General features: G+C 35.2%; 2 protein-coding genes and 1 long non-coding RNA gene across 4 annotated transcripts; all 3 read right to left on the bottom strand.

Moving 5' to 3' along the window:
* Positions 1–1,755: 1,755 nt before the first annotated feature.
* LOC112044091 (ankyrin repeat and zinc finger domain-containing protein 1) lies at positions 1,756–12,456 on the bottom strand. The gene is made up of 11 exons (XM_024079829.2): positions 12,058–12,456; positions 11,620–11,829; positions 10,094–10,254; positions 9,600–9,875; positions 8,993–9,215; positions 8,442–8,580; positions 7,428–7,731; positions 6,786–6,946; positions 6,068–6,209; positions 5,159–5,311; positions 1,756–5,089 (listed from the first exon to the last, which is right to left on the bottom strand). The coding sequence occupies exons 1-11, from the start codon at positions 12,182–12,184 to the stop codon at positions 4,949–4,951; spliced, it is 2,037 nt and encodes a 678-aa protein (XP_023935597.2). The 5' UTR covers positions 12,185–12,456; the 3' UTR covers positions 1,756–4,948.
* A 42,519-nt stretch (positions 12,457–54,975) lies between these two features.
* LOC112044106 (uncharacterized) lies at positions 54,976–62,915 on the bottom strand. Of its 2 annotated transcripts, XR_002886720.2 has the most exons (5): positions 62,124–62,915; positions 56,972–57,149; positions 56,502–56,666; positions 56,138–56,237; positions 54,976–55,792 (listed from the first exon to the last, which is right to left on the bottom strand). It is a non-coding gene; the product is annotated as an uncharacterized LOC112044106 (long non-coding RNA). The 2 variants fall into 2 exon arrangements; XR_008251437.1 differs by lacking the exon at positions 56,972–57,149 and having other exon boundaries at positions 62,124–62,910.
* Positions 62,916–65,661: 2,746 nt separating this feature from the next.
* LOC128198745 (uncharacterized) lies at positions 65,662–71,226 on the bottom strand. The gene is made up of 3 exons (XM_052885527.1): positions 70,347–71,226; positions 69,958–70,099; positions 65,662–68,336 (listed from the first exon to the last, which is right to left on the bottom strand). Exons 1-3 carry the CDS (start codon positions 70,481–70,483, stop codon positions 68,211–68,213), a joined length of 405 nt encoding a protein of 134 aa, XP_052741487.1. The 5' UTR covers positions 70,484–71,226; the 3' UTR covers positions 65,662–68,210.
* Between the last annotated feature and the right edge of the window lie 863 nt (positions 71,227–72,089).

The following is a 72,089-nucleotide window of genomic DNA, read 5'->3' as shown; positions in this document are numbered from 1 at the left end:
AATCTACAAACAGTTCGATACATTTTATGTAATTTTTTTTAATTTATGTCTCTAAAATAACAAAATAATGTACATATTATTACTAAACAAGATAATATTCAGCTTAAAAGTGATCTGGTGACGTCCTTTAGGTATCAAACGAAAATAAAATAAACGCACAATAGGGTGACCCTAAAATTCTGTTCAAAAGTAAATAACTTTAGCTAACGATAATTTTGTTATTTTTGAGTTAAAAAAAAAAAGAAAAAATACGTGATCATTAAATTTTGTTTATGTACAAAATATAAAAATATCCGCACTAAAAAAATTTTCTTCCTGTATATACTGTACTAGCGGACGCCCGCGACTTCGTCCGCGTAAATTTCGATGTCAACTTTACTACTACCCCTACCCTACCCTACCAAAACCCCAACCCTACCCAACCCCTACATCTACCCTACCCTACCCTACCCCTACGCCCACCCTACCCCTACCCTACCCCAAACCTACTCCTACCCTACCCCTACCTTACCTACACCCTACCCCCAACCTACCCCTACCCCCATCCTACCCCTACCCTCCACGTACCCTATCCCTTTCCTACCCCTATCCCACCCGTACCCCTATCTCACGCCTATCCTACCCCTACCCTACCACTTCCCTATCCTACCCGTACCTCTACCCTACCACTACCCTACCTCTACCCCTACCCTACCACTACCCCAAACCCGGCTCTAAACCTACCCCTACACTACCCCTACGCTTCCCTACCCGTACCCTACACTACCCCTACGCTTCCCTACCCGTACCCTACCCTACCCTGTAACTTCTCAATCTTACTCCTGCCCTTAGCAAAATCGGTCCAGTCCTTCGAGAGTGGTGGTATGGCCAAGAGAAATAAAGACTTCTATGCTAATAATATAAAGAGGTAAAGTTCGTGTGGTTGTAGGAGGTAATCGCTGGATCTACTGGACCGATTTGGAAAATTGTTTTACCAATAGAAAGCTACGTTATTTGCGAGTGTCATAGGCTATGTTTGATCCCCATATTCACACGGAAACGGGAACTACGTAAATGAAAGCGCCGGGCGTCATATAGCGGAATTTCTGCGTCTTTTAGAAATTTTGTATTATCTCCGAAACTATTTAAGTAATTAACATACTGTAAAGGGCAAATCTTATCTCCATAATATCCTTGTGATTATTAAATAATTTATTTTAATAAGGATTAAAGTTTAGTTGTATAAATAATGACATAAACCTAAGTATATAAAATTAATAATTTTTAAAACACAAAAGGTACTATATCTGCTAATATATAGAAGATAGATATATGGTTTTGCGGACTTTTTTGTAGAACTTTTAAAGATACATAAAGTCTCTATACATTAATTTCAATTTTACACAATAGTTAAGGCAGCGCATGCGAATAAGTATGTTTAAGAGGATTTTCAGTCCGACCTGTATGACAAAAACTGTGATAACTCGGCTAATATATATGATACCAATATAAAATATAGCCTATAGCACTCCCCGATAATGTAGCATTCTACTGGTGAGAGAATTTTCAAGATCGGGCCAGTAGTTCCGAAGATTATCCCATTTAAAAAATGTGACAAACTTACAAACTTTACCTCTTTATAATATTAGTATAGATAAAGAGGTCTAAGGGCTCCCGCAGACGATAATATCTTTTGAACAACATATTGTAAAAAAACCAATACCAACTTACATAATTTTGAATAAATAAGGTATGACATGACATGCGTTTTCTACCTTCATTTTTAATTTGTTTGTCGATAAACACTGCACATCGAGTTTGGGTTTAAAAAGGTAGGTTTTTAATATCCATCCAATAAGATAATTTTATTACAATCATAAAGCCACTGAGTAAAGAATGATCCAGTGTGAGTCTTTACAAGCCGGTGAGACCCATTTTTTTATGGATCGTAAACACGTTGACATCCACATATACAAACTTTTTTCATAATTTGTATTTCAAAATTTAACACTAACAACAATTACGTAAATTAATATCATAAGAATCAATAATTACTGTCTAATTCGTAGTTCTCCAATGTAAGACTAGATGGCGTTAGTAGTATGTTACCCACAGAACAGAGATCGCTAAAAGCTAACGCTTTTAGCAATAGAAGTAGCATAGGGGCGTGGCCCGCTTACACCCGGGTGTGCGGAGCTTCGCAAGCCTATCCGCGCATGTACTAGCAGTCTTGTTTCGTTGACTGACACGTTACGTCCTGCGGTTGTCAAATTCGGTAATTGAAAATAATTAAAAACTATTAGAAAAATGCTGAATTGTGCCGTTTTGGAATACACAAATGATAGCCGCCACAAATATTTATCAAATTATGGTGTTTCGTACCATCGTTAAGACGTATTTTATTATATTTTCATTAAAATATGAAAAAATAATTTTACTCAAAGTCACAAACTAAAATGAACTTTACGGGAATAGTACTAAAGTTTACTTTATTTTAATACAAGTTCGATTTTCTCGAAGATTCTGTTGACACCAGTGGGCATACATTTGCTGCGTCAACAACAACAACAAAACTATCATAAATCAAAAATATACAAAAATTATTCTTCTATTCCTAATAAAATGTATTAATTATTAATATTAATAATCCTTGTTAAATAATAAAGTGAATTTTTAAATGAAGTACCTTTTTATATTATTTAAAAACTGGTTGTTAGGCATATAAAATGTACCTAAACGAACATTTTCTTTCAAACAAAATCTAGATGGCATTATAAAAGGTGTGGGCACCTGTTTCTATGAAAAGATCCAACCATCGGATTGGTGATCTACCTCGTGGCCGTTTTCCTTCTAAATACCACCACGTTTCCACTATCATGACAGAGCTGTCAATTAATAAAAAAAAGACAGAAATGTAAGCGTCGAATCAGTAAAAATTAAATTACGTGTACGTGTACACCACCGCAGTATAAAATAAATAAATAAAAAGACACAAGCGACGAAGGGGAATGTTTATTGATTTGAGACAGTGAAACAAGATTAATACGATTATTTTATTGTCTGTAATCAATAAATATACAATTATTTTATTGATTTCAAAGCCAAAGGTTTCAATTGAAAAGCAGCATATTTTATGCTTTTAATATCTCCTCTAGCATTAAGTTTATCAGAAAACTGCAAAACATTTTAAAAATATGATTCCAATGAAATAACAGGAAAAATATACCAAAACATAGTTTTTATTTTTCTTGTTTTAATTCTTCTGAAAAAAGTGTAATTTTGATTTATGTTAGTTTTGAATTTAAATAGTTTCCATATGTCATTTGGCTATTCATTTAGGGATGTCTATAATAATATATCGATATTTTATATCTACTACTATTATATTATGATGACACGATAATTATGAAATTTTCGGATTATTTTTTAGGAATCCGGAGAGGAAAAAAATGAATCGAGGCGACTAGGAAGCAAAATTTGTTTTATGCAAAACCGCATTGTAATTTGTAATATAAAAATAGAAAGGGTGAAATAGGGCTATCCTCTATTTGTTAAGGTTTCGTGGAAAGTACTTAATTTTTCAAGTACACAAGTTATGGACATGTGTTTGACCTTCTTTGTTGTGTAAACTCGAATCGTGCAAAGTTTCAGTTGAATTAATGTTTTTTCAGAGTGGTACATTAAAAAATGCTTGTTTTTTACTTTCTTGTGTGTGTTTCTTCATATATTTTAATTTTTTATTGACCTATGTTATTCTTCTTAGTTTTATAAAATTCAATTTTTTTTAAACAACAGACGTTCGTTTTATTTACTGCGAGTAACGAGACTATCGATATTTAAGACTATCGTTATTTCACATCCCTAGACAACATTAATAAAACAAAGTTAGGATCATTTTGAATCTTATTTATAAGGTAATAAAGCTTATATATAGAGACAACTAGTGACGAGTAGCGGTACTATAGATTTCATTCATGAATTTTCATTCAAGAATTTTCATTTGTTCTGAGACAACAGTAATAAATAATTTTCAACTCTAAAATAAGGGTAATATATTTCTTTTTTCACTAAATATTAAACAGCCAATTAAGTGAAGAGTTTATCAGTGTGATAAGTATTATTACACTATAAATGTGTTTGTAAGGCCACGCCCCCGGGTACGCTGGTTTCAATACAAACAGTTGGCACTTTATAAATCTAGTTACTTCTTATATCTGTGATGTTACCCCACGGCAACGTTTGTTGTTATATAATTATAAGTCAAATTTTAAATTGTGAATAAAGGCTCATACGTTCAGGGTATAATGCTTATCATTTCCCACGGCGAAAAGACGACCCTGTACAATTACCAATAAAAAATACTCCATTCTTTAGTTTTTGTAAAGAGTTTTTTTAAATATTTAAGAACACAAGACGCCAATTTTCTTGAATAACATTGAAAGTTACCGATGCAACGCTTCGTGTCGCATCACTCACTGAATGTATTCGTTTTTGAATAACGAATACATTCGAACGAGAACGTGTTCAAAACTAGAAATTACAGAAGCGAATTCCAGTTTTCATTATTCCGTGGTTTATTCTACATTTAGCATTAGGCTGCCTGTCCACCAAAACGGAGCGAGGCAGCGGAGCGGAGAAACGGACTAATGCGGAGCGGAGTTGCGTACTGTGTCTGTCCACCGGAGCGGAGTGATAAAGTAATGCGAAGCCGATTTGCAGACGTGATTCCCCGCTCCGGTTACCGGTTTATATGAATTTTTAAACTAGCTCGCAGGGAATTGCGAGCAAGTTTAAAAATTCCACTTATGAGGAGCGGAGATTTTGTGCAATCCTACTGGTTAATATTTCTCCGTTTCTCGGCTCCGCTGCCTCGCTCCGCTTCCGTGTTCTGGCAGCATTATCTGCCACACACACCATCCTATATTGCACGAACAATATTTATAAAGAAAATATATATTTTTATTTTATTTTACGCGCTGTTGTGCAAAGGCCTGAGGTTCCTATGGTTCTGGAGACACTTGATGGAGCAGAATGTGAAATTGCTGTACTCGAATGGAGGTCTTGGGAGCTTGGAGCCGCAAAGGAAGCACATCATAAGGTCGGCCCTCACCTGGGACAATAAACAAATGGTATAGGAGCCTGTTGAGAAACCATCATCATTTTACAGAAGCATGTGTACCTTTTGAACGTCGGTCATGTGCAAGAATTTGTTTAATTTATTTTTCTCCACCTGTTTCTCTTTTTCCCGCTGTCGCTTCGCTTTCTTCTGCTGCGCTTTCTTTTCTCTCTCCTGTTCCAACTGCTCCGGTGTTACGGGCCCGGGAATTTGGGACTGAGAAGAGAGAAGTTAATTAGAATTTACATATCAACCAACCAACCAAGTAAACCGATCCATAAACTGCTTTGATTTTTAGGGTTCCGAACGTACGTAGTACAAAAACGGCACCCTTAAAACAATAATACTTTAAATAACATTCGGAGAAAACAGACAGACATTAAAATGTGTGATATAATTTTAATGTCTGTCTGTTTTCTCCGAATGTACCTACTGGACATTTGGTACACATATCAATTCTTGTGATCCAAATACAGGAATGTATCGTGAATAGGTAAAATTTGAATATTAGGGGCACTTATGGTAAGCGACGCGCGTGTCAGGGCGCGTACGGAGTCTGCAGCGCGTGGTACTGACCTTACTGTAGTTGTATTTGTCCGGGAACTGCGCCTGGAACAAGCGGAAGGCGACGCGCGTTTCAGGGCGCGTACGGAGTCTGCAGCGCGTGGTACTGACCTTACTGTAGTTGTATTTGTCCGGGAACTGCGCCTGGAACAAGCGGAAGGCGACGCGCGTGTCAGGGCGCGTACGGAGTCTGCAGCGCGTGGTACTGACCTTACTGTAGTTGTATTTGTCCGGGAACTGCGCCTGGAACAAGCGGAAGGCGACGCGCGTGTCAGGGCGCGTACGGAGTCTGCAGCGCGTGGTACTGACCTTACTGTAGTTGTATTTGTCCGGGAACTGCGCCTGGAACAAGTGGAAGGCGACGCGCGTGTCAGGGCGCGTACGGAGTCTGCAGCGCGTGGTACTGACCTTACTGTAGTTGTATTTGTCCGGGAACTGCGCCTGGAACAAGCGAAAGGCGACGCGCGTGTCAGGGTGCGGCGCCGCGGCGTATGGAGTCTGTAGCGCGTGGTTGCGCAGACACGGGTCGCCACCCGCCGTCAGTATTTCTCTATAATAAGTAAATTGTGTACTTTTTAGTTTTTAGAAGGAAATAATAGTCGTTGGGTTCCAGGAACTAGAGAATTTACGTTTGTCTACGTTTTTAACCCCTGACAATAGATACAGTCACTCGCGCGCCGATTGAACTGAGCTGAGCTCGGCCAAGAATTTCATGATGATGATGAGCATGTATTTTTATTTTCAATTTATTTAAAACTAATAGACGCCCCACGGTTTCAACCGTTCGTCCCGTTCTTACTACTAACATGGCTTTCTATTGATAAAAGAATTTTAAAAATCGATTCTGTATATCCAGAGATTACCTTCTACAACCACACAAACTGTACATCTTATAGATTGCCACCGTTTTACTTTATTTTTTGTTCTATTATGTTATTTGTTTTCTACTCTTGTTTTTATGTTAATGCTGTTGGTTTCCTAAATAAATGAAAAAAAAATCTTTATTTTATAAGTATAGATGGATTTTAATTTACAGATAAATTGTTCAGTCTTTTGCCGTTCTCTAAATTAAACTCGATTTTTTTTTAATCTTTAACTCAACCTAATTGTTTTAATTAATACTCACGTGACCATATGGGGTTTGTCAGCGATGGCGGCCTTATGCAACGCGGTGTTGCCGTCGGCGGGGTCGGGCGCGTTGCACGCCGCGCGCAGCTCCTCGGCCGCGAACTCTTCCCGAATCGTCTCCAACGAGATCACATCCTTGCCCGACGCTATCTTCCACAACTATTGGAAATCCACAACTGTTTGACGGCCTCCGTGGCGCAGTGGTGTTGGCGCAGTGTTTGGAAGTCTAAGCAAGAGACCTATGTCCATCGACTGATAATGATGACGATGAATGAGTTGATGATTAGCATATAACATGAGTCTCGATAGCCCTGTGGATATGACCCCTGCCTCCGATTCCGGAGTGTGTTGGTTCGAATCTGATCCGGGGCATTCACCTCCAACTTTTCAGTTGTGTGCATTTTAAGAAATTAAATATCACGTGTCTCAAACTGTGAAGGAAAACATCATGAGGAAATCTGCATACCTGAGAATTTTCTTAATTCTCTACGTGTGTGAAGTCTGCCAATCCGCATTGAGCCAATGTGGTGAACTATTGATCTAACCCCTCTCATTTTGAGAAGAGACTAGAGCTTAGAAGTAAGCTGAATATGGGTTGATAATGATGATGATATAACATTATAGTTATACATAAAACTACCTTTTTGATATTGGCAGATATTTTCAAAGGCGCTTTCTTGGGCTGCTTTTCCTCCACTTTCTTTTTTTTCTTCAGTTTCACATTGCGCTCTTTTCTTGCAGAGACATTTTCCTGATCACTATCCGAGGAGTTGTCCACTGCGCAGTCATTCAGCAGGTCTTTTCGGGAGTTAGTGATCACCCCGTTGCTGCTCTGCTCTGAGAGAGTCTTGATCCACCCCGCTGGAGTCTCCGAGTCGATGAAGCAAGGTCCATCATCTTCGCTCGATACTATTTGTGTGGGAAGTTCACGGGGCGGACGTTCCCTGAAAATTAAGTTAAGTTCCGGAAATAATCTTTTTAGTCGACTGTACATTTCCTGATTGCAGCTACCTGCACGACCCTAAATTAAATCTGTCCAATCGGGAAATGTAACTTTTTATTATAATCGCGGTAATATAGATCATATTACCGCGAAAAATTATTGGCATTATCTAGATAAAGTTATAATGAAATAAATATCTGTACTTCCCTATTTACGTTTATTTATAATAAACCTATGTAAGTATAGCTTATAGGTATAGTATAATATTAAATAAAATGTACAGCGATTTGTTTTAAACAAAAACGATATATTACTTTAGTGACTTTGGATGAAAATTGTGTACTGAATCTATCTTTTTCATACACAATTATTATTATGTTTGATAATAATCAGCCATCATATCACGTCATTACTATTGTAAACAAATAAACAAAAAACTGAGGACACTCAACATTTTCTTCAAATCAATTGTCTGGATTGTAACATCGTGAACTGATTCACAATTTTCTTTGTATTGCATTGAGTGTTTGTCGTTCCCGGGAGATCGTTATTTTATAAAAATAATAACAGCAAAAAGCAAGTACACCAAAAGGTTTTTGATTTCAAAAACATAAGAAAACATGATTTTAAATCAATGAAAATCATCAATATCGTTTCTGAGGATGGATGGAGCATCTAAGATGGTTTCTTTTTTGGATTTGAACAACATACCTTGACTTCGCTCTGTCAATCGGTTTGCTGGGACTCTTCTGCGTTTTCTTGTTACGATCAATGTTACTGTCTGTCCCAGTCTTGACAGCTGTCTTGCTTGTCGACGCGATCAGTGCCCTTTGAAATAGCTCCATGGAGTCTGAAAAAAGTCAATCTTGATCACGTGACCTAGTTTACGATTATTATTAACGATCGTAGGAAGAGAATCAACGTACCACTTGGCTATGGGGCCAGACTAGCTAAGCTAGCTAAGGCTGAAGTGTACTACCATATAAGATCCGAGTTCAGAAAATATAGAATCCTACTTTTGATCAAGGGCTTTAAAAAGGAAGGCATATTATAAAACATTTACCATTAAAATTACCATTAAGGTTACCATTAAGATGCCATATAAAAATATTTCTACTAACCAGGATTCCGTCTTAAACTGTCTTCAACATCATCCAGGTAAGTCTTTAAAAGAACAATGGCTGTTACTGCCCGTTATCATAAAATAGAATATGTACTAACAGCTGGCTGGCAGTAATTTTAGAAAAAATATTAAATCTTACCATAAACTTCCACACTTGCTACAGTTTCATGGACCCTCTTCACTTCCTTGTAAGTAGGTTTCCTCGTGGGGAAAGGCAGCGCCCGCACGCGCGGGTCTTCCCGCGTGAGAGGGGAATTCTTGCCAAACAAAGCTGATTGGTTGAGCGAGCCCACTGCACGGTACAGGACGAGGTAACAACCCTTTAGGTCGTCAATCCAACTAGCTACAATGTCTTGGACGTGCTGAAAGTGTGTCAAGATAATATATCATACCAACCCAACGGGGATGATGACTAGGTTTGAATATATTGATTTTTATGATACATTTGGGTAAATAGGGTCAATTTTAACTAATTTATACAAAAAAAGCAAAGATTGTCTGGATCCATTTGATTTGATTGATTGAAAGTAATGATCGCAGATACCCTGTTCCTTTTACCAAATTGCTTTACTATTAGCACACTCTTAATTTATATACAATTAAAAAAAACTGTCATCATCCCTATTGGGCACGCGTATTTTAGGTTTAAAAAACTTAAAAAAAAAAAAAAAACAATCATAAACAGTGTGTGCATACAGAACGGTGTAGTGTAGTGTTTTCAAGAATATTTTACATAAATAACTCACCTGCAAAAACTGTGCCTGATTGTATCGCCTCATACTTGCACCAGCAGAGCGCGGTGCGTTACCATGCTGGTCCCTATTCACCTGGGCCTGCCCTTGTCCCCTCCTCGTTACATAGGAATGATGAGTTTTGTGCACCACAGCCACCCCACCAGAGAATATGGCGCCGGCAAAGTGGCCGCCAGAGACCATTAAAATGGCCCAGCGCTGGTAGCCGGCAATTGACAGACGTTGGCAACGCTCCACCCACGTGTCACCGCCATCTGTTGATAGCTCTTCCTAAAAAAATTTAGAGCACATCGTGAAATCTATAGCAATGTTTAAGATTCTTAAAATATATCTTTCATAACTTTGTCCAGTCTTACACCTTCTTAATCCGACTCCTTTTTTAGCAGACATCTTTTCTACCTCCCTTGTATGACAAGTGGTTTTCAAGATTTGATAAGACCCTTCGCTTTTATATACATATAAGACAATAAATAGATTCTATTGATTACCTTTTTATGATGTAATATACACCTGTATATACAGAAAACCTTGCCCTTGTGGTTTGAAAAGAAAGCCTTGCAATGCCTTGTGGCTGCAGCAAAGAGTTCACTAGCAGGGTTACTGCTACTTCCCTCAGTCTCTGAATCACTTCCTGAGACACTGGAGTCCTCTGAAATAATCATAATACATTTGTATAGATAATTAATAACTAGAGGGCCTGCAGTTTTGTCTCTGAAAAAATTTATGTATCTAAGTTTACACTATTATGCTACTTTTAGAAGTTGAAATTGGTATATAACAGAAATATCCCACCATGCATGTGTTTGTTATATCTCCTAGGGATAATACAGTGATTTTAATCAAACAATCAATCAGATCAAATGCAGTAATCTGATATGCTCTGTAAGTCACAGTGGCTTAAGGAAGGAAGGTTAAATCAAACTTTTAGAAAGTAAACAGCTACTGAAAATTTCTTAGATAGAAGATAAATCCCAATATTTTGCTATTCATAGCCCAATCAAGGACTGGCACCTACGAGATGTTGAACATCAGGCGATTATTTCGCCAAACTCATTACAATATGTATAACAAATGAACTAACAAGCCAGTTAAGTTAGCATGTTCAGTAAGAGACTAGTGAAAGTACAATTATATTTATCTGTTGTTTAACTGCCTCGTTGGTCTAACGGTTAGCCTATGTGGCTTCAAATCATGAGGTCCTGGGATCAAATCCTGAGTAGGGATATGAGATACTAAAATTTTCTTCCTTTTAAAAGATTTTCTGTTAAAATTCTTATCCTGTTAGGAAGTTGGTGGTGTTACACCCATTTGTCTTAGAAAGCATTTTAAGCTATCAGCCCTGGTCATTATCATAACTGATAGTGGTTTTTAATGAATTCAACATTATCACCCTAAGCTGCTAACCCACATTGGAGCAGGGTCTATGCTCTACATCCCCTCTCCTATAAAGAGGTAGGCATGACACTGTCATCATCATCATCATATCAGCCGATGGACGTCCACTGCAGGACATAGGCCTTTTGTAGGGACTTCCAAACATCACGATAGTGAGCCATCTGCATCCAGCGAATCCCTGCGACTCGCTTGATGTCGTCAGTCCACCTGGTGGGGGGTCGGCCAACACTGCGCTTACTAGTGCGCTTACTAGTACACTGTAGCAGGCCTTTAAATTGGTCTGATAACAATGTTGAGTCAACACTGCAGATATTTACTGCTGTGTTGGCATGTAGTGCAAGATAAGTGTGAAAGCTACCATATTAAATGTATAAACCAATTATCTACTGATGCATCAAGACAACATGTCAGACAAATATAATTAAAGTACATAAATTGAGTTTCTTGCCGGCTCTTTTTGGCAGATCCTGCTTTCCGAACTGGTGGTAGTCTTTCAAATAGTCAACCTTGATTTTTGAAAGTGTGTGTAAACTATGCCTGCTTGAAATAAACTAATTTTGATTTTTGGTATTGCACAATACTTAATGATGAAATAAAAAAACAAAATTGTTTTACTTACCATTCCTGGAGCTGAACTGCCCCAAAGTGAGTGCAGCTTTCCCAAACAGTTTCCTCTTTAAGTTATGGGTGTGCCAATGATGTTTATAATGTGCTGTCTGCTGTGCCCTGGACGCAAACGGACCCACTCCGCAACACGAGCAACAGTTGCCATCCGTAGCACCGTCAATGGTTAACTTATTTAGACGTTTTAACACACTTTCTTCGTCCACTGTAATATAATGATAATAAATTCCTGTTATGTCACTAGATAAACAGATATCACATGAATAATGAACAAATAACCGATCAAGAAAATTCATTGTTAATATCAAACAGTTACTCTTTTGTGAGCAATCTCAATATTTTAAATTTCAATACCCTAGATTAAAAGTGCAAAATATAAGTATATAACAATATTAAGGTTAAGGTATAAGTAATACTAATGAGAATAGCTTACCAATTTGGTGTGATTCTGTGATCATACATGCAGCCACTCTAATGCCTTTGAGCAACTTTTCGTACTCATCTAAATCGTACACCCTCACTGTGTTAGGTTTTACTACTTCTGATTTTATATTCATCATGAAATAAAGTTTATATAAGAATAGTTACGAGAAAAAAGGTGACGAAGATAGGTTTTTATCATTGATTACCGTAGATGATACGAGGTTAGATCTGTACATTTAACCCAATGTAGTACCTTCTACATATGTACATTAGACTACTGACTAAACTATAATAAACAGTTTGTACTATGTAAAAGGAAAGGTAAATTGAACATTGTTGTGCAATAGTGATTTTAATTTTTTATTTAAATTTTGTCAAAAGCAAGACTATAATTTTTTTTTTTTTTTTAATTTATTTTACGGCCTTGGATACAAGTCCTTAAAGGCCAGCAAAACTAGACAAAAAATATACCCACAGATTAAAAGATAATGTCAAGGAACCAGAACATATTTATAGTTTAATATGTCGTATTGTGAAATATCAATCTGTGGATCATAGATTACAGTGTATTATCGGAGATAGATAGGCCACTAATAACTTTTTTCGGAACGTCTGTGATAGCGCCATCTAGTTACTAGCTACGGTAGTTTTAGTATAGTGTCCATTAAGTTTTAAAAATAATATGCATATTTTTTGCAAAGGAGAGAGATTTTTGATTTTATTGGTTGAAGAAACCAATTGAGAAAAACAAAAAAACACAATTAAAGTTTTCCATTGTTAACTCCAGGCTTGAACTCAGGATTATTAGGCCATATTATTACTGGAATTTAGTTGAAATTAACGTACACTTACAGTCTTTCTTTAAAAAAAACCCTTTGCTTTAGAAAACAAACATATTTTTCCGTATCAAAATTAAAGAAAAGGATAAATAATCCTTTTTTTTCTAGATTTTTTTCCGTATTTACTCGTATTAAATCTCTAAAAAGATTAAAACACACATTATTATTTCAGCTAAGTGATTGAACTTACTATCCTGGAATCCTAAATCTGGAATGTAGATAGCGCTGCTTCATAAACATTTCACGCTCTTTTTTTTTAATTCTTGTCTGTTACGAGTACTAGCCAAGTGCTAGCCTACTATAAAACGGAGGAGGTTTTATTCGAAAATAGAATCATTATAGGTAGGGAAGGCCCTGTTTGTTTTGAAAAATAAATAAAAAACTTTAAATTGGAATTAAATGCAGCGTTCTTGTCTGTGGAATGCGTTCATTTTTTTATTTAATTTTTATTGAGTTGCGAATAGAGCGAGATTTGAAGACATGGGACATCCTGTACGGTGTAATACCTTTTTGCCTTTTTCTCATGTGAAATAAAAATAAAATAAAAAGCGAGAATTAAAAAAAAATTGGCGTGAATAATACACACTTGATTTTTTTAAGAAATTCATTGTAAATTTGTGACCGTAACTTACATATTTTTCAAAATTAATTGTTATTGTTGTCTTCATGTAGTGAGAATGGTGATCCTAATAGGAGATGGATGAAATTTTCAATCTGTTACCGTCTAAGTCGAGACGTATTTACTTAAATACCTACCTAGGTAAAGTAGAGAAAACAACAACGAATGGATTCACTTACGAAAGGAGTTTTTTAAACTATTATCTCCCACGTTTACCTCACATAACATAGATTTACGATTCGGTACAAGTGCCTAATAGATCGGTGATGCGAAAGAGACAACGTAATGACTACAGTATGTTAGAGGGAAATAGACAAAAAGACAACAGTTAAACACCCTTAGGCTAACGTGGCTTTATCAGTAAGAGCGCGCATTTTAAATACAGCTATTTTTTATCCAGTTTTGATGTTAGATCTGTAAATTAATGTTTATTTGATAGAACAACTAAAGTGGTATAGTATGTAGTGCCTGAACGTAGATCATCGAAAGAGAAAACCCCCAAAATTCTATTTTTCACGTGTAAGTAACTTGAAATGTTTTGCTCTATAAGTGCAGTGTTTTAGAGTTATTATAAAAGGTTTGCATACAGATTAGTAGGAAAATTTATTGCATTTTACTAAATCAATTGTGTAAATACATACGAATAGCAATGGAAAAAATATTAAATACGTTAATTTTTACTATTGTGGACAACAATCTGTAGAGACGTGATTGACACAATCGATAGTGAAAGTCATCGATAGAGTTCCTATATCGAGTAAAGTATGTAAAAGTATTACTAGCTTTCTGGTTTGTAATGTTCAAAAATATTATTAGATAGTTTTAAAGTACATATTACTTTAATGAATAAGTATATCATTAGAGAATATAAATAATATAATTATTTATAAAGTTAATGAAAATATTAAAATAATTGTTGTTTAAATACTCGTAATTTAATACTACATAATTGTGTAGTCAGTAGTGTTTCATTAATTGTTTATATACCTACATATTACATAGCTGACGCCTGCGACTTCGCCCGCGTGAAGTTAATTTTTTCACAAATCTTATGATAATAACTATGAGTTTGTTGGGATAAACAATATCCTTTATGTTACTTTATAATTAATATGGTTTATGTTAATTTATAACAACTATGTTTTCTAAAGTGCTTATTACGTACCCATTCACATGATTCTAAAACACAATCGAACTTTAAAAAAAAGTAAAAGCTCGTTCATAGTAAGTTCGGAAAATCTGTCCAGCCATTTCAGGGATTAGCCAGTATTTTTTTTTAAAAAAAGCTCGATTGTGTTTTAGAATCATGTAACTTCACTTCAGAAAACACAGTTTTTTGAAATCACATAAATCCGTTTCGCTAAGGCTTCTGTATTCTCAAGGGAAAAGTTTCTAATACCTCGTAAGATACGTGAAGCGATAGAAATTAGTCGTCACCCGAATTTTAATCGGGATCATGGATGGTTGCTGCCCACAGCGTGGAAACCGCTATTTCTTTCATTGTCACTTACAACAAACTTGGAACAAGATAGCGTTAGTTCGGTTTGCTTACAAGAAGACGAGTCTAATGAAGATAACATTAATGAACCGTCGGAGAGTGTAACGGAACCTTCACTCCCCACCACTCAACCCTTCTCCGCGCGCGCAATGCGTGCAGCAGCGCGTCTCGCAGCCGCTTCGCAGTTTGGATCGTGCCGCGATGCAAGAACCAGCTCATGACTAAGGGCCCCGTATGGGTTCGTACTAGTCGGGCATACTCCGACCTAATATCACGTGAGTTTTAGCCGTGTTTCATAATCAATTAATATGAATAACACTCACGATAGTTTAAATTCAAAAAAAAATCACATAAAATTGCAGTGCCTGCCTTTACTACTCTTCTTACTACTTACCTATTCACATGATTGTATTGATATTAATTTAAAAAATACAGAATGAAAAATATTGAATTCTACAATTTACCATGTCTTCTTTTATTTATTATTTATTATTATTATTATTTATTTCAGATTCCCGCAAAATAAAGTTGTTCGACAGATATGGTTCAAAGTAATCCAGGGAAGACTGGATTCCCAACATTTATTCAAAATATGCAGCATATTAAAACAAAATGTTTTTCTTATAACACCCCACACAAAGAACACAAAGAGCAAAGCTGCGTTCTGGTACTGTACCTACATTATTAATGCCGGTATGTTAATTCGAAAATGATGTATCCTCAACTTCACGCCTGCCTTATGTCCTGAAATATGAGGATTTAGAGCCTATCAGTTATAATGACCGGAGCCATTATGTCACCGTGATTAACTTGATTACAAAAAAATACTCGAAATACGAATTTCCAACCTAGGAGTGAGAAATTCTTATAAATCCACAATCATTATCAGCATATAAATGCTGCTCTGTTCGACACACGCACAGCTGCAGGCATCCTTTGTCACAGCGTTGCCGCTTTAACGCATGTTAGCTGGTTAAAACTATGCCTTTCAGATGAGAATTTTACCCAGACCTGGTGATGCGTAGTCGAACAGGTTGTAGGTGTATGTGTAGTGAATGTGTTATTTACAAGATACGTAAATAACACGATAATGAAACGCAGCATGTAATACTTTTGCTATTACAGATAAACACTTCAATTTTATTAATACCGATAATATGTAGATATTGATGTATATATATTGATATATACATCAATAATATATATATTGATAAAAATGTCACTTTGGATGTGAGTATGTTATAAAATATTATTTTAATAATAATTATAAATTACGTTAGGTACGAGATGTTTAACTATTTTTGAAATTGTCGAAGTGAGTAAGTCCAATTAATGACGTCCTTTTTTAAAGCTAGTTAATAAAAAACAAGTAATTTATCGTAGGTATTATTTATATTTCAATATAAAATTATTAAGTAAATTTCAATAAAATTATACTCCCTACGGGAAGCAACGTAAATAAAACTCGTAATTACACTGTTGTCGCAATTTATTATAATGCCGATCTCCATTCTTTCATTCGTTTCAGTTTTGGCCACAGGATTAGAAAAGTTTGTGGCACTATAAGTATAACTTTACGAAAGCCAAGGTGACGGATGACCTATTATCGAGTATCGATAACAACCAATGCACTGTGTAACACTAGCGGCTTGCTCACATGCACATTTCACACATAGAACATTTCATTTTTCGTCCTGACTTCGTTATTTGACAGCCCTTCTTGTACATTATAATTCTATGTCACATATCTAATCATTATTCATCTTCAGTAGTCGGAAATTATGTTACCGGGTAAAAGCATCTCCCTTAATATTCAAAATTGTAGACTTTGTACATTTATTTTCAATTAAAATAAATGTAGACTTTGTACATTTATTTTCAATTAAAATAAATGTAGACTTTGTACATTTATTTTCAATTAAAATAAATCATTGCATATTGTACTAAATTATTTTATTTTCTCGCAATCGTAGTGAAAAGCAGAGTATAACACGTGGGGCTAAACCCATTATAAACTCGGTTTCTATTTAGCTAAAAACACCTCGTATATAATGGGTCTTTTTAGCCCCTTGTATAACAATCTACTATTGAAACGTCAGGATAATATAATAATATTGTGGTGATGAGTAATCATCATCATCATCATGATGATGATTGTAACAAAACAAATCTTGGCTGAATTTGTTGTGGGCCCTTCTTTCTCTGACAACAGACGTCTACCAACTATAAACCCTGCCAAATTTCAAGTTTGTAGCATAAAAACTTGTATTAGAGTTGTCAGCATTCCGTTAATAAAAACTTCTTGATTGTTTCATATTCTCTGATCTGCCTAAGTACCCGCGTTTTTGTACGAAGGAAAAATATATTATGCAATTGACATTTCTTTATTATTGCCAATAGTCAAAATTGAGCTATTCACAATTGAAAATAATAGACTAGAATATAGAAATCTTTTGAAAATACATAATATTAAAATACATAAATAATATTATTTTGTACAAACTTTTGAAGCCATTCATTCGCGATCTCCGTTCATTCATTCGAACGTTCAGTTTCAGAACGTTTCAGTTTTGACCACCGGTTTAAAAAGTTTGTGGCACTTTAAGTATAACTTTTTCTAAAGTTAGGGTGACGGATGATCTATTATCGAGTATCGATAACAACCAGTGCACGTTGTAACACTAGTGGCTTGCACACATGCACATTACACACATAGAACATTTCATTTTTCGTCCATTAATCTATACTTCTATACTAATATTATAAAGAGGTAAAGTTTGTAAGTTTGTAAGTTTGTCACATTTTTTAAATGGGGTAATCTTCAAAACTACTGGTCCGATTTTAAAAATTCTTTCACCAGTAGAATGCTGCATTATCGGGGAGTGCTATAGGCTATATTTTATATTGGTATCATATATATTAGTCGAGTTATCACAGTTTTTGTCATACAGGTCGGACTGAAAATCCTCTTAAACAGACTTATTCGCATGCGTTGCCTTAACTATTGTGTAAAATTTAAATTAATGTATGGAGACTTTATGTATATTTAAAAGTTCTACAAAAAAGTCCGCGACACCATATATCTATTGTGTTTTAAAAATTATTAATTTTATATACTTAGGTTTACGTCATTATTTATACAACTAAACTTTAATCCTTATTAAAATAAATTATTTAATAACCACAAGGATATAATGGAGATAAGATTTGCCCTTTACAGTATGTTAATTACATAAATAGTTTCGGAGATAATACAAAATTTCTAAAAGACGCAGAAATTCCGCTACATGACGCTCGGCGCTTTCATTTACGTAGTTCCCGTTCCCGTGTGAATATGGGGATCAAACATAGCCTATGACACTCGCAAATAACGTAGCTTTCTATTGGTAAAACAATTTTCCAAATCGGTCCAGTAGATCCAGAGATTACCTCCTACAACCACACGAACTTTACCTCTTTATATTATTAGCATAGAAGTCTCTATTTCTCTTGGTCATACCACCACTCTCGAAGGACAGGACCGATTTTGCTAAGGGTAGGAGTAAGATAGAGAAGTTACAGGGTAGGGTAGGGTACGGGTAGGGAAGCGTAGGGGTAGTGTAGGGGTAGGGTAGGTTTAGGGCCGGGTTTAGGGTAGTGGTAGGGTAGGGGTAGAGGTAGGGTAGTGGTAGGGTAGAGGTACGGGTAGGATAGGGAAGTGGTAGGGTAGGGGTAGTATAGGCGTGAGATAGGGGTACGGGTGGAATAGGGGTAGGAAAGGGATAGGGTACGGGGAGGGTAGGGGTAGGATGGGGGTAGGGTGTAGGTAAAGTAGGGGTAGGGTAGGGGTAGGTTTGGGGTAGAGTAGGGGTAGGGTGGAGGTAGGGGTAGGGTAGGGTAGGGGTAGGGTAGATGTAGGGGTTGGGTAGGGTAGGGTTGGGGTAGTGGTAGGGTAGGGGTAGGGTAGGGTAGGGGTAGTAGTAAAGTTGACATCGAAATTTACGCGGACGAAGTCGCGGGCGTCCGCTAGTATATAATAATATAATATATATTAATAGTCCGAAATAAACGTAAATTTGATAATATTTGGTTATTTTGTGCATATTATTTATCTGTTTTCTGTTGGCATTGTTTTGTTTGGTGATTGTTTTTTGCGGTGGTTTGTAGTAGGTAACTATAGTATCTATCATACTAGCGGACCCGGTCAAGCTTCGTTGTGACATAAGTGCACTTATTCTCTATCCCTACTCTACCCTTCTTTACCTCTACCCCTACCCTACCCCTGCCCTACCCCTGCCCTACCCCACCCCTACCCTACCCCTACCCTACCCCAATGTCAATCGGGGATTAATTTGTCTTTCCCTTGTGGCCATGCTATGGCGGGTGGATTTATATCCTTAGTCAGTGGATATAATGGGTGGATAAAAATTTTATCCCTTGCCCATGCTAGCCCGGCTGACTTCGTTATTTGACAGCCGTTCTTGTACATAAAATAATTGGGTTTTGATAAAGGATTTATTAAGGCAAAGTCTGATAATTCCTGATGTTGATATATTTATGATCACCGATTTTTTAAAAAATGACGTTCGGTTTAATTCTGCTGAAGTTCGAGGTGCCAAGGCATCAAGGTAAGTTTGTTAAAAAATAATATAATAAATGAAAATATTTAATTATTTATTCTCCATTGCATTAAATATAATTATTTATTTCATAAATTGCAGAGCATCGCGTGAGAGTTACGGCGACAAAGCTATAGGTTATGTTCAACTAAGTCGTAAAAATAATATTTGTATTGTGAAAGGACGGGTATGTCCAGAACACCGAGTTCGGAGTCAAAAAAAAATCAAGATGTTCAATGCCATGACTGTGCAGCTTCAGCAGGTAATTTATACTCTTATTAAATTTAAGTTTTATTTATATGTTATTATAACAACAGAAAAACCACCATAACATAAAATTTAAAAAAATTTATACTATAGTCAAATACATAACCTCGTACGTTATAAAATTATAAATATATCAAATTGAATCCCAATCATTAGATAAAGATACATAAATTTATTATTTAAGCACTTTAATTTATCAATAAAATTTGTTTTTAATACTATGATTTTAAAGGTTATGTTTTGGAGTCCAGTTAAAAAAATTTATTTACTGAACTTTACTTAAATATATAATAATTATTTGATTTGTATACTTAGATAAATAATAATTAATAAAAATGGTATTAAGAAATACTTACATCGAAATGATCTTCACAACAAAAAAAAAATCGATTTTGTTTGGGGATTATCACGGTGCACTACTTGAAACTAGAGATGGGCCGAGTGCTCGGTTGATACTCGGTACTCGGCGTACTCGGCGGATTCTTTGATACACGTACTCGGCCGAATAACTCGGTGGGTGAATGCCGAGTACTTATACTTTGTTTAAGAAAAGCATTATTTAGGTACAAATAATTAAAACAACAGTGTTAATCAAAAAGTATTTATCAGTAATTTAGGAAATCCTTGAAAATCTCAATTAAATTTAAATAAAATTAAAATGAAAGATTTGAAAGAGCAACTGTTGAATTTCCCGTCGATCTTCTCAACAGGAGACTGCGCCTTCTGAGCTGGTGGTAGAGTCACTAAAAATAGTCAAACTTGTCGTTTCAAAAGTGCTTGTAAACTAACCCTACTTGATCAAAACAATTTTGAATTGAATTGAATTGAATGAATACTTCTACGCGCGCGAAATGGGAATTTGATTGAACCGAGTTACTCGGCCGAGTACTCGGTTGAAAAAAAATTTAACCGAGTAAAACTCGGTACTCGTTACTCGGCAAAAGTGTTACTCGGCGCATCTCTACTTGAAACCATTTATTTCGACGTTTGTCATCTTGGGGAACATTTAAAAACATTTTATCAGGAGTTGCCTTTGTAGTATTCGTACATAATGGTACAAAACAAGAACGATAACTTTTGATTTTCGACATTTTTGACGGCCTCCGTAGCGCAGTGGTATGCGCGGTGGATTTACAAGACGGAGGTCCTGGGTTCGATCCCCGGCTGGGTCGATTGAGGTTTTCTTAACTGGTCCAGGTCTGGCTGGACATTTGGCACATTTCTTCTTATGTGACTTTTTAACGTAATATTATTATTTTTTATGTTAAGATTAAAAGGAAAATGCAAATTATCTAATATATGTTATCTAATTATCTAATTTACAATTTAAAAAATATATTATTATTATTTTATGTAAACTATATAAATGCAAACACTGCCATTCACAGAATTTCAGAAAACGAAGTTTTGTTGTGTTTTTGTCAACAAAAACGAAAAATTATTTTAAACTCTATTTTTTCAACATTTACGAAATGTTAGTTGTGCCTTTTTTAATTAGGACGGCAGTATAATTTACTTATTTCGAGCGTTCAAAATATTTTACAATCTTAGTAATTATATAAATGCGAAAGGTCATTCATCTTGAAATTTTGTAAACTACTGGACGTACATAGATGAAATTTGGTAGTGAAGTAGTTTATAATTAGTAGATGTCCGCTAAGAACGGATTTTGCAAGAGGACCGGCTCAAGGAGCTCTACGGGCGGACGAAGTCGCGGGCGACGGCTAGTAATGAATATGTACGAGTAATAAGAACTCTTAAAAGGTAAGCTAATAGGAACCGCCTTGTAGGGCGAGTCGCTCCTGGGACCTACCTCTCGACACCTGGGAGCTTTTCATTAAAATTAGGAATATTACCAACGGAAGAGTGCTCAAACTACTTTCAATATTTATTTATTTTATGTTTGATAAAATGGTTCGAAGGGAGTCATTCTATTTAAGTGGTGTTCTAATACGAATCGAATTCTTCCATAAGTACGTACCAAACCGTAGTTTTGTATAGATACGAGTACGTACCAATATTGTGATCAGCGACATGCAAGCAATTTATTTTAGCATTTTTACGCTTTGATCCCGTTCCCTCGTGAATATCTGGATAAAAAGTAGCCTTTGTGCTGTTACGAACTATAACCTAACTATGTATGGCTCACCCTTTTATCCGGATCAATTTAGCCGTTCCAGAGTTAAAATGGTGCCACTAATCTGATTAAATTCTACATACCTCTTGACCAAGGGCCTGGATAGTCATACAGAATTTATGAAATTCATCCTCATTTTATGGAATTTGAATTTGTCAACTTAGACTATAATCTACACTGATAATATAAAGCTAAAGAGTTTAAAATGCACACAATCGAAAAGTTGGAGGTGCATGCCCCGAACCGGATTCGAACCCATACCCTCCGGAATCGGAGGCAGAGGTCATATCCACTAGGCTATCACGATGCCTCTTAAGAAATTAAATATCACGTGTCTCAATCGGTGAAGGAAAACATCGTGAGGAAACCTGCATACCAGAGAATTATCTTAATTCTCTGCGTGTGTGAAGTCTGCTAATCCGCATTGGGCCAGGTGGACTATTGGCCTAACCACTCAGCAGACTCGAGCTCAGCAGTGAGCCGAATATGGAATTGATGACGTACGAAAGAGTCTGCTTGTTTGTTTGTTGTAGCGCTAAACGCGCTAATCTCAGGAACTACTGGTCTGATTTGAAAAATACTTTCAGTGATAGATAACCCATTTATCGAGGAAGGCTATATAGGTATATTTTCAAAAAAATTAGGGATCATTCCTGAAACTCCAATAAGTAACCCAAGGTTTACAAAAGTTTTTCGCTTTTTAGTTTAATTACGACCTCTGCGTCGGCATGCGTCACACGTCGTCGTTTTCTTGGTAAGGGCGTGGAATTTTCAGAAAAAGAAAAATTTTCGCTTTCTTCTCCTTACCGAGACCCGCATAGGGTCCCAACATTTTTATACCACTTCTGAGATGTGACAGAGAGGTGGGTTAAGTGAAATTAACTCATAACACTGCACGTACAAATTTTATTATACAAATCAGGCAGGGCTTCCGCCTCAAAGTTAATGTTACAAGCTGCTGCGGTAAATCAAAATAAATCTGCAAACAACCCTCTGTTTTATTATAATTGGAAGGTAATAATATCATGTTTAAAGAAATAGGTATACTAACAGTAGCCTGTCAATATATATATAACAGTATAGTATATGTAAGACAAAATATTAATTTGTACAAACGAAAAGGAGATTTAAACCCACGTCTTACTAGACACGGGCATAAATTAGTTATTTCTGCATATCGTCTCCAAAGAGTAAAAAAATCTTTTGTAGGTTTGGGTGTACTCTTCTATAATAAGATCCCCAAGACTGTGATGGACCTGCCAATGCATAGCTTTAAGCAATGTGTTAAAAACATTTACTTAGTCGAGGGTACTACAACATTGATGAGTTCCTTAATGATAAAGATGCTTGGAGGCCGTTGGATCAGCTTCCACCTTCACACAGAAAGTAAAACTATAAGAAATGTAAACAGTAATTGTTATTAATTGTAATACTGTATGACTTTTTCAAAAGAGCAACTGTTGAGTTTCTTGCCGGTATCTTCTCAGCAGAACCTGCCTTCCGAACCGGTGGTAGAATCTTTACAAATAGTCAACTGACGTGTCAAAAGTGCTTGTAAACTGAGCCTACTTGAAATAAATGATTTTTGATTTTGATTTGATTTTGATTTTTGTTGGCAACGTGAGTATGTTAACGCTACAAGTACATTTTAATATTCTTTAAAAATCAAACATTATAATATAACTTAAAACATATTAAATAATTATTTAAGATTTATACCGATGATAAATAAATCTTAAAGTAGCTAAACACCAAATTAAAGAAAATAATAAATAACTAATGAAACATGACGTACCGTCGCATCCGTAAACTAATATTACTAATGCTGTAACCAACTTATGTTAAAAAAAATAATTATATTGATGTAAATATATATAACAAAGTACAATATTTATACTGATTAGTAATCATTGGAAATAAATTAAAATTAACAATTACATCAACATATGACGCGCGGCGCCACTATAGAATACCTTTTGACGGCCTCCGTGGCGCAGTGGTATGCGCGGTGGATTTACAAGACGGAGGTCCTGGGTTCGATCCCCGGCTGGGCAGATTGAGATTTTCTTATATTTGTCCAGGTCTGGCTGGTGGGAGGCTTCGGCCGTGGCTAGTTACCACCCTACCGGCAAAGACGCACCGCCAAGCGATTTAGCGTTCCGGTACGATGCCGTGTAGAAACCGAAAGGGGTGTGGATTTTCATCTTCCTCCTAACAAGTTAGCCCGCTTCCATCTTAGACTGCATCATCACTTACCATCGGGTGAGATTGTAGTCAAGGGCTAACTTGTAAAGAATAAAAAAAAAAAAAAAAAATACCGCGGGTCGCCTTTGATTGGAGCACTACGAACGGAGCGAGGTTACGGTTGGTAACAATTTATTAATTAATATAAATATTAATAAAAAAAATTCAACTGACTTCAAAAATATTAAACGTACTAACTAAACTAAAAAGCGAAAAATAACATTGTATTATGATCTATCTACTGAGCAGTTTGAAAGCGGTGGTAACCCGGTGATGTATTAATTTATTATTTTTTACCTTTTAAAAACCTTTATCTTAATAATATTTATAATATCATAAAGATAAAGGTTTTTCAGACAGTGTTCTTTCATGTAGCTCTTTAGAAATAGCTTATAATACGACACCGGTTTAGCACAGCCTTTAAACTGATCAGTAGGTAGAACATAACACAATGTTATTTTTCGCTTTTTAGTTTAGTCGGTACGTTTTGTGTTTTTGATGTGAGTTAAATATTTTTTATTAAAATTTTATATTTATCCATATATTTAGTGTAATCTATCATACTAGATTTAATACGACTAACACAGAGCAATATACTAAATCTAGTATGATTGATTAAACTAAATATATTTATCCATATATTTAGTTTAATCAATCATACTAGATTTAGTATGTTGCTCTGTGTAGTCGTATTAAACGCCCAATGACAGTCACAATCAATCTAGGTGAAGTCTTCTTCAATATAAATTAGGTATTAATTGCCCGTCGGGACTCTTATGATTTTTGAAAGTTCCCCTCGATATCTTCGGGATCCCATCATCAGATCCTTACATGATGAAAATGGGACTACCACAGGAGTATACCCTTTTAAACAAAAAAAGAATTATTCTAATCGGTCCAGGCGTCATCGAGTAATCAGGTAACATACATACTTACATACAAAAAAAACATAGCTTTCTATCGGTGAAAGAATTTTCAAAATCGGTTTTGTAGATCCAGAGATACAACCCTACAACACACACTTTACCACTAACAATCTAAATATATAAAACTCAAATGTGACTGACTGACATAGTGATCTATAAACGTACAGCCCAAACCACTGGACGGATCGGGCTGAAATTTGGCGTGCAGGTAGATTTTATGACGTATGCATCCACTAAGAAAAAATTGCCCTAACTGAATTGGAAAAAGTAATTAGAAAACAGTCGGGACCAATATTGGATAGAATGATTTTAGTCTGCATAATTTAATAGGTCCCGACTGTTTTTTCTAATTGGTTTCTCCAATTCAGGACTGGGCTTGTTTTTTCTTTTCAGTTTTTATATTTTATGCAGTCGGGGTTTTTATTTTTTTTTAATTTTTTTTTATTGAGAAAAAAATTTAATTAAATTTTTTTAAATTATTTTATTTAATACTCGAGTCGTATTTACCTGAATACAATAAAGCCGCCGCGCGGTTTCGCGTAGTTTCTGTTTCCGTAGGAATACGGGAATAAAATATAGCCTTTATCACTCGGGGATAGTGTAGTTTCCCAACAGTGAAAGAATTTTTCAAATCGGTTCAGCAGTTTTAGAGGTTATTCAATCCCAACAAGCAAACAATCAAATCTTTCCTTTTTATAATATTAGTAAATAGATAAATAAAGTTACAGTAAAGTAGGTACAGTTTATTTACAGTAAAGTCAAGTCACAACAAATATCATAAAATAAAGTTACCTTCGCCTTGTGAACTTTGCAGCTGTAGGTACCCTACTTCAATATATTTTTAAAAAATTCACATTTCCCGCATGAAGCCCACACACCTTTTTGCACGTTCGCATGTCATCGCCCAGACAATTCAATTTCGAGCATAATTCAATTTTCTCGGGAACCATGATAGTGTTAACCTAAAATTAAAATCATTTTTAAAACCTCGTCGTTTTATCGTGGTACGAGTAAAGTAAGATTTTATAATATAGATATGAGTTTTATAATAAGATTTTATAAACTGAGGCGGCGAATAAAAGCGGCTATATAACCGCATTTCGAAATTTTATTAAATTTATTAGTATACATGGATATTTATTGTTATACCAAATTTACGCTCTCGCGCGAGCGGCGAGGCGAAGCACGGGACCAGTGTGTAAGCAGTGCGCTCGCCTGATGATTACTGACACAAAGACTACTTAACGCATCGCGAGAGTGTGACCATGATAGCTCAGCTACACTCGTGCCTCGTACATCGTCTCGTACCTAGACGCGTCCTCGTCTCGCGTGCCTAATAGCAACCGCTCTGAACGCGAGCGCCACGAGTGGCGTCGTAGGTAATGTAATGATCGTTAGATTTGTATGTGCGTTCAAACAAAATTACTAATATCTTTGTTATTTGTGCGTTTATGTTTATAGTTCATTTGTTTAAAAATGTTTAATGTAAGGAAGCTAAAACTGTATGAATTTTTATCTAATTACGATAATAGATTTTGAAATTTTATAATCTCGTAATATCCAGACAATCTTTGCTTTTTATGTATAAATTAGTTAAAATTGACCTTATTTACCCGAATGTATCATAAACATAATTATATTCATACCTAGTCATCATCCCCATTACAGCCGAGGCGATATTGCAGCTCGAGCCAAAGGCGAGAGCTATAGTAAGGAAGAAGAGGCTGTAATTATCATGAAAATCCACCGAAGTTAGTTCAATTCCTATGACTCCTGTGAACACTAAAACGCCACCGCTTGTAACTGTGACACACGCTAAAAAAGCATGTCCGTCGGAACCAGCCGAAACGTCATTCACACCGACGTACAGAGATATTGTGCACAAGGCGGCACGCTCGTGCTGTGCGAATATCACCCCTACGCATAATAATCTTAAGGCTGATAATTGTGTACCGGCTGACGTCGGTTTGAGGTGTAAATCGAACGAAGTTAGTAGTTTGACAGTTAGTAAGAAAAAACGCAAACACAAAATTAATAACATGCGAGGGACCCTGGAAAGTATGGGAAAGATACAGATGGTGGAATCGCAATGTTCAATGTACGTCTCGAGATTATCGAAATCTGTTACTGAATCGGATATATTAGAGCACATTGCGGACAGAGAGAAACGGAGAAACATGTTCTAGCGTCGAATTACTTAAGCAGTTCAAAGAAACGTCGTTTATCTCATTTAAGGTTACTATACCGAGTAAAATAGAAAAATTTCTTGACTCGAACTTCTGGCCAGCGGGCCTTGTTTTCAGACGTTATCGAGAACCACTCCTATGACCCCACCCTGATCCCCTGTAAGGAGTCCACACTCGTAAGGGTAACTTTACTTAATACTAATTCCATTTGACAAGTAATCACCATTGGAAAATTGTCCGACCAGTAAATATGTACTCCACATGCCCAGAATGAACCGTGTGCCGAGCAGCTTTAGTTACCACACAATGATCAAGCCATCTCCTAGTTCCATGAGCATCACTGACGTACGTGTACGTGTCAGCAGGAAGTATTTCATTATCAACCCATAGCAAAGAATGCTTTTCGAAAAAAGATTCGAGTTCGTCTCCAAAACTGACGGCTTCCGTGGCGCAGAAGTATGCGCAGTGGACTTACAAGACGGAGGTCCTTGGTTCGATCCCCGGCTGGGCTGACTGGTGGGAGTCTTCGGCCGTGGCTAGTTACCACCCTACCGACAAAGACGTACCGCCAAGCTATTTAGCGTTCCGGTACGATGTCGTGTAGAAACCGAAAGGAGTGTGGATTTTCATCCTCCGTCTAACAAGTTAGCCCGCTTCAAACTTCGACTGCATCATCACTTAACATCAGGTGAGATTGTAGTCAAGGGCTAACTTGTACAGAATAAAAAAAAAAAAAACTGGCACCAGGATGCGCGTTGAAGTCCTCAAGAATATACAAGGCCTCTACATTGCTATCATCTATTAATGCCGACGTACTGGCCAGACAGTCTGTGAAAGCGACCAGATTCTCTACAGGGTCCGTTGGTAGATAGACGCTCAGGATTAAAAATTGGCGACAGTCTATATTTATTTGAACCGCAATCAATCTGTCACCTGGGCAGTCTATGAAAGTGACATTTGGAAACACTGTTTTGCTCTACAGCAACGCCAAACCACCGTATGGTCGTCCTTTTAAAATGCGTTGGGACGTATCGACCGAAGATTTGGCGTACCATCCAAAGTCGTCATTAATTTCATTGACGAAGTCAAAGTCGTGAGGTAGAAGCCACGTTTCCTGAAGTGCTACAATATCTGCAAAGCGACATAGAAATCTTACGTGTTCTACAGACTTTTTAACACTCCTACAGTTGAACGTCACCATTTATTAACTAATCTTTTATTGACTCCGTCCATTTAAGGGTTGACTAGCGACGAGTACGTACATAAAAATACTAAATGCTTAAAACAGAGAGGTTGACAGAGAATAAACCTTAAAGTTAGTTTATTTTTAAAGTTGATATAATATTAAAATTATTTATGTTTAAATTTTGCAGTTTTAATAAACACAACAAATATTCTTTGAAAACTGACAACTACAGAAATATACCTACCTATATCTGTATTATGGAGTCACAATTCACCCGAGCGAAGCCGGGTTTTCATCTAGTAATAATATAATAATAAGAGACATGATAGCCCAGTGGATGTGACCTCTGCCTTAGATTCGGAGGGCGTAGATTCGAATCCAGTCCGGGGATGCGCCTCCAACTTTTCAGTTATTTTAAGAAATTAAATATCACGTGTCTCAAAACGGTGAAGGAAAACCTTCGTGAGGAAACCTGCACACCTAAGAAAATTCTCTAGGTGTGTGAAGTCTGCGTGGTGACGTGCGTGACGTGCGTGCGTGGCTTAACCTTAACCCCTCTCATTCTGAAAGGAGACTCGTGTTCAACAGTGAGCCGAATATGGGTTGTTAATGATGATGAATGATGATTACCCGCGCAGTCCCTATTCCCGTATGAATACGGATATGACACATAGCCTATGGCACTCACAAATTAAAACGCGGCTTTCTATTAGTACCTAAAGAAATTTTCAAAATCGGTTGAGTAGATTCAGAGATTACCTCCTACAAAGTCACAAAACTAGCTCATTAATAAATTATAGTCTAGTGGGATTCTAGTCGGTATTTTTTTCATTGAAATAGAGAAGTTAATATAACTGAGACCATGTCTGCGGTTTAGTCATTACGGCAACGAATAAGCAATTAAACCGCTACAAGTCCGTCGAAATTTAGAATAGCTTTTACAGCCGAGGTAGGTAATTTGCATTGTTTGAACTTACTGCAGGCAGCGCTGGCGCGGGGCGGAGTCGTATCTACACACCAGGAAATACTGCAATTTTGGATCAGTTGACCTGCCGTGGAATAACAATGACCTGGTACGCCGCGGCTTTGGGAGTCGATTTCTCTTATTATTGGATGCATAGCGCCTACTGTGGGAAGTACATTTATAAAACATTGTATTTATTTGACAGTTTTTTAGATCTAAAGTGTTTTAAAACACTCATCGCTCTGGCCTGTAAAGTGTACAAGTTTTTAGTAGGTATGAATGATAATGTCAGGTGCGTTTATTTTTTTAATAGGTGATGGACTAAGCAGGCCCACCTGATGTTAAGAAAGTGGAAAACCGTCGCTTTTAACCACAGTAACAAGTACTTCGCAGGACACCTATTAAGTAGCAGATTTAAACTACAGTCGCCGTGTGTCAACCGGAGGCGTAGGTATCTAGAAAATTTTACCATATTATTACACTATCATTCATCATCAACAGCGTATTTTTTTTTTTTTTTTAATCTATAAGTTTTAAGGGACTTTTATTATAAATAACATGTCAGTCCCATCGTACCCTAATTAACAATGACAATAACAATGATAAAAACAAAGCTAAATTAATTACAAGAATCTTCCGTTGATATTACATATTATATAAAAAAAAAAAAAAAAAATTCTAATCTTAATTAAAATGAAAATTTATCTTAATTATAACCATGAGTTGGAGTATTCAAAAGATTATTTACTCAGAAATATCTCAATAAAAGATTTGAAACTTTCTGATGTTGGTTGACAAAGAAAGCTCACCAGGGCTCCAACATCGAACTTACTAACTCGATATTTCTGAATAAATTCTTCTCTTTCTGCGTTATACTTGCCACATTCCATTATTATGTGATGGACATCATCTATCGTATCACAAACTTCACATATGGCGGAAGGAACCTTTTTCATTAAAAATGCAAACTTCTTAGACGGATAATGTCCAGAACGCAGCCTATGAGCTAACACTATGTATTTTCTGCTTAATTTAATACCGCCAAACCAGGGGAGCCGAGGAGGCTGGTATTGTATAGTTCTATACCAAATTCCTTTTTCTTTACTTCTTAAATCAAAATATTCTCTAAATTTATTATAACACTAGCAGACGCCCGCGACTTCGTCCGCGTAACTTTCGATGTCAACTTTACTACTACCCGTACCCTACCCTACCCCTACCCTACCCTACCCCTACCCTACCACTACCCTACCCTACCCACCCCCTACATCTACCATACCCCTACCCTACCCCTACCTTATCTACATCCTACCCCTACCCTACCCCTACCTTATCTACATCCTACCCCTACCCCAATCCTACCCCTACCCTCCCCGTACACTATCCCTTTCCTACCCCTATCCCAATCGTACCCCTATCTCACGCCTATCCTACCCCTACCCTACCACTTCCCTATCCTACCCGTACCTCTACCCTACCACTACCCCACCTCTACCCCTACCCTACCACTACGCTAAACCCGGCCCTAAACCTACCCTACCCCTACACTACCCCTACGCTTCCCTACCCGTACCCTACCCTACCCTGTAACTTCTCTTTATCTTACTCCTACCCTTAACAAAATCGGTCCAGTCCTTCGAGAGTAGTGGTATGACCAAGAGAAATAGAGACTTCTATGCTAATAATATAAAGAGGTAAAGTTCGTGTGGTTGTAGGAGGTAATCTCTGGATCTACTGGACCGATTTGGAAAATTGTTTTACCAATAGAAAGCTACGTTATTTGCGAGTGTCATAGGCTATGTTTGATCCCCATATTCAAACGGGAACGGGAACTACGTAAATGAAAGCGCCGGGCGTCCTATAGCGGAATTTCTGCGTCTTTTAGAAATTTTGTATTATCTCCGAAACTATTTAAGTAATTAACATACTGTAAAGGGCAAATCTTATCTCCATAATATCCTTGTGATTATTAAATAATTTATTTTAATAAGGATTAAAGTTTGGTGGTATAAATAATGACATAAACCTAAGTATATAAAATTAATAATTTTTAAAACACAAAAGGTACTGTATCTGCTAATATATAGAAGATAGATGTATGGTGTCGCGGACTTTTTTGTAGAACTTTTAAAGATACATAAAGTCTCTATACATTAATTTCAATTTTATACAATAGTTAAGGCAGCGCATGCGAATAAGTCTGTGTAAGAGGATTTTCAGTCCGACCTGTATGACAAAAACTGTGATAACTCGGCTAATATATATGATACCAATACCAAATATAGCCTATAGCACTCCCCGATAATGTAGCATTCTACTGGTGAAAGAATTTTAAAATCGGACCAGTAGTTCCGAAGATTACCCCATTTAAAAAATGTGACAAACTTACAAACTTTACCTCTTTATAATATTAGTATAGATATATATGACGTATTTTGATGATAAAAGAATTTGGAACTAAGACCCACCACGTCAGTTCACGTGATTACGTATTCACTATTTGTACAGTGTCCCGTAAATATTACGACATACCTACTCTACACGATGATAGCCGACATTAAGACCTAGTAAAAAGAGCAATATAGTATGTTAGCCGGCGGTTTTAAAGTTATTAGAAAATACAAAAAAAAAAACTATTTTTCAGTACAATTTAGTCGTTCTACGTGCTGAAAAATAACTTCAACGTTGATTTTATACTTGGTAATTATTTTTAAATGCAATAGTTAGCCCTGTCGTATTGTCTTTTACGACAAAGGGCCTAAAGATTCAAATATTAAAAAGTTAAAAATTGCTGAAGGGCACACATTTAAACGTGAAAAATTATTTTACTGCATAGGTAGGTTCTCCAAAAACGAAGAGTTACAAAGCGAGTTTAATTCAAGGAAAGAGCAAGGGGAAATTATTATTATGAAATTTGATAAAATAACATTATTGAATAAGAATAATATTATAATAATAATAAGAATAATAACCATAGACCCGAAATTACAGCTAGGAAAATCCAAAAGTGAGGGATAACAAAAAACTTCTCTTGAAACTAAGCTAAGGCCTCAGAACCTTCCCCACACATACAAGAAAAGCAAAACCAAAATTGTGACAAGGCTCCGAAACCGACTCTATCAAGCTCTCCATAGCAACATAGCAACTAAAGCATAGCAACGGACGGCCTCCCCCTGCTCAATACTTAAGATATAAAACATACTTATAAACTAATTATTCCATGTTGGACTAAGAAACATCAACTCAACATGGAATAACAAATTGTTTTATGTCTGCGAATTCCACAAAATTCCCTACAAAGGAAATACAAAAATAAGTAATAAGAAAAAACAATAAAAGTGGTTGAGGGCCAAGACCCACAAAGGGTTGTAGCGCCGAAGGAAGAAGAAGAATTATTTATAAATAGTTGTTTCCCCCAATTAAACTTTAGTTTTTTCTTCTACAAATCTAGAGTTTTTTCCAAAAACCGGGACTAATCACTTTTTATGTTTAACTTAATTTTTTGTATGTAATTTTAAGGTTCATTGAAAAAAAATATTTTTAGACAAAGTTCATCTAGCTCTAAAACATGTTCATTTAATAACTCAAATATTTAAATTTTCAAATATTTAAAACATTAGTAAGTACTTACAGCAGTAGTAAGTACATTAGTTTTCAACAACTTCGTCACAATTGTTATTTTTGTTCTGAAAAGGCTTAAGTATTATCGTAAAATCGTTTTCTATCAAAAGTTCATATTAGGTACTTGAATAACAAAACAATTTACATCGCATCACAAAAACAACATGGAAAGTGTAATAAAAAGACAAGTAAGTATATTGAAACATTTAGGGATGCCCTAGTCAATTATGAACCCTTTTATTTTCCCGCCCGTCTGTCCCTCCGTGGCTTAGCTTAGAAGCTATGAGTACCTACCTACTAGAAAGTTGTAAATTAGCACGTGTATTTCAGTTAGGTACGCTAATAAAGTTATAAAGAAAATTTTTGTAAGCTCTATTTTTTTGCCTTTAAATGTAAATTGGGTATGATTTTTTTACTCTTTCTAACCCACAGTGTGGGATGTCATTGAGTACCTAGGTCTTGAAAAATAATAATGAATTGTGTAAATGCCATTGCTCGATTTAGAGATCTGTTTTTGAAGTAATAAGATTTAAATTAAGTCGGCATTGTTGACGTCTAACTGCGTAACCATGTAGCCCGCGTAGCTCGACATGCACTTGGCTGACATTTTTATTTATAATTAAAAAAAAACTAGCTGCGCCCCGCAGTTTAACCCGCAAAAAATAAGTACACGTACACTTAATTAAATTTTAACAGCAAACTTAAAAAAAAGAATAGGTTTTAGGTTTTGATTAAATGCGTACGTTTCTGTCTTTTTCTTAGTTTTATTATCAGTGTCATTTATTAAAATTGTAAAAAATAAATAATGTTTTCTCTTGCTAAAAAACACTGTCATATTACCACTCCACAGCGGGGCTAAACAAGCATTTCAGCCTCGAGGGGCTAAAGTAATTTTGTTTTTTTAATTCTTATCTGTTACGAGTACTAGCCTACTATAAAACGGAGGAGGTTTTATTCGATAATAGAATCATTATAGGTGAGGCCCTGATTGTTTTGAAAAATAAATAAAAAACTTTAATGGTATCGGTAAATTGGAATGAAATGCAGCGTTCTTGTCTGTGGAATGCGTCTATTTTTTTATTAAATTTTTATTGAGTTGCGAATAGAGCGAGATTTAAAGACATGGGACATCCTTTACGGTGTAATACCTTTGCCTTATTCTCATGTGAAAAAAAATAAAATTAAAAAGAGAGAATTTAAAAAACACACACTGTGTGAATAATACACACTTGATTTTTTTTCAGAAAATCATTGTAAATTTGTGACCGCAACTTTCAACTTATTTTTCAACAATAATGGTTACTGTTTGATCCTAATTTGGAGATGGATGAAATTTTCAATCTGTTAGCATCAAAGTCGAGACGCATTTACTTAAATACTTACCTACGATACCTACGAATATCTACGCAAAATTTAATAAGTGGAGAAAACAACAACGAATGGATTCACTTACGAAAGGAGTTTTTTAAACTATTATCTCCCACAGTTAACTCACATACTTCATTATTCATCTTACTCTCTTTCTCTCACAGTAGTCGGAAATTATGTTACCGGGTAAAAGCATCTCCCTTAATATCCAAAATTGTAGACTTTGTACATTTAATTTTCAATTAAAATAAATCATTGAATATCGTACTAAACTATTTTATTTTCTCGCAATCGTAGTGAAAAGCAGAGTGTAACACGTGGGGCTAAACCCATTATAAACTCGGTTTCTATTTATCCTAAAAATACCTCGTATATAGTGGGTCTTTTTAGCCCCTTGTATAACAATCTACTATTGTATGTTTAAAACCTTATTTCGGCCAAGTCTGTTTAGTAATAAAGGAGCAGCAAAGTAGCGTGAAAGAGTTACAAACACACACACACACTCATTTACACACTTTTACATAAGCTTTCGTCTCTATAATAATATTAGTGTGATAAGTGTGACGTTACGTAACAATATAAACTTTTTCCGACACAATTGTTCATGCCTTTTCACATAGGAACTGTATAATTTTCCGGGATTGAAGCATTCTCAAAGTAACTACAACTTAGCAGACGCCCGAGACTTCGTCCGCGTCAAATTCTGTTTAACACAAATCCCACGGGAACCATGATATTATCCGGGATGAAAAAGTATGCCTACGTGTTAATCCAGACATCACCCCATCCATGACATCGCCCTAAAAAAAAAAACTTTTCAGTGTTCATAAACTAAAATTAGAAATCTCACTTGCTGTTGTGCACTTAATAGTTCATTTCTCCCCAAGTAACTAATAGATACAATTTTCAAATTGTCTTTTTAGAAAGTCCATGTAAATTTTGTCATTTCAACTGCTTATCATATGATTCCATGTAAATTCTTTTGTTACTCAAGTGAGAGGAACACATTTGAATAAGTATTTTAATACGATTTTTACATAATCAACCCCTTTTGGAACGAAAATAGCAATTGTGACGAAGTTTTTGAAAATAACGTTCTAATATTTTACATCTTTGGAATCTTCAATAAATGTACACGTTTACAAGCTAGATGATGTACAACTTTGCCTAGTACATTTTTTCACATGTTAAAAAAGATAAAATGTATAATAGTAAAATTATCTAAAATTATATAAAAAAAAAATGTTAAAGATAAAAAAGTATTTAGTTAACGTAGTTCACTGTAGAAGAAAAAACCAATCTTTTATTTGCTGAAACAACTATTCAAATATAATTACCAAGTATAAATTAAGTAATTTTTCAGCACATGGTATTAAATTGCACTAAAGGTTGAATTTTTGTATTTTGTAAAAGATCATAAAAATATCATATCATAAAAATATCAATATCATAGGGGTCAAAGGTTTTTTATTTATTTTTCAAAACAATCAGGGCCTTACCTATAATGATTCTATTTTCGAATAAAACCTCCTCCGTTTTATAGTAGGCTAGTACTTGGCTAGTACTCGTAACAGACAAGAATTAAAAAAACAAAATTACTTTAGCCCCTGGAGGCTAAAATGCTTGTTTAGCCCTGCTGTGGAGTGGTAATATGACAGTGTTTTTGAGCAAGAGTAGTGAAAAAGAATTTTTCAAATCGGTTCAGGCGTCTTCGAGTAATCGGTGAACATACATAATAAAAAGAAGGAAAAATTATTCCGATGAATTGATAACCTTCTCCTTTTTTTGAAGTCGGTTCATGATATCTACAATATGATACTCCAATTATAATATCTACAATATTAAATAAGATATTAATTTTTTTTTGTTCCATGAAATATCGTGCAATCAGTCTCAAAAAGACTGTGAGCTGATGGGTTCTAAGTTTGATATTGGTATGTGATATGATATGATGATCATTATATCTACAACTATAAAGTAAAATAAATTAAAACTAATACCTAAAAATACTTATCGAAACTTGCCGCCCTTGGTAGGGTGCCCATCACGCAGGCAGCATTCCCGCGTTGAATTGCGATTGAAATTCTTTGCGCGAGAAAGCTCGAAAGCGAGGGTCGCCTCTTGCCTCTCTGAGGCGTTTACTTATCTCCTTGTGGAGAGTCCTCCTGCCCCACGGGCCTAGTGTCTCGACGCCAAACGGGACGAATTCAAATTGGGCGCCAATTGTATTTCAGTAACTTTTGACGCTCCCGCATGTTTACCGCCGCCCTGCCACGTCTGCTGGTCGACTGAATGTATGAAGCAGCTAAAGTGTCTGCACACGTGGCGTCCCACACCAGCGCACGACCCATTCACCAGGGTATTAATCACAGATATAAGAGGTAACTAGATTTATAAAGTGCCAATTCTTTGTATTGAACCTAATAGCCTAAACGGCTGTTTAATATTTAGTGAAAAATGAAATATGTCACCCTTGCTTTAGAGTTGAATATTATTTATTCCTTTTGTCACAGAACAAAACAAGACTGCTAGTACATGCGCGGACACGCTTGCGATGTTCCGCACACCCGGGTGTACGCGGGCCACGCCCCCTTGCTACTTCTATTGCTAAAAGCGTTAGCTTTTAGCGTTGTCTGTTCTGTGGTATTAATGACACCCCGTCGGGATGCTTGCTATCGTTGCGCACGATCTGAGGCTCCAGAACGGCAGGTACGTTAGCACTGACGAGCGCCCTTCTAAGGATGTCATTAAGCGCGGAGTGGCGGGACAAGCGGCCGGCGCCTGAAGGGCAGGCGAGTCCGTGGTGGCTGAGGTCATCTACGCGGGCTCCGCAAGATGTGCAATTGTGTTCCGCGCATAGCACAGCTCCAACCCGGAGAGCAGCGGCAATGCGGAATGATTCTGGGTCTATTAAAGTGCCAGTATTAGGTGATGCATAAGCATGAAGCCAGTGGTCTGACTCTGGTCTAGAAGATGCCAGGAGCCTCACCCGGTCCCTGCCATATGTGTTGCTTCAAGCAGAGAATTCAACGTTGAAACTGATATTATAGTGTCCCGAGCCCTTTGTATTTTTGGCCATGCATTCTTAGCGTTAGAAGTTTGTTGTCCAGTGATAGTTTTGAGTTTCTCGAAAGCAACCAGTGCAATCCCTTGTACTTCAGTTTTAATTCCTCCTTTTTTATTAGGTATAGGAAATAAAATCTTTTTAACAAAAAAATTAAACCGACTTAATCTCGTACTTAATCAGTACTCGAGACTGAGTGTGATTCTCACTGCCTAATTCAGAATAATCTGAGCAAGATTAGGTAGGTACTCCACGAGAGATATTGGCGGATCGACCATCATCGAAATACTGAAACGGCGAGCCCCTTGTAAAACCAGAGGCGCTCAGATGAAAAATTGTGAAAGTAATTTAAAATCACATTACTTTTAAGCATGTTTCCGGTACACTTTAAAAATGTGTTATTTACCCTATTACGCTCCTTTCTATTTAAAAGTAAACTGTTAACTACCTCCCTGCCAAATTTCAAGTATAGAAAAAAAAATAGGACTTTTATACAAACTTGCTACTATTAGGTAAGTTATTATTTTTAGACCTCCTTAATCCGGCTCTATCACAAAACTAGTTTACAGGATACGTTTACTAACTGTTAACTACTTACCTGTCAAATTTCAAGTTTGTAGCACAAAATTTATGTACCTAACTACTAAACTTACAAGAGCCAATCCGTTAGCGAAATTCGGTAGGTACCTACTCTACATTAGCATACGCACTTACTTCTAGCACAGTAGATATATTACAAGCAGTATAATAACTCGGCCATATTTTTGAAATAAATACCTACAGCCGCGCGCTCCGTAAACATGTGATAGGGCTGCCTGCCTCCAGCATTTTAATTAAATTTGCCAACTTTGTGTTTCCATTTAGTTATGTGATTGTAAATATACTTTTTTTTAAATAAACAAATAAAATACTTTGTAAAGTGTAGTAAAATAGGAAGCGATCAATAAAATGCGTGTTGTTTTTTGATTGGTAGATTTAAATAAGGCTGATACTAATCAATGATCTTGAAGGACCTTCATATATTTATTTTGGTGATGCCATCTATCTATTACCACCACACTAGGTGACCAAATAATAAAAAATCGGTCAAGTGCGTGTCGGGCCACGCGCAGTGTAGGGTTCCGTAGATTATGTTAGCACTTTAACCCCTTATGTAATAACAACACAATCGGTACAAAAATACCGATAACGATACCCCCACACTATAGAATAGACGATAAAAAATTGACCCTGACTTGGCATGTAGGGAAGGAACTACAAAAAACAAATTGAGATTGACCGGGTTCGCTAGTAGTTTAATAAAAAAATCTGGATAGGTACATTGATATCAGCTGGCTCTTTACTTTTTTTATTCAAATACATTAAAGTATGAGCAACACAATAATGTTGTTAAATTCAAACAACTTCTTTACGTAACTTCTTTATTACCTTAAAATACAGGTATACAAAACATACATGTCATAAGATTTAAATCTATGTATTACATAATAATCAAAGAAAACAACCTAAATGAAGAAGTTAATAAATAATTATTTAATAATATTATATTAACGTTTACGTCATTTACCAATTTACACAATTTTATTATTTAAGCATTTATTTATATATATATTTATTAAATTATGCCTTTAGAATACAAAATATTAATCAAACTTTATAAAAATAATAACTTTTTTCCTAGTCGTCATAATTAAAAAATCCAATACACTGCGTTCGTCACCGCGGCACAGTCGCAACGGTCTTCACCCCACGATCACCCCACGTACGAGCTGCGTAGGTATAGCTCGCGTTTCGACCTTTAGTATGAAGTCCAACTACTGCTTGTAATATATCTACTGTGCTTCTAGCGCCCGGTCTTTAAACTCGTACCTATAGGTACATCATTGTTATCTTCAACGACTCTTTCGCCATCATAATTATCAAATATCTAAGGAGGCTAACTAAAGCCGATTTAAATCATAAAGACAGTTCTTAGGATTTAAAGACAGTTCTTTCCCGTGGTTCTTTCAGAAACGGCTTTAATTAATACGTCATTGGCTTGGCACCGCCTTCAAAGTGATTAGAAGGTAGCACAAACGATGTTATTTTTCGCTTTTTTAGTTTATTTTTGTGATTTTGAAGTCGGTTTAATTTTTTTGGTAAAAAGATTTTATTTTTTATACCTAATATCTTCTTCAATATTGTAGATAATATCATAATTAGAGTTTGTGGATAAATGTAATTCATCTATCTATGTAAGTATTCATATAAATAAGAACGGCGGTAAAGAAGGAATACGGCGAATATTGAAATAGTCAATTAAACCAGTTTCAACGCGACCGGATGACGCGCAATCAATTGATTTAGGCAGGCCCCCAAATAGTATTAGCCCAGAGCCCCACAAACGCTTCAGCCCTGATTCTACCCCACTGACCTACTGCTCTCCCTTTACAGCTGCCGTGGGTATTTACCTATACCTACGCATTGTTGTGCTTGAATGCATCGTCATATAAAATGCTCGCTTGTTAATAAGTCTCATGCTAAGTTATTATATTTTTATTGTTGTTTTATAAAAAAGTTTTTTGTATTATATATGAAATATATTACCTTTCGAGATGTACTTTGTATTTTATAAATACAAAATACTTTTTACAGCTAAATTTCAAAAGCGTTAAGCGTTAAACATGCTTTTTTAAAAGTATTTTGTACATCTCTGTATATGGTTTGAAGCCGAAACAATATGATGTTCAAAAACCGGAAAAAAGCGAGTTGAACTCGCGTGAAGAGGATTCTGAACAATGATAAACAAAGCTATTTATTTAAAAAAAATTGAGATCTTCTTTCTTTCTTATTTCTTCTTTCTTTCTTGAAAGCTTTCATTTTGATATATATCACACGATGCAGATTGCAAAATATAGTTTTAAAATTTTCCATCTTACCCTCCATAAGTAGGTAACCTTTCCTTTAAAAAATTTGAAGGTTTTCCCTTCAGGAATTTATAAGTAGAACGCTTAATTCAGTGGTATAATTTTCAAAATTTTAGGTTTACTTAGATATACATATTTGTAATCCTCTTAAAAATTTCTTTAATTTGATGTATTACACAATGCAATATGTATTTAAGAGCCGCTTATACTCAAAGGACATGGCCGATTTTTGTATGAGTTACTAATTTTAATTTACACAAATGATATTTGGTATTTTATAATGCTAAAAATGTGTATATTAAACTCGCAGAAGTTGTCATTACAACAGACTAGACTTAAACCTGTCATGTTTATTTCGCGCGAAACGTCCGCTCCTATGTACTACGTTGCAAAATGGTGAACCGCGCTGGCTCGCTGACCGCTGAGCGTCGTAGGCTCGTCTTCAAAATAATGACGAGCTCTAAGTATTGCATGATTTATAAGTACCTATAGTATAAATAAATAATTATTCTGATAGTAAAGCACTTATGGCGCTTCACAATATCATATAGATGGTTACGGTAACCTGACATGGATTAAGTAATAGTAGGCCACATTTTTATCGAATTATTCAGAATCGTACACCGAGAAAAATATCGACCGCTGAATATGTGACCTACTAAAACCACTAAAATATAGATATACAAAATAGGCCTGAAGGTCTGATCTGGTGGTAGATAGGTGTATTACCAGTGGCTAGTTACCACCCTAGCAGTAGAGGCGTATCCCCAAGCGGATTTAGCGGTGTAGTACGTTTACCTACCTGTAAAAAAACGTACGTTAAAGTACGTTTACCTATGTGGAAAAAAAGGTAGGTACATCTTCCAAGTAAGCGGCCGTCAAAAATTAAAATGTCCTGTACTGCAATGGTTATTTACATAAAAAAACAAGATTATTTTCAAAGGATATATAAAAACAAAATACTTTGTGTCATTATAAAATGTATAATATCTATAATGCCTACCTACAAATAATTGTTACATGTTTAGCAGTGTTTAGCAAAAATACCTATGAGCTTGTATAAATCAGATTATTTTTTTAATAAGTATTGTCGTGCTTCATTAATAACATGAATTGGTTGCTCTCTATATAACCAGACGTATAAACATAATATAAAAAAATTGAAGTGTATGTAGTTATTTAAACGATACTATACCTAAGTCCTTTAGGCATGGTATAGATTTTATTTTGATTACTAGCTGAAGCCGCGCGGTTTCCCGTTCCCGTAAGAATACGGGGATTATATATATCCCCATAACCTTCCTCGATAAATGGGCTATCTAACACTGAAAGAATTTTTCAAATCGGACCAGTACTTCCTGAGATTAGCGCGAGTATAATATATTCTTTGGACAGAAGAATTGGATGTGGACGAATTCATATTGCAATCTTTTTATTTTTAAATAAAAACTGAGAAGTTCAGAGAGGTTAAGAATTATGTGTTAATTCATCTTTCTATTTTTATTATATAAATACACTTGCTAAGTACGTGTAAACGCAATGTAATTTTTCGGCCATGTCCTTTCATCTACTCACGTACACCTCTGCGTTTGGGTCACAGGAATTGATATGTACCTATATCGAATATCAATAGAATTAGTTCAGTACGTTTAGGGAAAATTTACTGTCCTTTATCCCCTATTTATACCCATTACATTTTATATTTTACCCTAGTAGGTAAAAGTACCAATTAACGTAACTTGAATAACCAGCCAAGTGCAGCCAGTGTAGGGGTTCCGTAGATTAAATTAGCAATTATTAGTTTTAACAGACTGAGCTAACTTACTAACAACTTTAGGTAGGTATAGACAAAGTTGTTAAGTATTAACTAAAATTCACACATACTAAATTATATTATCTAATAAGTATAAATAATATTTCCAACTTGACAAATTTTAAAAAGCAAGTAAAGACCTTTTTAATATACTTAGAAAGCATATCTACTACTCCATGAAAGAGTATCTACCTTGATGAATAGGGTAATTCCAGGATAGATGCCCCAGTGGGATAGATGACTTGATTTTTATTTCACTATGTTAGGAGCACTGTAGGAGTAAAATTTTACTGTAAATAACGAGTCCTCCCCCTGCAAACCTTAGTGTCGGGAGTAATTTCGACCGGAGCCCATGCGCTTCGTCTGTGTGAGTAAAAATCATCCGCGGTGAGACGACAAAAGGCGCCAAAATAAGATTCGTAAGTACTCACAACAGTGTATTTTTTCTCCCGCTTATAATGTCTATTTTTTTTCTATTTGTCTGCTTGCATTGAAGATTAGCCTATGTATACTGATAGATTTTATAGTAATTGAAACTCATCTTTTGCTTTTATTGATAAGGGCATCTATCCCCTACAAAAAGTATAGTTGCCCCGTTTTTTATTAGGATAGATGTGTGGCGAACGAACTCTTTCGTTCGCCCACTTTAGGTTAGGCCATCTACATTCACATTCCAGATTCATTTCATATTTAGAATTCCCTTGACCGCGCATGCGTGGATATATTGTTTCGCCCATCCATTACACCTTTACCGTTTCTCCATTCCACATCGCATCACCTATTTGATAGACCTTTTATTTTATATCCTTTTACACTTGTAACAATCAGTAAAGTGAATAAATCTACATACCAATACAATCGTCTTCTTCATATCTATATAATAACATCAAACCTCCACGGCGATAGATGCCCCTAAGGGCAACTATCCCCAACTGTTTATTATAAGTGTTGTGTTGTTGCAGAAGAGCAAAATGCCTCGTAAATATAAAAGAAAAATACGAAGTACATGTTGTACTTCGTACTGTAACCTAGACCGAAGATAGTAAGCTAGCAGCGTTTGAAGAGATGAAAAAAGGAGAGAAAGGCGTAAATAAGATTTCTAGAATATAAGGAATACAATCTAAAATATTAAGATGAAGATTTGCTATTAATGGCAAAAATAATTTGACATTAAGTACCTATATTATAACATATTTTCAAAATTACTGTATTTTTACTGTTGTTTTAAATTTGATTTACTTTTAATTTGCACTGTATTGCATCATATCATTTTAGTTACTGTCTGGCATAATTATTACTTAAAAAAATATATATATCCAGCATTTATTTTTATTTATTTCAGGAAAACATCCTATAATAACGAAAAACGACTCGTGGCTCTTACATTCAAATTAGGAGAAGCTGGATTTTCACCGGACTGAACACCAATACGTCAGTTAACATACCAGTTCACTAAAAAGCTACAGCTAAAGCATAACTTTGACGAAGATGACCAAGGAATGAAAATAAAAGTTATATAAAACACCATAAAGACTGATTATAATAATATAGTTCTTTCATTTCAGAACAAACATTAAGAAATGTTTAAACTAAGTCGTCGGTCCCCGCTAGGGGCACCTATCCTCGGAAGTTTTTTCATGATAAGTCATCTATCCGCCACAGTAGGCGTCTATCCCATTTTTCAGAGTTCCAAAGAAATACAATTTACACAAAATCTACACAGTCTATATCAGAACGATTCAGATAATATAGAACATTAAGAAATATATTTAATATCTCCGAAAGAACGCAATGCTCTAAGATTCTAAATTTCGGAGTTATTTGGCATTTTCGAAAAGTGGGGCATCTATCCTGGACTTACCCTAAGCCAAATTAATGACTTCAAGGAGTTATTGATATTTTTCCATCTTTGTTACAACATACTAATGATTTTTTTGTATATTATTATTATTTTATTTATCTTTGACATACCCTATATAAACTGACATAATATTGATGTAAAAGTTTAGGTATTCTCTTAAATATTCAATGTATCTACTAATAAATTAATCACTGTACAAATTACAATGTTAGGCGTTTTTTATAAATATATTGCAAGCTGTAAGGCGGAATTTGGTGTTTATTTCAATAAGATCTGACTGTAACATGAATTCGCAATAAATTAATTTTGATTGATTGATTAAAATTCACATCTTGAACACTAATTTATGCTTTGTAACTGTACATATATATATATATATATATTTATATGTATTTGTATATAAACTGTACTTCAAATCCTGAGACTGGTCGGCGATGCATCAACTAATAATTGACTTAACCACAAAAAACATACGTACAAGTATTAACTTAAGTTCTGACCTATTTCCGAGAATATGCCCCGCCTATTGGGCGTGGCAGCTGAGACTGGATGGCCGCCCCAAGCCTGTCAGCTCTGGCGGCTCTGAGCTCAGTCGCCGAAGGAACTTGCCGTAGCGTGGCAGCATTGAGTTCCTGATTAAATATACCTACTCGAAAGAACATTAATAGTAAGGATTTTATTTACTAACAATACTTACTAGTTGAATTTTTGTTTTACTATTTAGTACAGGCGATGTGTTCAAAACATGTTAAATAGTGCTAACGCGAATAAATACCTATACGTCTAAAAATTTCATACCCGCACATAAACAATTGCAAAACTTATAAACAATAAAGAATAATAAAAATAGGAGTGTACATTAATGTAAAATAGCTCGAAAGCTGTTTGTGTTAGACCATGTTTACAATAAGATTCTTTTGAGAGGAAGTTTTGTAATAAAAATATATATTTGTGAAACTTAAAATCAATTAATTTTGATAAATATGAAAGCGAAAATCTTATTTTCAAAAATATTATAATTTTATACTTTTTTTTATTTTAAACAAAAGATTAAAAATAATTTATGTTTGACTATAAAATATTTAGGTACTTACGTAGTAGTCTACTTTATAGTATTGTAATATAAAATTGTCATAAAAAATTAAAATCCCTAATTATTATTTTAAGTAATTTACAAATGATTAATATTTTGTGTTCAGTAATTTGTTACTTAATTGTTGATTTTTTCAATTCACTTATCTCAACAAATAACATAGGTATATTTATTTTAAATTATATAATATATTTAGGTAATAATGACAAGCATGTTATGCCGTCCCGTAAATATTAATACATACTCGTACCTACTCTACAGTAACTACATGTAAAAAAATTCGTTAAACATAAAATAAGAAATTAATCCCGTTTTTTGGGAAAACTTTTTTTGCTAAAAAAAACTAATAACTATCTATTTTCACAAGTTTGTTTTTATTACAAAATTTTCTCATAAGAATCTTATTGTATAAATCTCCAACACCAATTTTAAGTTTGGAGTTATTTTCTTTAATGAAGACACCTATTTCTATTAGGTAATCTTTAATTGTTTTAAGTTTCAACATAATAATTGTTTATGCACTTGTCACAGATTAAGAATATAGGCAGATGGAGCGCATGGAACACGACAGTGTCGTAGCCGCTCCAAATACGAAATTCAAAAACTAATATATTTCCGAGTCAGTACGACACGAAGCGTCGCATCAGTAACTTACGAAGAAATATTAAGAAAAATGGCGTCTTATGTTTGTAAATATTTTGAAAACTGTTCACAAAAACTAAATTAAATAAAAGTTAAATTTTGGGTTTCACCGGCTTTACCACGATGCTTGTAAAGACTCACTCTGTTTGATGTTTACTCTGTGGTGCGTGTATGAAAATTTTGGCGCATTTTTTTATACGGCTTATACGAGTCGAATTTTTATACACCTATTTTTTTAACAGTATCAGTAATTATCTCGGTTTGGTACTTAGAGATCGAACTACATATTTGTATTGTTATTAGATTTAAACTTGACATTTAAATTACAACGTGAAATTAGATACGAGTAGATACATGATATTATAACAACTGGAACGAATTTTATGTGAACGTTTGAGAACCGTAAACTAGCTGAGTATTTATTAAACTTGTTTACCTACAAGTAAAACAAACAAAATACAAAACATTAATAATAAATATAAAGTTAAGGATATATTAGACAATAATAAAATTATTATTTTCTTTTTCTGTATTTCCATTTATTCTTAAAAATAAACAACGGTTTTTTTTTATAAATCGTATGAAAACCACCACTTGTTGCAGGAAACTGTTCACTCGGCGGGAAATTGACGCAGCATTGGTCGAAAAATACGCTATTACTGTACCCACAACAAACCAGACGCAAAATACCAAATGTCTTCTTTCTGGATTGATAATACTTTTTAATCCAAGTTGAACATAAAAGTTTTACTTGCATTAAACTGCGATTAACGTAATTTAGGTAGGTATAATTATTTATTATATGTATTTTATTTATTCTGAAGAGATTAATAGATTTAATGAAATAAGATGTTTCTTATCTCTTTCATTTAACTTAGGTAATGCAATGAACGTAGATGAATTATTGTAAAAGGATTATTTAGCGCGTCAGCTTTTTATTAATATAATATAATATAAAGGATTATTTAGCGTCTTTTATCTGTACCTATCTAATGTGTGGATATGATTCAATTTTTCTGTAATTTAGATAAAATATTATATAAAGAATAAATCTCTGCGGAAGCGATACTTACGAGTATTCTTCTGCCTATGCCTGAAAGGCTAACGTTTGTTTTAATTTTACAAAGTTTTTGTTTTCATTTATTTGTAAATTAATTTAATTAGATAAAAAAATCAATTTGTTTAAATCATTGTTAAAATCTTTCTTTTTTTATGCTACAGGTCTCATTTTTCCTGGAGAGCAAAGGTCAGTAATAAAATATACAAGTAGACGCCGCGCGGTTTCACCCGCATGGTTCCCGTTCCCGTAGGAATACGGGGATAAAATATAGCCTTCCTCAATCAATGGGCTATCTAACACTGAAATAATTTTTCAAATCGGATAAGTAGTTCCTGAGATTAGCGCGTTCAACCAAACAAACAAACTCTTCAGCTTTATAATATTAGTATAGACCATATCACATTTATAATTTTCTATTTTTACTGTTCTAATACAAATTGACAAAAAAGTACCAATTAATATAGGGACACCCGAAGTATCTACCAGCAGGAAATGGATTAGTCAAAGAAAAGTTACCCTCCGGTGCCTGCGGATATTCGTTAGAATGGAAAATAAACGACAAGCGCAAGCGATATAAGTAGTCCAGTAATATTAGGTTTTATCTGGGGAAAAATTCCCACTAAGCTGAATTTTTGTATACACCTTTATTACGGTGTTATTATGTCGACGTCGATATCGTGCCGGCTACAAAAGTTACAAAGGTCACAAAAAGTTGTAAAGGTTACAAAAATCAGTTTTTTGCAAATATTTCACGACCTATTCGAAGCTCGAAAGTAAATAGAGGTCATTATAAAATTGTTTCTCATAAAATTGTCTAATTAAATTAAGGTTTTTGAATGACATTGGTCTAAAAGTTCTAAAAGCGTTGCAATGTTAAAACAAAGTTGTTTTTTTAACAGGATTAGTTAAGTTACAGAAATTACAACCTTTTTATTGACAGTAACAATATTGTTAAAAATTTTAATAAAAAAAATTCAACCGACTTCCAACTCAAAAAATAATTTTAACTAAAAAGCAAAAAATAACATCCTACCTATGTGCTACCTTCTGATCAGTTTGAAGGCGGTGCCAAGCCAGTGATGTTTTAATTAAACACGTTTAAACTACAAAATTTCTGTGGTTCTTTCAGAAACAGCTTTAATTAAAACACGACACTGACTTGGCACCGCCTTTTCTCTGCGTGATCGAATCAGGAATGAGGAGATCCGCAGACGAACCAAAGTCACTGACATAGCTCAGCGAGTCGCGAAGCTGAAGTGGCAATGGGAAAGTTCTTATCAATACAAAATTATCAAATCCAAACACAAGGTAGCTACTGTGAACCGTCGAGGAGTTCTCTTCACTGTGCTTCGTCTTCATCACCAGACCCTTAATACAGTCACAATCCATCTAGGTGGAAAGTTCTCATCAACACAAATTTATCAAGTCCAATCACAAGGTAGCTACTGTGAACTGTCGAGGAGTTCTCTTCACTGTCCCTCGTCTTCATCACCAGACCCTTAATACAGTTACAACCCATATAGGTGGAAAGTACTCATGAATACAAATTAATCAAGCCCAAACAAAAGGTGACTGCTGTAAATCCTTGACAAGTTCCATCGTCTGTGTTTCGGCTCCATCATCAGACCAACTCCAAACCTTGATAAAGTTGTAGTGGTTTAAAATAGCTTATGGAAACACTAACAAACGCACTAGCCGTCTCTACAACTTTCGAAAGTATTTTTTTTATTAAAATTTTTATTTTTTTATTTTTAGTGTTAGCATACCTACTGCGTGTATACAGTCACAACCTATCTAAGTGGAAAGTTCTTATCAATACAAAATTATCAAGTCCAAACACAAGGTAGCTACTGTGAACCGTCGAGGAGTTCTCTTCACTGTGCTTCGTCTTCATCACCAGACCCTTAATACAGTCATAATCCATCTAGGTGGAAAGTTCTCATTAATACAAATTTATCAAGTCCAAACACAAGGTAGCTACTGTGAACCGTCGAGGAGTTCTCTTCACTGTCCCTCGTCTTCATCACCAGACCCTTAATACAGTCACAATCCATCTAGGTGGAAAGTTCTCATCAACACAAATTTATCAAGTCCAATCACAAGGTAGCTACTGTGAACCGTCGAGGAGTTCTCTTCACTGTCCCTCGTCTTCATCACCAGACCCTTAATACAGTTACAACCCATATAGGTGGAAAGTACTCATGAATACAAATTAATCAAGCCCAAACAAAAGGTGACTGCTGTAAATCCTTAACGAGTTCCATCGTCTGTGTTTCGGCTCCATCATCAGACCAACTCCAAACCTTGATAAAGTTGTAGTGGTTTAAAATAGCTTATGGAAACACTAACAAACGCACTAGCCGTCTCTACAACTTTCGAAAGTTCCCCTCAATTTCTCCAGGATGCCATGACATGAAAAAAATGGGACCACCCTGGAAGTAAACCCTTCAAAACAAAAAAAGAATTTTTAAAATCGGTCCATAATTGACGGAATTATCGCTGGACATACATAAAAAAAAAAAAAATATACATACAGCCGAACGTAGAACCTCCTCCTTTTTGGAAGTCGGTTAATAAACAAATAAGATTTTCAGTACTATAAATTAGAAAAAATGCCGCAATGTGTTAGATAACTTGGAAAATGGTATCAACATTCTTTTAAAACCACATATATTATGCACGTCTAAGAGTTTTTTATCTTCATATATTTATTAACAACAAAAAATAAAAAAGTCTTTCTTCTAAATAGGTACCTTACATCTCGTTGAAAAACGAAAATCACTTTGAAAATGCAAACGAACTGTACCTATCTATATCTAACGTTCTCGTGCAATGATATAAATTGGCCTGATATCTTAAAGGTTGCAGTTCAGATCAGTTGCAGATGGTCACATTTCCATTTTCAATGGAAGTAATGTTTGTTTGAACAGTATCCAATTACTCTAGCAAGACAACTATTATCCGAATTGATGCCTAAAGTAATTTTAAGTATCAACCACCGAGGTAAAGCAAATGTCCTACTTTGTATGGAACCCTCGACACAACACACTTGTGCTATTTTTATAATTTAATATCGATATATTTTATTCGTATATTATAAAATAACGTCACTTCAGAAACCTGCTCTCACCTATAGTCGCGCCTCGCGTATTTTGTACAGACAAATAATAAATAACGTTTTTAAATTTAAATTTAAACGAAATTATCCATCTTCACAAAGCCACCCCTTTGCGAACACCTGAGAGGATAGGAAATTTAATACAAGGTACGTAATTATTAATTTCACCATCCATCAAAATCCCCACTTCTACAGAAATACTTAACGAAAGTTTTAAACAAAAACTAATTTCACCCCTTTTCACCCCTTACCGAGCACGCCAGCGGGTGGAAGAAAATTATAGGTTCATTTTTCAATGTATCTAACAACATCATACCAAAAAATCCGGTTTACCGTTTATTGAGGAATCACGTGGTTTATTGACTGGCGTCGAACACTTAAATGTGCTATTTAGGTCAAATTGTTTTCTCCGTGTCAGTTGTGTATTTATTATAATATTCCGATGCTCTGCTTTTATAAAAATGAACAAGAAAAAATATTCATCTAGTCTAAGAACTTGGATCTTGGAGCCTTTTTTACATAGGTACATATTTTATATACACATTTTTAGGAAACGGAGAAAATATTTTGCGGCGTGCGCCGCGATCAAGAGATCATAAAAATTCAAACGTATACAAAAATTCAGCTCAGTAGGATTTTTTCCCCAGTTTTTAGTTTAAAATGTCTAAAATTACTGGATTAATAGCTCTCTCGACGCGGAATATAATATAGTTGACACTCTTTATGGTTATATTTAACAAAATTAAATACTACTATATTTTCCGCGACTTGGAAGTTAAAAGATTAATGTTTGTATTTGTAGCACTTTCCTATATATCCGGGAGAGTTTGTTCCATATCGAGTCAGTGATTTTGCTAAAAATACAAACCTTATATGCACTTCAAATATAAATTTGTAATTAAATTAATAATGTAGTTCGAGTGGCACCAAAATTATATTACCATACTTTTTTAAGTGTATACCAACAGGCAAAGATTGACACTCGTACAGTCATGTCTTAATACTCGTATTTGCATCACAATTTAAATTACTGTACTGATCAAATTGTTAATTAGTTAATTATAATTAAATTAAAATATGACTTGAAATTTTTAAATATAAAATATAAATTAACAAAACTTAAATTATAATGCCATAGATTATTCACATGCATACTGTAATAAATTAAAAAATTCATTATAACATTATACACTGCTCATTGTATGGAAAGTGCGATATAATATAACTTTTTCACTATTATAGCATAGTTAGAGCTCTGGGTTTGGATTGGTCAGCTCTGGGTTCTTGATTTTTTAACTTGTTTATATTTAACGTTTATATTTTAAAATTTCATTACTGACTTTTGGTATACAAAAACAACATTGTATTTCGTAATATTATTTTGGTGCCACTAGAATTACATTTTTGATATTATTTCAAATTTACATTTTAAATGCAGTATAGCTTTGTATTTTTAGCAAAATCAATGACTCGAACTCTGATATGGAAAAAACTTTCCCGTATATATTGGAAAGTGCTACGAATACAACCATCAATCCTTTATGTCGCGGATAATGTAGGAGTATTTAATTTTGTTAGATTCCTATTTCATGAGTTATGATAAAGTAGAGTATGTAACGTGTATAACTTGGCATTAAAGCACTCGTGTCTCTATTAGAAAACTCACTTCGTTCGTTTTATAAAATGCAACTCGTGCTTTAGTGGCCGTCATTATGCAACCGTTTCATAATCTACTTACTATTTTAATTTCATAATTGGACTATTATGACACGAGATTAGATAAATGTATTTACGTAACTATGTCAGTAGTGGTTTTGCCACTGTGTCATAATTATTGCTTAAAATAAATGTTTTGCTTACACCAGGTACACCACCAACGAGAGATTTTATGAGCTGGAAGATACAAAGAAGCTGCACGAATTTTTGTGTTTCTATTTAAGTATATAAATAAGTATATTTAAGTATTATTTACTCATTACTTGTACTTCCTCACGCGTGCTCCGTGTTGTAGTTATTGTATCAGAATGTTTTTGTCTCTATTATGGAAGAGTATCATATTTCAAATGATTTTTCGTTTAATCCTTATAATTTTAATTTATTTTGGTTATGACACTCAAACTATTTTCAACTTCATTGAGCGGTACCTCATTTTTCGATATTTTACTCGTCGTCGTTAATTAATACGTACTTAATCAATATCAGTGGTAATTAAGTACGAGCAGTTCATATACTTGTAGTACTTAATATGTGTAAGATACTGTTAGTGGATATTTTTTGGCCTTGAAATGTAACCACAAACATGGCTTTTTGTAGATGATTCTTATTTATAAAACTTTCAATTAGTATAAATAAATAAAAACATAGACTCGAATTGAGAACTTTTTTTAAGTCAGTTAAAAACTGACTGACTGCGTCTCGGGCCACGCGTACTTTATGGTTTGTATAAGCATTTTTAACCACAATAATAATAATAATAATATTGTACAGTTCAAGACTTCCTCCGGTCATGTATGGGGCAATGGAGCACGATCCTTTGTCTCCATGGCGAGCGGTTGGCGGCTGCCGATGACCGGATTAGGATACGCCGGGGTATCTTCCAGGGTGACTGTCTGAGTCCACTATGGTTTTGCATGGCCTTGAATCCTCTCAGTACATTACTAGAGGGTTCGGGGACAGGCTTTCAGTTTCGGAGAGGAGGGATAAAAGTGCCTCACCTTCTCTACATGGACGACCTCAAACTGCTAGCGCCCAATGCTACCCGACTGCAGGAATTACTGAATCTCACCACGGGATTCATCCATCAGAATGGAGCTGGGACTAGACAAGTGTGCGGTCTTGCATGTGGAGAGGGGTCAGGTCACTCACACGGTCGGGATCAATCCTGACCTGCTTAACATCAAGACCCTTTCTGAAACTGAATCTTACCGGTATCTGGGCATGTCACAATCTATAGGGGTGCAAGAGGCGGACATGAAACAGTCAGTTTGCGAGGGTTTTTATCGACGTCTGACAAAGATCTGTAAAAGTTATTTGTCGGGCGCCAATAAGATTCGAGCTTATAACGGCTGGGTCATGCCTGTTCTCATGTACACCTTTGGCGTGCTCAGATGGACTCAGACCGAATTAGACGTCCTGGATAGAAGGGTCCGCACGACTATGACTCTCTATCGTATGCATCACCCAAAATCGTCTGTCATGAGATTGTATGTCCCCCGAAAGTGTGGTGGTCGAGGCCTACTTAGCGCCAAGACCATGCACAATCGGGAGATATGCAACCTCAGGACCTACTTCGAGACGAAAAGGGAGTCCCCGATGCATACAGAAGTCATAGCATGTGATAAAGGATTCACCCCGCTATCCTTGGCCAACAGCGAATGGCAAAAACCAGTGGTACAGAGCATCTCTGACCGGGAGACCGTATGGAAGGGGAAGGAGCTGCACGGACGCTTTTTTAAGGCTCTTCATGAGCCCCATGTCAGTAAAAAAGCGTCCGTGCAGTAGCTGCGCTTCGGTGACCTCTTTGGGGAAACCGAAGGGTTTGTCTTTGCGATACAAGACCAGGTGGTAAAGACGCGGAACTACCGAAAGTACATTCTGAAGGATGGCACTCACGACATCTGTCGAGCCTGTCGCCATCCCGGCGAGTCACTCAGGCATGTCCTTTCGGGTTGTTCAGCTCTTGCCAACACTGAGTATCTGCACAGACACAACCAAGCAGCCAAAATCCTTCACCAAGAGCTTGCTCTGACGTACGGTCTCCTGGACCAGAGGTTGCCTTATTACAAGTACACACCGGTGCCAGTGCTTGAACGCGACGGAGTCCGGCTCTATTGGGACCGGTCCATTATCACGGACAGGACTATTCTTGCGAATAAGCCTGACATCGTGGTGTTGGACCGGGCACAGTCGCGGGTGTTTTTAGTGGACATCACAATTCCATATGACGAGAACCTTGTGAGAGCTGAGACAGAGAAAAAACGTAAATATCTAGATCTGGCTCACGAGGTTACCGCCATGTGGCATGTGGAGTCCACTGAAATCATCCCCATCGTTATATCTGCCAACGGTTTGATCCCAGTCAGCCTCGCTCACCATCTGAGGCGGCTGGGGTTCCGTGGCAGTTCGCTCGCAGGCAAGATGCAAAAAGCGGTCTTGCTGGACTCGGCTAGGATAGTCCGCCGGTTTCTCCACCTGTCGCCCTGACCCCCGGCCGTTTGGTCTCCCTGCCGGGGTGAATCCTCCGCCCGGTGCATATACGTATTTATGTAATGTATATTTAAGTTTATTTATTTTGCGTATTTAAGTAAGTTTATTTATTTTCCCTTTGACTTTTTATTTATATTTATTTTGTACTGGGCGTGAGAGTTTAATTCATTTGAATAATAATAATAATCTTTTCACTACTTTTGCTCAAAAACACTGTCATATTACCACTCCACAGCGGGGCTAAACAAGCAATTCAGCCTCTAGGTGCTAAAGTAATTTTGTTTTTTGTAATTCTTGTCTGTTACGAGTACTAGCCAAGGACTAGCCTACTTTTGAAAAATAATTAAAAAACTTGAAATTGGAATGAAATGCAGCGTTCTTGTCTGTGGAATGCGTACATTTTTTATTGAGTTGCGAATAGAGCGAGATTTGAAGACATGGGACATCTTAGATACATAGATAATAGAGGATATGTGACAAGTAATTTCGTTGAGGCTTCCGGTAACCATGTTTGGTCACCAAATTGAGCTAGGGCTGTTTTATCGATAATAATTAAGCACTCGATATAAAATTATACAAAATATTATGTTTAATAAAATGAAACATTTTAAATTCTGTCTTACATTATTATAATATAATTGATTTACAATTACAATACATTTATATACAATTGATTTTATCATTAAAGTGTTTTGTATTTAATACAGATTAATCAATAATATACAGATGGAGCGTACGGAACATGACGGTGTCGTACCCGCTACGAATATGAAATTCAAAAACGAATACGTTCTCTTGTCAGTACGATACGAACCGTCGCATCAGTAATTTTCAATATTATTCAAGAAAAATGGCGTCATATGTTTCTAAATATTTTAAAAACTGTTCTCAAAAACTAAAGAAATAAGATGGAGTATTTTTTTATTGATTATTATATCAATTTACGTAATTGTTTTTATATGCAAGGAGACGCGTGACGCTTCAGCACGCATTTTCCGGTTACTCTGTGGTATTTGATAAACATTGTATAGTATAAATTATTTAAACTATATAATGTTTTGTATTGGCACTCACGAACGTTGGCCTGTGTTTATGTCTTGAATGTGTAACGATTACTATCAGATGAATATGATGTTGTCCTACACCATCAGCCTAATACTAAACTCTCCAAGTCGCACAGTTTATGCACTGAATCCTCAAGGCAACAGGAAACAAAAATCGTAATTCATCAACAAAATTTATTTATAGAAGTTGCAAAACTTACAATTTTTGATACAACGTTATACGTTAGACATATTAAAAAGTAATAGGCTAGTTGACACTTTTTTATACATGGTCTTAAATATTTGATTGTCGTTCTACTAGATAATTTTTTTTTTCATATGTTCTTGAGACGTTATTACAAGAAAAATTTAGTTTTTAAATATGTTTTTGACAATACGAGCCAAAACGTCCTTAATTGAACCAGCCGTTACTATTTGTACGTTAGGTGTACTGGCTGACTGATAAGTAGATGGAACCATTATATCCTGCAAAAAACAAAATAATTATCTTTACTATAAACAACTATAGTGTTATTCAATATTAACATAGTTTATTGATTTTTGCCTAGAACTTTGTCCAATACTTAATCAGCTTTTCTTTTTCATAGGTAATTATTTTTTTAGGATAACCCTGGACTTGAGCCCAGCTACTTGGCCAGAGGTAGTTAGAGTCGAAAATCTAGATCTTAATAAAAAAATAAATTTAATAAGTCTTTAATTATGTCGAGTCTACCTAAATGCGAACCAAATAAATAGACCAATGGCTATAGATTCCAAATAATAAATCATTATTAAAATACAATTATACCCGTAATAAATTATTTTACTTACTTGTATTCCATTTTGGGAAATAGCATTGTCATGACTCTGATAACAGATTAAGATTCACTTCTTGCAAGGGTTGTCTTACTTGTTGCTCAGGTGATAAATTCTGCAATAAGTAATTTTTATTCTTTGGTTATCTACTAAAATATTACTATAAATGCAACATTAGTATTTATATGAGTACATAAAGCAACCAACCAGCAAAATCTTTTTTCAAATTTGTGAATGATATCTTTCTCTTACACTATTGGACACAGTAAAAAAAATTATATAAATAAATGTTAAAATTAAAATTTGCTAGTATTTTTAAAATGAGGGAATTCCTATATTATCACAAACAAGAATGATTACGATGAAAAAGGATTCTCACCGGGATAGATGGGCAGGCATTGTCTTTGAGGCGCGGAAGGCATAATGTTAAATTAATGTGATCCTTCTTAAAATGATCACTACATATGCAGCTGTATCATGATGGAAATTAGGCCTATTAATGCTGTTTAGCCATTTTTGTCTTAAATCATGATTTTTTGGAAATCTGAAAAATATAAAATATAACTATACTTATTGAACATAAAATAATTTATTAATTTATATGTTTTCGCTTATTTCGATGATATAGCGAAATAAATCAATTTTTCACTATTCATCGATATTGTAAACAATACTTTCCCAACACTACGTATACGGTCAAACCAAAACTCGTGAAATAATTCAATTCTTTAGGGATTGCCCATAAAACCACGTATTGTAAAGCTTTGAATTAATCAATGGGCCTAATTAAAAAAAAACACCTTTAAAATACTCAACATGAACAGAAAAATCAAAGATTTTAATGCTTACTTGTGAAATGAATTTCCCGCTAGTTTTGTTTGGGTTTTGTTGGTGTAGGCAACAACTGCGCACTTCACCATTGTATAATATTTAATTTATTTTGCGATTCACAAGCTTATTGGTTATTATTTCCGTAATATTTCGAATACCGTTACACCGGAACCACAAAAATAGCCATTTTTGGTCACTAAAAACAAAAGATAATTTGGTTACGCAATGGCTAAAAAAATATCTATCTCGCTCCATTAAGGTAGCTTTCTTTAAGTTAGAGAGGTTACGAAAAAATTTTGTTTATTCTTTAAAATTTTAAATCCTTGACCAAATTTGACGTAAAATGCCACAGGTCCATTATACAGTGTGTTTTAAAAATACCGTCCGATCCAAAATGTGCGTGTAAGCATTATAATATTATAAACAGAAAAAATATTTAAAAAAATATTATTCAATAATTAAGCATTTTTATCGTGATAATAAAGTTTTTAATTTTAAACATAAATTGTCCCAAAACCTGGAAAATTTAAAAAGTGACAACACTGTACTATCAATTATGGTACGTAATCTAGATTATTACCTCCTACCTACACACCTGTGGCACAAAAGTCGGCAAAATAGAAAGCCTTTTGACAATGCCGCATCGCATATCGTAAAGGGTAGGTAGTATGTACCATCGTTTTCGGCGCCCACTGACTTTGAAACACCGCGCCGCCGCCGACACGTACAATGTCTGTAATGCTGTGTTTAGTTTGCTTGCGCCACTCGCCCAAAATGCAGAATTAAATTAGTAGTAGTAGATCTATTTGCGACAGAGCTATTACTGTGTTCCAGAGTAAAAGGGATAGTTTCTGGTGTAATGTATGTTCAAGGAGTGGAAAATGTGGAAAATGATCCACTAACCATTAATTCATCTGCCATCGTCCATCTGCGTAAATTAACTTTTCGTGTTTACACACATCACAACACGCCAGTTATGCAAGCACGCATGCTTGCTTGTACATAGCACAAGATGATAAAGTACCTTGACAAACCCATCACCTTGTTGTGTGTACTTGTGTGTTTACTTGCCCATTCAATACCGCTTTGAATAGAAACGTGTAAACGCAGCACAAAACATAGATGGCGGCGTTTTTATTTTGTAGTAATGCCTACTAATAATTAACCTATCTCAACTTTTGTGTTGCCATGTAAGTTTTTATAATTTTGTATTTTTTATGTTAATTTCGTGCAGGGAAAAAAATGTATTTCTTTAAAAATAAGGACTGCATAAAAATAATGTATACACGATACCTAAGTACACTCTTAAGGGCCGGACGGTATTTCCTATAACACACTGTATATAGGTGTCAAAATGGGACATCCTGTACGGTGTAATTACCTTTGTCTTTTTCTCATGTGAAAAAAAATAAAATTAAAAAACAATTGCCGTGAATAATCCATACTTGACTTTTATAAAGAAATTCATTGTGATTTTTTGACCGTAATTTACATGTTTCGCAACATTAATTGTTATGTCTTCATCTAGTGAGAATGGTGACCCTAATTTGGAGATGGATCAAAAAAGACTTACATATGAAACGCCTGCTTACAAAAAATTTAATAATTGGCTGAAAGAACAGCAAGTGCATTCACTTATGGATGGTGTTTTTTAAACAATTATCTCCCATGTTTACCAATCATACTCATTATTCAACTTCACAGTAGTCGGAAATTAAGTAACCGGTTAAAAACATCTCCCCTAACATCCAAAGTTGTAGTATTTTGTACCTACATTTAATTTTCAAATAAAATAAAACATTAAACACTGTACAGATTTATTTTAATTTCTCGCAATCGTAGTGAAAAGAGTTGTGTAACACGCGGGGCTAAACCCATTATAAAATTGATTTCTATTTATTTTATTTATAAAATACCTCGTTTAAAATGGGTTTTTTTAGCCCTTTGTATAACAATCTACTATTTTAGAATTTATTTTACGAACTAGCGGACGTCCGCTACTTCGTCCATGTGGATAAAGTGCAAAGTAAAGTATTATTCACATTTTTAAAGCGCCTTATTATTAAAGCTTTTGGTGAAAATAAAGCATGTCCGGGGAATAACTTTAAACATTGACGATTTATATTTAGAAAAACTTCAACTCCTTTTGAAGGGGTAACCTTATATAGGGGAAAGCTACTTGGTTACGTAACGCGTTGCAGCTGAAGTTGGTGCGTTTGACACTTGTACTTGACAGATCGAACTTCAGACTGATTTTACGACCACAGCTTACCCTACCCCTACCCTGCCTCTACCCTGTACAATTGTATATATGCTGGTAAAAAAAAGTATGTAATGTGTACAACTTGGCAGTTATATATAATAAATAGTAAATCACTCGTGTCTCTGTTATAGAACTCACTTCGTTCGTTTTATAAAATGCACTCGTGCTTCAATGACTCGCATTAAGCAACCGTTTCTTAATTTGTTATTAAAAACAATGTGACATCTTAAAACAATATTTTTAATCGAAGAATAATAAAGAGAAGGTTAACAATTCGACGTTTATATTTTTGTTTTGTGTATGAACAACTAACGTAATATATATTAATTTGTATGTACCTACTAATATGTAATAGGTAAATGTATGTTAACTTTTTACTCAGTAGTCCGAGTATGATAATTTATTTATGTTAGAAAGGGTATATTTCGAATAGGAGGGTAGGAGAACAGTGGAGGACTGTAGGTATATGTAAATTGTATACCCATTAATTGTGAAGTAAAACCACGTATAACTTTTTATAGTTAGTAGTAAAAAAAGTTTCTACCATAAGGGTGGGAAAATAGGGGTAATTTATTCATCACTAGCCCACGCCTCACACCCGGGTAGTTTCTGTTTCCGAGAGAATACGAGGATGAAATATAGTCTATCACACTAACAAATAACGGAGCTTTTTATTAGTCAAATAGGTTCAAGTATTTTCAAAATAGGTTTCACCCGCCGTTCTCGTAAGAATATGTGGATAAAATATAGTCTGTCACACTCACAAATAACGTTGTTTTCTATTGGTAAAAGAATATTCAAACTCGATTTTGTAGATCTACAAATTACCCCCTACAACCAAACAAATTTTATAGGCAATAGACTAGCCAGCGTAGTTCTCGTTCCCATGAGAATACGGGGATAAAATATAGCCTATGACACACACAAATAACGTGGCTTTCTGTGTTTTGTTCGTGTCAAAATTATTTTAATTAGAAGTATAGATTCACAGAGTCTAATGCTAATTGCTGAGTAGAGTATTACCAACAAGAAAGCATTAATAAAAATTTTGACTGTCATAGGGGTTGATGAAAGGAAATGGAAGGAAAAAGAATGAATTTTATTTTTTACACTTACTGATTTCACTAAAAATTTGAGGCACGCGCGGGCTTGGCACCTCTTGGCACCCTTGATCAAAGTGATCAATTATAGGTAGAAAATATTATTATGTTATTTTTCTTTTTTAAGTTTATGGGTACGTTAATGTTTTGAAGTCGTTTGTACTTTTTTTGAATAATTACAAACTTAGTTATAATATGACCCTCTGCACGGGACTAGTGCTATCTCCTTTTAGCTATAGTGGTGCTACGTCACCGTGTAAGTATTCATAAGCATTATCCATTATATGTTCGTCCAAATTGACAACTTGTGTTTTAATTTTAATTTTAAGGATCCAAATTTCCTCTATATAAGAATATTGTCAAACAGCTTTTCAAATATAATAAGATAAAGGCAGAATTACATTTGTCTGACGTATCGTGTCGTGACGCATAATAACAGAATCGGTATCATACATTTTGTATGGCAAACTTGTATGGTTCATACTTAGGTGTTGTGACATAAATCGTGATGGCTTCGAATGTGTCGCATACAAAATGTATGATACCGAATCAGTTCTGATGCATCACGACACGACACGTCAGACAAATATAAATCAGCCATATGAGATATATTTAAATACTCACTGATGCCAGAGTTAGCGGACGTGTTTTTGGTTCTAAGACCAAGAATGGACTCGTTTCGCACCCAAATTCACCAACAAAAAATCGATAATAATTAAGCACTCGATATAAAACTATACAAAATATTATGTTTACTAAAATGAAACATTTTAAATTCTGTCTTACATTATTATAATATAAAATTCCATACAATTGATTTTCTCATTAAAGTGTTTTGTATTTAACACATATTAATCAATAATATACAGATGGAGCGTACGGAACATGACGGTGTCGTACCCGCTACGAATATGAAATTCAAAAACGAATACGTTCTCTTGCTAGTACGATACGAACCATCGCATCAGTAATTTTCAATATTATTCAAGAAAAATTGCTTCATATGTTTCTAAATATTTTAAAAACTGTTCTCAAAAACTAAAGAAATAAGATGGAGTATTTTTTTATATCAATTTACGTAATTGTTTTTATATGCAAATGTCAAGGAGACGAGTGACTTTTGTTTTTTTTATTGGTTGCACCAGCTTCAGCACGCAGTTTGTAAAGACTCTCTCTGGTTACTCTGTGGTATTTAATAAACATTGTATAGTATAAATTATTTAAACTATACAATGTTTTGTATTGGCACTGACGAACGTTGGCCAGTGTTTATGTCTTGGATGTGTAACGATTACGATGCATATGATGTTGTCCTAGACCACCAGCCTAATACTAAACTCTCCAAGTCGCACAGGTTATAGCACTGAATCTTCAAGGCAATAGGAAACAAAACTCGTAATTCATTAACTTTTATTTATGGAAGTTGCAAAGCTTACAAGTTATTTTTGATACAACGTTATACGAAATCTGGAAAATATAAAATATAACTATAATTATAGAACACAAAATAATTTACTAATTTATACGTTTTCGCTTAATTCGATGATATGGCGAAATAAATCAATTGTCCGCTATTCATCGATATTGTAAACAATACTTTCCCAACACTACGTATACGGTAAAACAAAAACTCGTGAAATAATTCAATTCTTTAAAGGATGGCCCATAAAACCACGTATTGTAAATCTTTGAATTAGTCAATGGGCCTTTATTATTATTATATTGAATTAGTCAATTAGCCTAATTAAAAAAAAATACCTTTAAAATACTCAACATCAACAGAAAAATCAACGATTTTAGTACTTACTTGTGAAATGAAATTCCCGCTAGTTTTGTTGGTGCAGGCAACAACTGCACACTTCACCATTGTATAATATTTAATATATTTTGCGATTCACAAGCTTATTGGTTACAATTTCCGTAATAATTCGAATACCGTTACACCGGAACCACAACGATCACCATTTTGCGTCGACAAAAACAAAACATAATTTGGTCACAACTGATGTTAATGGTCATAATTGATGTTGTCATGTAAAACATGTCTAACCTCTATACGCAATGACTAAAAAATATCTATCTCGCTCCATTAAGGTAGCTTTCTTTAAGTTAGAGAGGTTACGAACAAATTTTGTTTATTAAAAAAAAAATTATTCCTTGACCAAATTTGACGTAAAATGCCACATGTCCGTTATATATAGGTGTCAAAGCACCATGCTTTCGTCACTGCGGCACAGTCGCGACTGTCTGCACCCCACGCCCCGAGTTCGAGGTGCGTAGGTAGGTATAGCTCCCGTTTCGACCTCTAGTATGAAGTCAAACTACTGCTTGTATTATACTATACTATTTTTACTGTGGCATTGCTTAGACTATCCACAGATTAAATACATAGAATATTCGATTACTGATCGATGTTTGGCTGTTTCGTCAAAAGAATCGATTCTTTTTATAAATTGTTTTTTTTAACAATTTGATAAAATTAAGGTTTAAATACTTTCAAATGAAACCTTACTTCATCTTTTACTAAACTACAAGTTTTTGGTTGTTTTTTATGCCATTTAACTACACAAACCGGCGTTTTTAGGGAGCTCTTTACACGACGACAACGATTACAACAATGAAACAACGATTCTGTAGCAACAGTTTTTATAAACGCGTTAGATCATAGATTTTTTATCTTTGCCAGAGGGGTAACGGTTAGCGAGGCAAGTCCTGTTATTAATGGTCTAAATTTTGGTGCATTGCAATTAAAATTCAATAATTAAAGTTTAAAAATAATCTAATAAATATAATAAGTATGTGATTAATTAGTATATAGTTTCGGAGATAATACAAAATTTATAAAAAACGAAATAAAGCCCTTAAAAGACGCTCCGCGGTTTCACCCACGTAGTTCCTGTTCCCGAAAGAACACGGAGTAAGAAATGACTCTTGCCTATGACTCTCGCAAATAACGTAGCTTTCAATCGGTGAAAGAATTTTTAAAATCGGTTTTGTACACAAACTGTACCACTTAAGTCTAAATATAGAATAACATTATTAAGCATATAAACTTTATGTTATTAAGCATATAAACTTATCAGAAATTATTAGTCTTTTTTTGAGCCTTGTTCAACAAATTAAAACTATGTGAGTGTGGGCTATTCACATTGTTCATTTATAATATTATTAATATTCCATTATAAATATTTATTTCATTAAATATACTTATTTATTTTAATTTATTTAATACATTCATTCACACTTATATTACATACATCATAATTTCACACTCACAAATTATTATATATACTTTTCACACATTAAATATAATTCACGCGCATATTCGAGTGAAACCCGTAGTATGCGGCGCGGCGGCTGTCTTACGTCACGCGCTCCGCGCGCGGTACAGTCTTGTTATATCTACTGTGGTACAGTCGACATTTGATGTCTACCCACCATTCGTTCTCGGTGCGTTCGAAGCTATACATTTGACTTGCGCGTAACCTTTGTAATAGTATTTCTTATATTGTTTATGTCTCTCATTGTGTATTGTAACTGCCTAGTAATTAAAGACTTCTTAAATACTATCTCGTGTATATATTCCATCACTGCTAACCACAACAAAGCCTAAATGAGCTTAAATTGTTAATTGAGATTGACGGAACTGGTATATCACTTTTATTACACTGCACATTTTGGTTTGAGACTATAGTATAGTCAGAATTAAATATAGATAAAATACTACAGTCTTGGTTAACCGAAGGTACCCGAGTTAAACATTGACATTTGTTACTTAATGACTTAAAACGAGCCATATTATATGTACCTAAGGCTAACAACTCTTCAGCAGCCATGATCTGATCATGGATCTGACTCTGCGACAACTCATATTTAGCAATTATTTCCTGCAAGGAATTTTCCATTTGATTTAATTTCTGTTGTAAACTTTGTGTTTCATTTTCATACTTTTCCCTGGAATTTTCAAGTAAGGAACAATAACTGTTTACTTTTTTTATTAACAATGACCGTTCCTTTCTTAAGGCCAAGTTTTTTAACCAACTTCAAAAAAAGGAGGAGGTTCTCAATTCGTCTGTATGTTTTTTTTTTTTGTAAAGTATACTTCTGAGGTGGTCCCATTGTCATCGTATCAGGATCTGATGATGGGATCCTGGAGAAATCGAGGGGAACTTTCTAAAATTGTAAGGGCCACTATAGCGTTTCATATTTTTTCCATTGACCACTTTAACTTTACTTTAAAGTGACAAGTCATCATAATTATCTGTAGGTATAACTTGGTTTAGAACAATCCTGTATTTATGCCAAACTAACTATTGTTTCAAATGGGCAGAACGATACGTACCAGGTATTTTTCGCGGGCACTATTGTAAATCGAGCAGCAGTGATCTGAATATGGGTTGATAATAAATGAATGAATTAACGATCCGTGGCATACTTTTTTGTTAGCCGGCACTTTCAAATAGAGCCCAAAAATGTATGAAGCGTGAAAGATCTCCTTTGTTATAAAAACAATATTTAAAAATAATCGATTCTTCTGACGGAACAGCAAAACATTAATATAATCGAATATTTTGTTTAACTGTTTAACGAGTTTAAGCGATGTGTTTGTTAGTCTGTGTAAAATTTATATGAGTGTGTTACATATTTTCGATGTGTGAGTACCTCGTCCCCTCAAAACGATAGAACAGATAACTTTGTTAAAGAATTTGGGTGCGATACATCTCCATGTCTAATTCCACTATGGTTACCATTCACCCTCCTTGGAGTTTATTAAATTCTTTGCACTCACCTATAAGTAGCCATCTATAAACCTAAGTTGTGAAATCATTACAAAAGTAATAGCGCCATCTATTATGACACTTGTAAACAAGTATGTATGTGAGAATGTAGCAAACTCAACGAAAATTTTTTAGAATGTTCCAAGTAACGTAGTTTTACCACTCATCTATAGATGGCGGTAGTATATTGGTATAGATATACTCCCTGACGTTTTAAAGCCGGCCATTGACGATCAGTGCGAACATAAAAAACTGCGGCATAAAACTAGGGCGTCAGCGTCACTCCAATTGGTTTTAGATATGTCGTCACTGGCGTCACTCCCACGGTGCTTCATCACTTTATACAACAAGGGTGGCATGAGTCTGGCTATCGTTTCTAAGTTAGTTCAGAAACATATCGCTAGTTGGCATCAGCAACATATTAAGTTTTGTAATAGCAACATAGGATTTTTTTACATTGGTATCCCTTCTTTTTATTATTCGTCCCACGTCTCATTTCACGTCATATTTACTTTTTAAACAATCAAGATATTGTGTAATAAAAAACAAGACGTATAATGGATACAGTTATATTTTCGTGAATTTACATTAGTTTTTTTTACTTGTCAGTGTCACTCGCGTTGTTTTTTTCACTGATCTTAATTCAATGCGATTTTACTTTAATATTAATTTAGAATTCCTAACTCATTTCATACCTCATCCATTAATACATCACTGTCATACTGCATACTCACCTCATTATAGCTCAGGCCATTTTTTCATTTGATCAGCCGAGTTTGAAGTACAGTTCGGACCTTTATTGGAACTGCCTACCTTTTCCATGTTATAGCGGCCATTTAAGTTTACTTTGGTTATACGATAGGGACCTAGGTACTTCGCCTTGAGCTTAAGTCCTTTACCAAACTGAGTCCTTTTAATTGCTACAAAATCACCTATCTAATACTTCAAACTTTGCTTTCTACGTTTATTATAGTATTTTCTATTTTCTTCTTCTTCTTGAATAGAAATATTTTTTTTTTCTACAATTTGCTCCTTAGCTTTCTGGCGTAACTCTTCTCTGTTGCTATCATACTGGTTAGCGGCTTCCTCCTCTAATAATTTTAAAATTTCAAGATCGTCCTTGCACCTCATCTTGTTACCTATTAATAGGTTGAAGGGTGTGGTATTAATGCTTCTTTGAAAGATGCTGTTGCAATGCTCTCTGAACTCTACTAACACGCTTGTACCACACACCTGTGTTTTCAATACAAAGTTTGGTCAACATGGGAATTATTATTCTGTGAATACGCTCCAGCTGTCCATTTCCTCAAGGGACACCAGTAGTGATAGTGATATGCTGAATATTTTCTTCTTTACAGTATTCATGAAACTCATGACTTGTAAAAGCAGTGTGGCGATCACGAGCCTCCTGGGATTTCCGAAGGTTTGCTGATGTATTTTCAACTTGTTGATGGTTTCTGCACTTGATGTACTCTTTGTAGGGAACAACCAGACAAACTTCGTGAAGGCGTTAATCACAGTGAGAATATAATTATACTGCTTTCGAGTTTCAGTCAGAGGACCAACATGATCAACATTTAAAGTATCCAATGGAGAACTTTTTTTGCCTATAGGCTTTAGAAATCCTTCCTGTTTGCCTTCTTTCCTCGTAGCCAATAAACATGGTATACACGATCTTATAAACTCTTCTATTTTTTTATCAACATCATTTATATAGTATCTTGACAAATTAATTCCTTCATCTTTCTTTTTGAAAAATTTCCATTACTATGGACTCGTGATATTATCTCCTTTTCTAATTGTTTAGGTATGACTAACAATTTTCCAACTCCCTTGTAGAGAATGTCTCCTTCTGCCGAATAATCTTTGTATGAATTTTCCTCGAGTATCTCCTTAATAGCTTTTATGCCGTCATCCTGGTCTTGTGTTTGCTTAATCTGATCGCGTAAGGATGTAACTGTATTCACCCATGTATATCTGCCAAGTGCATTGGCATGACGCATTTTCTCTCCTGCTCTGTGCTCTATTTCGAAGTCATATGCATTCAGCAGGAGTACCCATCTTGCTACTTTTGCAGAGAGTTCTTTCTTCCGCAGGGTTTGCTGAAAAGCTTTACAATCGGTTACTATCTTAAAATGTTTTCCATATAAATAATGGCGTAACTTTCTAACACCTTCTACGACAGCCATAGCTTCCAGATCATAGCTTGAGAGCTTGCTTTGTTCTTCATTTGTCTTACGGCTCATATATTGCACTGGGTGTAAACCAGTGTTGGGATGAAACTGCATGAGAACAGCTGATATCGCAATACTTGATGCATCTGTATGCAGTTCAGTTTTAAGATTAAAATCAAATATTTTAAGATTGGACCTGAACACAACTTTTCTTTTAACAGACAAAAAGCCTCCTTTTGTTGCTTATCAAACACAAAAATTACATCTTTCTTTAACAAATTATTAAGTAGCTTTGCAATAGTTGCATAGTGCTCAATTTATTTCCTGAAGTAGGAAGTTAGACCTAAGAAACTTTTCAGTTTCTTACTTGTTTTAGGTACAGGAAATTTCATAACTGCATCTGTTTTCTCTGTAGTTGGTCGTACTTCAACCTTCTTGATAGTATGGCCCAAGTATTCTATCTCAGACTGTAATAACTTTGCTTTCTTCCAATTAATCCTTAACCTATATCGTGAAGCGACTTCCAAAACTTGCTTAAGGCGCAGCATTGCTTGTTCCTCGTTTACTGCTGGAATTATAATATCATCAATAAATATCATCATTATCTTCTGTGCTAGCAGCTCCCGGAAGATGACATTAACAAACCTCATGAAATATTTGAGACTAATTGATAGGCCAAATACTGTCCTTGATTAGAAACGGACGAAGTGTAAGGAATAGACTCCTCACTAATCTTCAAATGAAAGAAACCATTTTTCAAATCTAATACACTGAAAATCTTAGCCTGGGATAACCTATCTATGAGGTCATCGATAATAGGAAGTGGATATGCATCTTTAACTATTTTTGCATTAAGCTGCCTGTAATCCACACACACTCTGACATTGCCGTCCTTTTTCTTCACTAATACTAGCGGGCTGGAGTATTCAGAGAAACGTACCTTTATAGTCCTTCGTCAATTTGTTTTTCAACAATACATTGCTCCATATGGGATAACTTCCTCGGCCGTTGAGCGACAGGCACATCGTCTTTTAGTACAAGTTTTAGCTGTAAAGGTGCGTGTTCAACCTAGACTGGATGGTAATTATATATGGACTGTTGCACTTCCTGTTTTAATAAAGGATTCTTAATATGTTCGGTAAGACACTCCATTTCACCTGTAATACAACTTATATTATTTAGCCAACCATTCCCGTCTTTAAATATGGTACGCATCCATCACTCATTAATACTGTAACTTCTTTCAGAAACTCATGACCTATAATCACATCGTACGGTATACAATTCCTATGTATAATATGAAATGTAATATTATCATAACACTGTCCATCTATTTTAATTGACGTCTTAATCCTGCTTAAGGATCGTACACGCGTACATCCAAGTCCAGTTAATGTCAGTCCGCCGACATCACACTCGACATTGAATAATTTTGCACACAGTTCTGCCGAAATTAGATTCACGTCACTGCCAGAGTCAATTAACGCACTTGTACTGCAATTTCCCGCTACAGTAACTACTTTTACTGGTTTTCCAACACTAATCCCGTCTTTGTTACTAATTAATTTCTTAACTTGCATAACCTCCGAGTCATTGACCCGAGACTCCACAGATGATACATTATATATTGTGATAGATACGCAACTCTCATTTCAGTTTAAAAAGTTATATACCGTGATCACTTGATGGCGCATTCTAATTAGATTTATTGGCTACCCATAAATGGCGTTCTCTCTACGAGTACAATCTATATTTTAGTTGTATGACTATTGCTGTTTGTTTTCCTTAATTCTTATATATTATTAATGAAAAAAATTCAACATAAACATAATATTTACAAAATCACCTATTTCACTATTTAATACTAATGTACCCAAATATTTAAAATAGCCAAATTTTATAAATTTATAGAAATAAGGAAACAAACTGCAATAATCCTTCAAATATTAAAGGATTTTTAATCAAAGAAAGAAAAGAAGATTCTTATTATTCAACGATTTATTTTTTCTTTTGTGATTATGAAAATATGCATATATATAATGCACTTCAGCAGCCTGGTAACATTAGTGCACCACTATGAATATTGACGTTTACGATTATAAATAACCACTGATAACATCTACACACTGGTCACCTTTAAGAACACGTAAAATTGCTGGCGACATTTTCGCCACGCCGTTTTGCGACACACCGGGCCGCCTTCTGAGCATAATTCCGATGGTGGTCGAGCATATTTCATGGTTAATTATTCACTATGCACATCAAATCCACAAGTAATACCCATTATAAACGTTTTTCGTTCACCACTGTCACCATGTTTTAAATTAAACTCTGATCCCGATTGTGTACTGATTTTTTATTGACATACCTTACATTGCGTACATATAAATAAATACAGACTAAAACATCACTATAGCAACAACAGAAAAAATTCAAAGACAGCTAAACTGTCATATTTGAAACTATATTTTGTTATACTTTCATAGTTTGAACAGGAGTGATTTTAATCAAATAATGTGCTTCATGCGTGCCATCTATATTGTGCCTGAGAAAACTTCGCTTAAGTTATTGTACCGTGAGCGCTGGAGGGCAGCACTTCATACAAAATATTTTACGTAAGCGAACTGTGCGGAAGTTTCACCCCCATGTGAGACTCTGTCATTCTCTGACATCTGACACTATGACAAACATGGCCGCCGCCGCTCGTACATTCCGCTGCTCCGCCGACCGACCCGAACATAGCCGATTGATATTTTCCTCCCGGCTCCACCGTGGCGCTGCTAGTCGCGCGAATTTGCGCTGGACTCGCTTCAGGTTGCTTCACCGCTCCTCTGCCGAACTTCACGTCAGAACATATATTTTGATTTGCTCGGTGTCCGAATATTTACACCGGAAACTTTTGATGTCATTTTCGCAATTTTTTGCCAAATGGTTTTCTCCACAGTTATAGCAACGTCTCGTAGTTGATGAGGATGCGATTTTTCTTGTAAGTTCTGACATGATCTTGACCTCTTTTTTTCATAGAAGCGTGCATTTTTTCGTAAATGTTTTACTTCAAAGCGTAAATTTCGTTTTTACTTTAAAGCGGGATATGTTGTAACACCATATAACACTATTTTATTCGTTTGACAATCTTCTATACCGTCGATTATATATTGAATAGCTACGTAATCTGGAAATTTTGCTCTTTTTCCCAACTCCTTCATAACAAGCATGTATTGATAATAATTTTCGGTTTTCTTTTTTTTTTGATGACATTAGCTGGGGCATTTCTTTGCTATTAATAGTTTCGGGGAACTCTCTTTGCACGGCGTCTTTTTTTAATTCTTCGAAAGTTTGAACCACCTTTTCAGACTTGAGCCATAGGCCAGCCGTACCATACAGCGTTCTACGTGCTATTATTAGTTTTTGTTGGGGCGTCCAATTAAAAATTTCCGCATTGTCTTCTATATCCTGCGCCCACTTGGTGGACGTACCTATATGATTTATCTTCGCCATTAAGTTGAGATATACTCCCCTCAAAACGATAAAACATGGCGAATGGTGATGCGGCTTGCGAGGCGTCTCCTATTTTTTCTCCGTCCATATCTTCGTAATCACTCTTGTAGAAACTCGTTTTTCGTACTAATATGTCGTCTTCGTCCGTCTTTTCGTCTTATCACGTCTTCTTTTCGTCTATTCGGGCCTTACGACGTAATTTTTCTACTCGTGCGCCGCGCAGCTTGTGGTCACCCGCTCCGATCGCGACGTATTTACCGTAAATCGGCCAACGTACGTCTTTTTTCGTCGCGCCTGTTCTTTGACCAATCCCGGACGAGCCCCCAAAATAGTTTGTTGGATTTGCTTAAAGAAATCACTTTGAAAACTACTTAACACTTTTATTTTTACTATACGCGTCCTATCGTCTTTTACTATCGTCCGCCATCTGCAATTATGCATCTTTCGTTCTATCATTCGTCTCGCTCTCACTCGTACTTTCGTCCCTCTCTTACGCTTACGTTCCGTTCCTACATGTCGTAATAAGTAATGCTCTTTTATAGCGTGTCCTATTCATTAATTTGTTTAAATCTAAGTCAGACGACGCTATTACATACAATCTTTTAACACGACTCATAGCATCATACATTTGGCACTAGATCTGTATCTCGTATGATTACACTAAAAATTTAAAAATAAAAAAATTAATAAAAAAAATTTAACCGACTTGAAAAACATAAAACGTACTGACTAAACTAAAAAGCGAAAAATATTGTCATTCTAAGTTCTTTATATCATATTATATACTAACTGATGATCAGTTTAAAGGCGGTGCTAAGCCGGTGTTGTGTTAATTTAAGCCGTTTCTGAAACTACAACTACATGAAAGAACACTGGCTGAAAAACCTAAATCCTTACGATATTCTTACATGGCTTGAATAAATAAATACATCATCGGGCTAGCGCCTTCAGACACACACAGATTTATTGTCTTTTCACAATAGGTATAGAAATTCATGCACTTTTAATTAATTTCTGAGCAGCGAGTTTGCGACACTACTCTTTACACATTTCCAATATATTTCTCAATCCTCAATCAACCAATATGAGCTATAATTATCATCATTGCAAACTCAACTCTGCAAACTGGATTGTGGATTTTACTAATTTTTGTTTTGTCTCACTTGTTTTGTCACTGATATGCCTGCTACGGGGGAAGCTATGCCCCTGGTACGATGATCAAGTTACAATCCAGAGTCAGACAGATAACTGTCACAAGTTGTTTGAAACGGACGTGCATAATGCTATTAAACCGTTGACCCAACTTATAGGACGTGGCGGGCA

The sequence above is a fragment of the Bicyclus anynana genome, chromosome 14 (genome assembly GCF_947172395.1).
Source record: "Bicyclus anynana chromosome 14, ilBicAnyn1.1, whole genome shotgun sequence".
In the NCBI taxonomy this organism is placed as follows: Eukaryota; Metazoa; Arthropoda; class Insecta; order Lepidoptera; family Nymphalidae; genus Bicyclus; species Bicyclus anynana.
This window is presented reverse-complemented; position numbering and strand designations above follow the sequence as displayed.

Excerpts from the sequence above, each read along its gene's own strand:
- LOC128198745 (XM_052885527.1), bottom strand. The coding sequence starts at position 70,483 with ATGCTTGTTATGAAGGAGTTGGGAAAAAGAGCAAAATTTCCAGATTAC. Across the intron at positions 70,100-70,346 it reads ACAACATATCCCGCTTTAAA|AGGAGCGGTGAAGCAACCTG; the intron begins GTAAAAACGAAA and ends GAAGTTCGGCAG. Across the intron at positions 68,337-69,957 it reads GTACGAGCGGCGGCGGCCAT|GTTGAACACGCACCTTTACA; the intron begins GTTTGTCATAGT and ends CATCCAGTCTAG.
- LOC112044091 (XM_024079829.2), bottom strand. The coding sequence starts at position 12,184 with ATGATGAATATAAAATCAGAAGTAGTAAAACCTAACACAGTGAGGGTG. Across the intron at positions 9,876-10,093 it reads GTATATTACATCATAAAAAG|GAAGAGCTATCAACAGATGG; the intron begins GTAATCAATAGA and ends AAATTTTTTTAG. Across the intron at positions 5,090-5,158 it reads ACATGACCGACGTTCAAAAG|GTGAGGGCCGACCTTATGAT; the intron begins GTACACATGCTT and ends TTATTGTCCCAG.